We start from the raw sequence: 72,089 nt of genomic DNA on the forward strand, positions 1-72,089 counted from the left end.
ATGGCTCAGTGTAGTGTCTACAGACTATGGCAGTAATGGCTCAGTGTAGTGTATACAGACTATGGCAGTAATGGCTCAGTGTAGTGTCTACAGACTATGGCAGTAATGGCTCAGTGTAGTGTCTACAGACTATGGCAGTAATGGCTCAGTGTAGTGTATACAGACTATGGCAGTAATGGCTCAGTGTAGTGTCTACAGACTATGGCAGTAATGGCTCAGTGTAGCGTCTACAGACTATGGCAGGAATGGCTCAGTGTAGTGTCTACAGACTATGGCAGGAATGGCTCAGTGTAGTCTCTACAGACTATGGCAGGAATGGCTCAGTGTAGCTGTCTACAGACTATGGCAGGAATGGCTCAGTGTAGTGTCTACAGACTATGGCAGTAATGGCTCAGTGTAGTGTCTACAGACTATGGCAGTAATGGCTCAGTGTAGCGTCTACAGACTATGGCAGTAATGGCTCAGTGTAGTGTCTACAGACTATGGCAGTAATGGCTCAGTGTAGCGTCTACAGACTATGGCAGTAATGGCTCAGTGTAGTGTCTACAGACTATGGCAGTAATGGCTCAGTGTAGTGTCTACAGACTATGGCAGTAATGGCTCAGTGTAGTGTCTACACACTATGGCAGGAATGGCTCAGTGTAGTGTCTACAGACTATGGCAGTAATGGCTCAGTGTAGTGTCTACAGACTATGGCAGTAATGGCTCAGTGTAGCGTCTACAGACTATGGCAGGAATGGCTCAGTGTAGCGTCTACAGACTATGGCAGTAATGGCTCAGTGTAGCGTCTACAGACTATGGCAGTAATGGCTCAGTGTAGTGTCTACAGACTATGGCAGTAATGGCTCAGTGTAGTGTCTACAGACTATGGCAGTAATGGCTCAGTGTAGTGTATACAGACTATGGCAGGAATGGCTCAGTGTAGTGTCTACAGACTATGGCAGGAATGGCTCAGTGTAGCGTCTACAGACTATGGCAGTAATGGCTCAGTGTAGTGTCTACAGACTATGGCAGTAATGGCTCAGTGTAGTGTATACAGACTATGGCAGGAATGGCTCAGTGTAGTGTATACAGACTATGGCAGTAATGGCTCAGTGTAGTGTCTACAGACTATGGCAGTAATGGCTCAGTGTAGTGTCTACAGACTATGGCAGTAATGGCTCAGTGTAGTGTCTACAGACTATGGCAGTAATGGCTCAGTGTAGTGTCTACAGACTATGGCAGTAATGGCTCAGTGTAGTGTCTACAGACTATGGCAGTAATGGCTCAGTGTAGCGTCTACAGACTATGGCAGTAATGGCTCAGTGTAGCGTCTACAGACTATGGCAGTAATGGCTCAGTGTAGTGTCTACAGACTATGGCAGTAATGGCTCAGTGTAGCGTCTACAGACTATGGCAGTAATGGCTCAGTGTAGCGTCTACAGACTATGGCAGTAATGGCTCAGTGTAGTGTCTACAGACTATGGCAGTAATGGCTCAGTGTAGTGTCTACAGACTATGGCAGGAATGGCTCAGTGTAGTGTCTACAGACTATGGCAGGAATGGCTCAGTGTAGTGTATACAGACTATGGCAGTAATGGCTCAGTGTAGTGTCTACAGACTATGGCAGTAATGGCTCAGTGTAGTGTCTACAGACTATGGCAGGAATGGCTCAGTGTAGCGTCTACAGACTATGGCAGTAATGGCTCAGTGTAGCGTCTACAGACTATGGCAGTAATGGCTCAGTGTAGTGTATACAGACTATGGCAGGAATGGCTCAGTGTAGCGTCTACAGACTATGGCAGTAATGGCTCAGTGTAGTGTATACAGACTATGGCAGTAATGGCTCAGTGTAGCGTCTACAGACTATGGCAGTAATGGCTCAGTGTAGTGTATACAGACTATGGCAGTAATGGCTCAGTGTAGTGTATACAGACTATGGCAGGAATGGCTCAGTGTAGCGTCTACAGACTATGGCAGGAATGGCTCAGTGTAGTGTCTACAGACTATGGCAGTAATGGCTCAGTGTAGTGTATACAGACTATGGCAGTAATGGCTCAGTGTAGTGTATACAGACTATGGCAGTAATGGCTCAGTGTAGTGTATACAGACTATGGCAGTAATGGCTCAGTGTAGCGTCTACAGACTATGGCAGTAATGGCTCAGTGTAGTGTATACAGACTATGGCAGTAATGGCTCAGTGTAGTGTATACAGACTATGGCAGTAATGGCTCAGTGTAGTGTCTACAGACTATGGCAGTAATGGCTCAGTGTAGTGTCTACAGACTATGGCAGGAATGGCTCAGTGTAGTGTCTACAGACTATGGCAGTAATGGCTCAGTGTAGTGTGTACAGACTATGGCAGTAATGGCTCAGTGTAGTGTCTACAGACTATGGCAGTAATGGCTCAGTGTAGTGTCTACAGACTATGGCAGTAATGGCTCAGTGTAGTGTCTACACACTATGGCAGGAATGGCTCAGTGTAGTGTATACAGACTATGTCAGTAATGGCTCAGTGTAGTGTCTACAGACTATGGCAGTAATGGCTCAGTGTAGTGTCTACAGACTATGGCAGTAATGGCTCAGTGTAGTGTCTACAGACTATGGCAGTAATGGCTCAGTGTAGCGTCTACAGACTATGGCAGTAATGGCTCAGTGTAGTGTATACAGACTATGGCAGTAATGGCTCAGTGTAGCGTCTACAGACGATGGCAGTAATGGCTCAGTGTAGTGTATACAGACTATGGCAGGAATGGCTCAGTGTAGTGTATACAGACTATGGCAGGAATGGCTCAGTGTAGTGTCTACAGACTATGGCAGTAATGGCTCAGTGTAGTGTATACAGACTATGGCAGTAATGGCTCAGTGTAGTGTATACAGACTATGGCAGTAATGGCTCAGTGTAGTGTATACAGACTATGGCAGGAATGGCTCAGTGTAGTGTCTACAGACTATGGCAGTAATGGCTCAGTGTAGTGTCTACAGACTATGGCAGGAATGGCTCAGTGTAGTGTCTACAGACTATGGCAGGAATGGCTCAGTGTAGTGTCTACAGACTATGGCAGGAATGGCTCAGTGTAGTGTATACAGACTATGGCAGGAATGGCTCAGTGTGAGGGACAGCAGTGCATTGTGGCTGCAGACAGCGCACTGCTGATCAATCCCATCAGCATTTCCTCTCAGGATCTCCTCGGAGTCCCCGCCCTTATCAACCTCTGTTCGGCCTGGCTACGTGCATCCTATTGGTCAGTGGCCAGAGTTCTCCCGCCTTTCTGCCACAGTTCCAGTCTGTCATTGGCTAACCTGCCTGTCAATCATAAAGGAATGCGCATCCTCGAAACAAAGAGGCTCGATGTTCCCGCCCTAAAAATACCTGACCCCGAGTTATTATCGCGGTGTGATTGGTTGAAGCTACTGTCGGTTGCCAAAGTGGGCGGTGCCCGTAGAGGGAGGCTGCCGTGGAGGTGGTGGGCGGGGTTTAGGGGAGACTGGTATTGGGGGAGGCGAGCCGGTGAGGACGGTGGGATAGGAGGCTTGTGAGAGCCCGTGTATACCTCTTTGTACGGAATCCGAGGACGGTCCTGTCGTGAAGTCGCGATTTGCGGTCAAGCGAGTCTTCGGACTTGTCGCCTTCCTGATCATGGACGAGACCATTTACAGTGAGTGAATGCGCCTGCAGGTTAGGGGCGTTCATCGGCGCGTGCTCTCTGCTTCACACGGACCCTATTTCGGTTTCTTGGGTTCTTCCTAGTCTATAGGCGTCAACCGGGAGAGGACGGGATGCTCCATTTTATCTCCTGGGATGGGGGGGGGGGGGGCGCTAGAGCAGCAGTATTGTGCATGGCAGAGGCAGCGTGTATGTGAGACCGTTCCATGTTCGGTGTGGGGGGAGCTGGACCCTGCAGAGTGCTGTGTGTCTGGTTCCCGGGGCCTGGGCCGCCGGGCAGGTTATCGGCCTCACCTGACACAGGGAAGTGAAGGCTTTGTTATGCGGGGATAGGGGAAGGTGTATGGTGGCTGCACAGGTGCCCCTGTCATGTGTCCGCTAGAAAGCAGCTTACCGTCCCGTCCCCCCCCCCCCCCTGCGTGACTGGCGCTGGTCCTGCCCCCCCCCCTCCCCTGCGTGACTGGCGCTGGTCCTGCCCCCTCCTCCCCTGCGTGACTGGCGCTGGTCCTGCCCCCTCCTCCCCTGCGTGACTGGCGCTGGTCCTGCCCCCTCCTCCCCTGCGTGACTGGCGCTGGTCCTGCCCCCTCCTCCCCTGCGTGACTGGCGCTGGTCCTGCCCCCTCCTCCCCTGCGTGACTGGCGCTGGTCCTGCCCCCTCCTCCCCTGCGTGACTGGCGCTGGTCCTGCCCCCCCCCCCCCCCCCCTGCGTGACTGGCGCTGGTCCTGCCCCCTCCTCCCCTGCGTGACTGGCGCTGGTCCTGCCCCCTCCTCCCCTGCGTGACTGGCGCTGGTCCTGCCCCCTCCTCCCCCGCGTGACTGGCGCTGGTCCTGCCCCCTCCTCCCCTGCGTGACTGGCGCTGGTCCTGCCCCCTCCTCCCCTGCGTGACTGGCGCTGGTCCTGCCCCCCCCCCCCCCCCCTGCGTGACTGGCGCTGGTCCTGCCCCCTCCCCTGCGTGACTGGCGCTGGTCCTGCCCCCTCCTCCCCTGCGTGACTGGCGCTGGTCCTGCCCCCTCCTCCCCTGCGTGACTGGCGCTGGTCCTGCCCCCTCCTCCCCTGCGTGACTGGCGCTGGTCCTGCCCCCTCCTCCCCTGCGTGACTGGCGCTGGTCCTGCCCCCTCCTCACCTGCGTGACTGGCGCTGGTCCTGCCCCCTCCTCCCCTGCGTGACTGGTGCTGGTCCTGCCCCCTCCTCCCCTGCGTGACTGGTGCTGGTCCTGCCCCCTCCTCCCCTGCGTGACTGGCGCTGGTCCTGCCCCCCCTTCCTCCCCTCCCCTGCGTGACTGGCGCTGGTCCTGCCCCCCCTTCCTCCCCTCCCCTGCGTGACTGGCGCTGGTCCCCCCCCCTCCCCTGCGTGACTGGCGCTGGTCCCCCCCCCTCCCCTGTGTGACTGGCGCTGGTCCCCCCCCCCCCTCCCCTGCGTGACTGGCGCTGGTCCCCCCCCCCCTCCCCTGCGTGACTGGCGCTGGTCCCCCCCCCCCCTCCCCTGCGTGACTGGCGCTGGTCCCCCCCTCCTCCCCTGCGTGACTGGCGCTGGTCCCCCCCCTCCCCTGCGTGACTGGCGCTGGTCCCCCCCCCTCCCCTGCGTGACTGGCGCTGGTCCCCCCCCCCTCCCCTGCGTGACTGGCGCTGGTCCCCCCCCCTCCCCTGCGTGACTGGCGCTGGTCCGTCCCCCCCTCCCCTGCGTGACTGGCGCTGGTCCCCCCCCCCTCCCCTGCGTGACTGGCGCTGGTCGTCTACCCCCCCTCCCCTGCGTGACTGGCGCTGGTCGTCTACCCCCCCTCCCCTGCGTGACTGGCGCTGGTCGTCTACCGCCTCCCCTCCCCTGCGTGACTGGCGCTGGTCGTCTACCGCCTCCCCTCCCCTGCGTGACTGGCGCTGGTCGTCTACCCCCCCCCCCCCTCCCCTGCGTGACTGGCGCTTGTCGTCTACCCCCCCCCCTCCCCTGCGTGACTGGCGCTTGTCGTCTACCCCCCCCCCCCTCCCCTGCGTGACTGGCGCTTGTCGTCTACCCCCCCCCTCCCCTGCGTGACTGGCGCTGGTCGTCTCCCCCCTCCTCCCCCCCTCCCCTGCGTGACTGGCGCTGGTCGCCCCCCCCCCCCCCTGCCCCTCGCGTGACTGGCGCTGGTCCCTACCCCCCCCTGCCCCTCGCGTGACCTGATTGGAGGACACCTTGAGCGTGTATGGCCACATATCGATAATCTGGGTCCTTATGTACTGACACCACCGCTCCAGTGTTCCAAGAGACTTTGGTGGCATGGGATCAATCACAGGGCTCAGTGATTGGTGGAAGCTATCACATGACAGGTGCCTGTGGGGTTGGTGTGTATCACTGACTACACTTATGGGCTGCAGAGTGAGAAGTCTCCAGGGTCTGGCCTTTGGAGCCTCCAGGGTCTGGCCTTTGGAGCCTCCAGGGTCTGGCCTTTGGAGCCTCCAGGGTCTGGCCTTTGGAGCCTCCAGGGTCTGGCCTTTGGAGCCTCCAGGGTCTGGCCTTTGGAGCCTCCAGGGTCTGGCCTCTGGGACTGCTCACCCGAGGCGGAGGTGAAGCCTCATCCGTGTCCCCTTTACCATTATACCCAAACTGTCCCCAAAGTCTGGACTCGTCTTGTGTTGCCCTCTACTTGAGCTGATTGTAATGTTACTTTGTAGCATATCACTAAGAAGCAAGGTACAAACTCATTGTTATAGCGTTTTAGTGCATTTTATCCCCTGGGGCAGCATAAAATAGAGATTACATAATAATCGGTAGTGAATCACAAAATGCTTCTGAATGCCTCATGTTGGGAACATGGGCGTGAGCCACCAGGAATGCGAGTATGGCTGACAACTGGTTATAGGAATCCACTATCCGACAGTCTGGAAGGGTTGTCAGGACTAACTTGGCAGAAAGCGTGCTCTATTCAGAAGTCAGAAAACCGCTGCTGCCTGTGACTATCTGGTCATCGGGGATATGTGGCGCCGTTCCCCTAATCACCACAACGTGGCAGCGGACCTCTGACCACCCAATGGAGCAGGCATCGCCAAGCGGTATTCTCAGGGGAGGGTGACTCCCTCATAGGTTATTATGCTGCCATTTGTGTTTTGTTTGTTTTTTTTTTTATTTTGTTTTCCCATAAATGGCCAAATTCTTCTTTTCCCCATACTGGACAATTCCTTTAAATGTTCTCTTATATGAATACTGGAATTTTAGGCAATTTTCCTATGATGAGGTTTTAGTGCATTTTATTTTCTAAACTAATTAGCTAAATTATATTATTTTTATTTATTTTTTTAATGTTTTGTTACGTTTTGAGTTTTGTTTTTTGACGCAAATATTATTTATTCTTATATAGCGCCATTAATTCCATAGCGCTTTACATGCATCAGCATTTCTCTTCAGCTGCGGTTTTTGTCTCTTCGGTATGTCATGTTGTAAATTACACTTCTTTCCTTTGGAAGCTCCCTGTTATTTATGATTTATGAAGTCGTGCAGATTATTATTTTTTTTTTTTAAATCAGATTTTCCCCCACATCATTCAATTCTGTGGGGAAAATCTGCAAATCAAATGCATATTTACAGAGAAATTATCATTTCGCAGATTGTAAAGTTCAGTCTCAGTAGGCTTGAGATTTATATAAATCCCATCCACTTGCTGGAATTGAAATATATGTTGCATTTAAAAAGGGGGAAAAAAAACACCCCAAAAAATCTTCGTTGAAATATAACAAGTAGGCTATGTGAGCACACAGCGTTTTCTGACGCTGAATTTTTGGGCATTTTTGGACGCAAAAACGCACAGGAAAAAACACATGCGTTTTTACTGTATTTCGATGCGTTTTTGATCACTGCGTTTTTCCAATACATTGGTGAAAAATGCAGGAAAGAATTGACGTCCTTTTTTATTTATTTTTTTTTATTTTGTTTTAGCTCAATAACGCAGCTTAAAAAAAAAAAAAAAAAAAAAGTTGTGCGGACAGCAAAAATGAAAAGTCATCGACTTTGCTGGGGAAGCAAAGTCATGCAGTTTTGAGCCCAAAAACGCCACGAAAAACCTAGTGCGCACATAGTCTAAGTGCTGCTTTATTCTTCTGAAATGTTATAAGAATGGCAGAACCATGAGACCGTATGTTTGCCCCATCCTTTGTTTTTGGGACTCCCGCAGAAAGCGGAGTGTGGCACATGGCTCTTTCCAATAACCCTGATCTCACGGTGATGGGTAATCGGGTCCCAGTGATAAGCAAGTTAATCTCTATCCTTTTTGGATAGGGTATAACTTGCAATTCTGGGAATAACCCTTTCACATTCCTATTACTGACCTCCGCTGCTTTGTTTCCATGCCAGATGGGAAAGGTTTACAGTTGTAGGGCTCACTGATCGCGGTCACACTCTGCTCCCCCAAATGTGACACAATTCCTGATTTGCCCCATTTATGCCACATGATCAATGACTTGTAACCTATGCAGGATGGCCATGCAATTAACGTATACATTGGTCACAAAGTAACATTGGCTATGGGATTGTTACCGGCTGGGACTACCCTAACTCACAAGCCAAATCAGAAATGTGAGCAGACACATTATAGTATAAGGAGAATAGTCCCAGGATCCATTTTTCTGCACCGTTCTACCAGGTCAGGTTTGAGTCGTAAAAATTCTATAAACTACTTTTGTGATGAAAGTCGGTTCAGTGTCCCTGGCTCATTAATGCTCGGCTAAGCTGTTTATGTAATCTGAAGATAGAACATCTTATTTTTCAGATATAAGCCATCAACAGGATGAAACTGGAAAACTAAAGAATTGCAAAATATTTTTATTTTCTTTCGCGCTCCACGTTTGCAGCAGAGCATACACCATAAACTTTCCGGCCTTCGGTGCAGACCGCCAAGCATTGCTCCATCATCTGTAGCCTACAGACCCGCGTGGGGAGTAACGTTGTGTCCAGCAGCTTCGACAAGGACTAGAAATGATGCTAATGTGGCTGAAATAAAACCCATCGTACTGGGGACTGCGTCACAGTGGTTCACAGAGGAAATGCATGTGGTCCACACCTTGTATGATGGCTGCTTAACCAGTCACCCAAAATATGTTTTAGATGTGGGTGTAAACTTAATGTCAAGAAGAAAAGAATAATACAACTGTGACTGGTCTGGGTATGATGCATAAAACCCTCTACCCTCGGAGTACAGTACGATGTCCGCTGGGGCTATGGAGGATGAAGGATCCCAAGCTCAAGAGTCACATAGGCTAATGATGAGCGAGTTTCCAAATACTCAGATTTGCGATACTCGCGTATTTGTTCCGAATAGTGCGATGAAAGTCAATGGGGGATACTCTCTATGTAACGAGTAACCCGAATGTCACACTAGTCGCTACTTGCACGAATAGTGCGGCATTCGGGTTACTCGTTACTTTCCAAGTTTTTCCCCATTGACTTGCATTGCACAGGCTATTCAGAATGCATACGCATTTATTCGACTCATTACGAGTATCGCGAATCCGAGTATTTCGAAACTCACTCATCGTTAACGTAGGCTTCTCCAGAAAACGTACTTATCTGTTGTGATCTCTTCTGGTCACCGGACATTTTTCCATCGGAGCCTTTGGTGGTTGCATTCACTACTTCTATTTATATGTTGCCGGTAGCTTTCCCCTTCAGACTATACAGCTGGTTTTCCTGTCTAAGATTTTCCCACACCACAAACTTCCTTAAAAATAACCAGTCGCTGCTCTCTACCGGATTAATTTTCTAGAACAGGAGAACATAATTCTTTGATGTAAACTCATCACATTGAGCACCGCGTCCTCAGGTTATGGAGCAGGAGGAGCCGTGTGTGTGTGTGTGTGTGTGTGTGTGTGTGTGTCAGTCACTACAGAATGTGTCACCAGTGTGCACACACATAAGAAATCTAATTTGATGTAGCTGGTTTCTGTAAGGTAGATTGTACAGTGATGGTCCATTCTTGTGTGCGCGAGCTGCTGGGGGGGGGGCGTACGGTGCCTTTACCTGCAACACCTGCCATGGGACCAAAGTTTGCTAGGGGGCGCTGCTACATCACAATGCAATAAAAGTGAATGGGGTTGCATTGCACCCTACAACAGTATCTCGACAATCAAGTTGAAAATATTTGGCGCACTTGTACTTCCAATGTCACCCCCGATAACTTGTATTGAACTCAACACCCAGCGCACTTTGGTCACTAGGTCCCAACTCGCCCACGCTCTGTATATTTACATCCTTGTAGATGTATAGATTCAGTTGATACTCTCGGGGATGGAATATCTTTGTGACTGGGGAAATGTCTTAATTTTAAAACATATACCTTTTAAACCACAATAAAAATGGTTGGTCGCCCTAAGGCTGCTTTCACACATCTGGGTTTTGCTGTGCGGCACAATACGGCGCTTTGCTGAAAAAACGCAACTGTGGGGTTTTTTTATTTTTTTGCCACCGGATGCGTTTTTTCCTTATAGACTTGCATTTGCGCCGTATTGTGCCGCATGGCCTTGCATTGCATCCGGTTTTTGTCGGATGCGGCATATTTAGCACATGCGGCTGCCGGATGGAACGTTGCCTGTCATGTTTTTTGTGCGGTGAAAAAACTGCATTGCGCCGGATCCGGTGCGATGCGGTGCGTTTACAATGCAAGCCTATGGACGCCGGATGCGGTTTTTTGAACTGCACATGCTCAGTATCAAAAAACGGACGGGCCGCATGGAAAAACTTATGCAATAGATACGGGGGGTTTTTTCGCCGCATCCATTGCATAGGTTTTTGAGCCGGATTGAGCCGCACTACAAAAACCGGATGTGTGAAAGCAGCCTAAATTTGAGCATTTTGTGCTTTTCCTAAAGAGACAACTATGCGAGACGTCTTCTGTTTAGGAAATTACTATTGCATGTAGCCATTCCCGGTTTTAGGTATTCTTGTCTACATAGGCCCTTATTACAATCAAAACTGTGTGAAAGTAAAGAGAATCTTGTGTCAAAAACGAATGAATCCCGTTCCCTTTTTTTTTTTTTTTCTTTTTTTCGTCCCCCCCCCCCTCTCTCCAAACATCAGATCATAGCTGTCTGCTGTAAAACAAGAAGCTGCAGCAGGAGCCTCCCCCCAATGTTCTGTTAGGCTATGTGCACACGCTGCGTTTTTTTGACGCTGCGTTTTTGTGCGTTTTTGGCCGCTAAAAACGCACAAAAACGCACCTGCGTCGAAAAAACGCGGCAAAAAACGCACGCGTTTTGCCGCGATTTGGTGCGTTTTTTTGCTGCGTTTTGCTGCGTTTTTGCTCACTGCGTCCTTATGCGTTTTTTATCAGTGAACAAAAAAAAAAAAGGTCTGATGTCATTTCCTTCTTCAATGTGTTCTTCATTCTCCACTAGTGTATGCAGAAGAGCAGACAGCTGCAGAACTACAAGGCTCAGCATCCTCGATCCAATAGTGTATGCAGGACAGCAGACAGCAGCTGTCGAACTACAAGGCTCAGCATCCTCCTTCCAGGACTGTATGCAGGATTTCTTTGCCCCCCCAAAAAAAAAAATGACGTGGGCTTCACCATATTTTTGTATGCTAGCCGGGTACAGCAGGCAGGTACGGGCTGCCCCCAACCCCCAGCTGCCTATTTGTACCCGGCTGGGAACCAAAAATATAGGGAAGCCCTTTTTTTTTAAATTATTTCATGAATTTCATGAAATAATTTAAAAAAAAAAATGACGTAGGCTTCGCCCCATTTTTGAGTCCAGCCGGGTACAACTAGGCAGCTGGGGATTGGAATCCACAGTGCAGGTTGCCCATGCTTTCTGGGCACCCCCGCTGTGAATTGCAGTCCCGCAGCCACCCCAGAAAATGGCGCTTTCATAGAAGCGCCATCTTCTGGCGCTGTATCCAACTCTTCCGGCTGCCCTGATGCCGGGTGGCTAGCCAGGTAATAATGGAGTTAGGGCTAGCTGTATATTATCAGCTAGCCCTAAGCCCGAAATTCATGGTGTCACGCCAATATTAGACATGGCCACCATGAATTTCTAGTAAAGATAAAAAAAAAACACAACACAGAAAAATATTTTTATTAGAAAGAAAACACAACACAATTAGTGACTCCATCTTTATTGAAATAAACCCCCCTCCGCAGTAATCCTGGGTTAGGGTCCCGCGCCGTCCAATCAGGATCCAATATCATCTGATCGGTTTGCTGGAAGGCATACCGATCAGATGATGTGTTAGGTTAAAGGATGTGAATCACATGACACAGCAGCTGATTGTATAAAAGCCGGTTATACAATCAGCTGATGCATCAGTAGAAAAAAAAAAAAAAATAATACTCACTTATGTGCTGATTACCGGCAGCTCCCGGAGCGATGGGGCGGGAGTCTGATCCCGTCCGATCGCTGCAGCAGCTGCCGGTAATCAGGGATGAAGTCTCCTGACGCATCCGCTGATACCGGCCGGGCGCCCGCGTCAGCCCGAGACTCGATCAGCTGATGCGTCAGGTGACTGCATCAGGTGATCCATCGCCAGGTCCTGCAAGCAAGGTCCTGCCCCGGGGAGACTGCGCACAGCCGGAGCGGGAGCGGCGATACCGTGACAGGAGCTGGGAGCGGGCATGGCACCGCGAGGCTGCAGACAGGTGAGTATAACTTTTTTTTTTTTTTATTCTACTGTTAACTTTTGTTTTCGCAGCCGCTTCCACCTCCTGCCTGTACATGGCGCCGCACGGCAGCATACATGCACAGGACGGGAGATGGACGCGGCGGTGACGGTACCGGGAGGATTCACGCTTCTGTCTATACTGACAGAAGGAATCCTCTTCCTGTACACGTCACTTTACTACCCACCTCCTGCGCTTATAGCTGCGTTTTTGGTCTTAGAAACGCACCAAAACGCAGCTATTTGCGTTTCTCATTGCGTCTTTCAACATCCCATTGAACTCAATGGATGAAAAGCGCAGTGAAAAACGCGGGAATAATTGACATGCTGCGTTTTTGTGGTCACCACAAAAACGCAGCTGAAAAAAAAACGCTGTGTGGGGACAGCAAAAATGAAAACTCATAGACTTTGCTGGGGAAGCAAAGTCATGCAGTTTTGAGGCCAAAAACGCACCCGAAAAACGCGCAAAAACGCCGCGAAAAACGCACCGTGTGCACATAGCCTTATAATTCCTTCCCCTTACCTGCTGCCTGCCAGCTAAAAATGGAATAGAAAACACTGAGAAAGTAACAAATGCTGCAACTAATGTTTTTGGTGAACAAAACTAACTTTCTTGAACATCTACTGTAGTTAAAGCAAAGGACGCATGTAATCTGCACCCAAAAATGCTGTGAAAACGTCAAAAACTAGGCGTTTTGGGTGTCACACTGCTGCTGAGGCCCCCTTCGCACATATATAAAACACGTACATGGAAAAACCAGCATGGCTAACGAAATAAAAATATTACCAAGCTTCTCCTATTCGTTCAATGTTACACACATACAGCGCACAGATCTCAGCCTTATGTTCTGTGTTTGTCACGGACCCATAGATTTGTACTTGCCCTTGTCATCTGTGCTGCTGGAAAAAGGACATGTGAGCAACACCATAAGTGTTTATAAGGCATATGCTCATTTTTTTTTTTTTTTTCCTTTCGTTTTGCATGTGACTATAGCCAATCCTCTTGATACTTTTTATTGCGCCCTCTGATTTTGATATTTTGTTGCATGCACTTTTTGATACATATACAAAATATTACCATATTCATGTAAAAGATGTGTCCTCCAGCCTTTCTAGCGTCAGATGGGAAAAATATGATGCAGCGATAATCATCCCAGGGATTGCTACTTATTGCTTCATTAGCCTCCGGCTTAACTGTAATACACTAATCTGTATTTAGTCATGGTGTCCTCCATACAGCGCATAAACAGAGGCTTGAGCTAATATAGCAGTATTTATCATGAGCCATCCCCGTGCTGCCTGCCCCATATCCCTCGCTGACCAGCCCCATATCCCTCGCCGACCAGCCCCGTGCTGCCTGCCACATATCCCTCGCTGACCAGCCCCATATCCCTCGCCGACCAGCCCCGTGCTGCCTGCCACATATCCCTCGCTGACCAGCCCCGTGCTGCCTGCCCCATATCCCTCGCTGACCAGCCCCATATCCCTCGCTGGCCAGCCCCGTGCTGCCTGCCCCATATCCCTCGTTGGCCAGCCCCGTGCTGCCTGCCCCATATCCCTCGCTGACCAGCCCCATATCCCTCGTTGGCCAGCCCCGTGCTGCCTGCCCCATATCCCTCGCTGGCCAGCCCCGTGCTGCCTGCCCCATATCCATCGCTGGCCAGCCCCGTGCTGCCTGCCCCATATCCAGCAGTACATGGAGCTTTCCTGCCCAGGGCTCGGGCATGGCACCATTTTTTTGGCAGCCAGGACCCTACATAGGCACCTATGAGAAATCCATACTTGTGGTATCTGTATTCTGACCCTGAGACTCAGGTTAAGGATGGTTGTAGCAGCTGTTAGTACTTTGCGGCCTCTGTGTCTCCCCTATCCAGATGGGAAGTGGTCTGTGACCTCCTCTTCTGGGGCGATAGGTTGGTGGCAGATGCCCCCTTAAGTCGGAAGGGTTTATAGAACCTTATGTGAATGTATTGCGTATAATATTGCTTTGCTGATAATGGACAATATATGAGGGATGTTCTTTCGTTCACTGTGACCTCCATTTCTGATTAACTATAAAGCAAGGTTCCACAAGCTGTAGCCTGGATATAATGTGCATAAAGGCCACTTATTATAGGAGATCCCCCAAATCCTGCAAACTGTAGCCAGCGTGGTGCCAGGGTCTAGGTGCAGACAATCCCATTACTGCCCCAGAAAGATCACTTTGTTGAGGGCCTGCGCCACTTTGGTATCTGAAGTATCCGCTGCCAATTTGCATCTAGACTTGCGGTTACCCATCCAGCAGATCTGTACACAATGGAGCCTCTGATTTAAAGCTGTCGTTTGCCAAATGTCAAAGGGATAATCGTCCTGCAGTTTGGCATCAGTCCTGAAATATTGTAGTTTTTTTTTAATTTTTTTTTTTATTGGGCCGTTAGTGTGAAAATGCCTTGTAGTGTTCTGCAGACAGTTTACAAGTCCATATTATAAAGCCTCTTCCTTATATGAGTAAATAAGGAACTAGAAAGGCTCTCCTGTGATATGGCGGCTGTGTCACAGACAAAGCTTGTAAATATATCACATCCACTCCTGAGGCTCTGGGTGGCTCCAACTGACGGAACTGGAGTCGGTGGGGGAAGAAAGGAACATAATGCCAGGGCTAGGGGTGCTGCATTTTCTTATAATTGGTACATGTGGCATTTTAATATTTTTGCTACGGCAGCGGTGGTGGAGCGGGGTCGCAGGGGCAGTGGGCGATGCTGCGGTGCGTGCTGTGCTGGCTGTGTGGAGCAGTATGGTGCGGCGGGTGTCACAGATGTGGTGGTGGTGCGGGCTTCAAAGAATTGGTCTGTGCGTAGATTGAGCGATCTGCCATTTTCCTTACGTCCGCTGCTGGGAGATCAATGGGCCGGTGGCGGCGCATGCACAGATGAGATCTTGAGCCGAGAGCCCCATCGGCACTATTAATTGAAGCCTGCACTGCCAACAAAGCATCTCCCATGCCGCACCGCCCTGCGTCACATAGCTCCCACCGCTGCCAGCACGGTGCCCATTCTCCACCTTCCCGGTAAGCTACATTCGCATTATAAGACGCACCCCTCATTTTCCTCCCAAATTTTTGGGAGGAAAAGTGTGTTTTATAATCCAAAAAATACAGTATATACTTTTTATGAGTCCACTTCAGCAAAGCCTTCACCCCAGAATTTATTTTATAAAAGCATTTAAAAGTTGCAAACTTTTTAGCACAGCTCGGAGTCGTGCCAAATTTTTGTGACTTTTGGCATTTTCACACTATATTCTCCTAGCTCTGATGAAATGGGTGGGTTGGGTGTGCGGCGGGGGTGCACGGCTCATCTAATTCATGACAAGCTGTGTCATTATGTAAGTCAGAAATCTCACTCCAATCCCTGACTGGAGTACACCACTCTTCAGGTGTTCCGGTTTGATGAAGAGACGTGCACCTCTTCATGTATCAGGAGGGTTTGACTCCACCATGCCCCCTCATCAAGACTGGCGAGAAAATGGCCGGTCTCTATGAATCCATCATATTTAAAATAAATAATGCCAATGATCGGGGGTAATTTATCATTCAGGGAAAGCATGTTCTCAAGTAAACAAAGTGCCGGACTTTGGCATTGTTCTATAGTTTGATGTTGAAGCCCAATGGACTTTTTTAGAACTTTGTTGCATAGACTTGGGATTTGAGGACTTGCACCGTTTTCTCGTTGCAGCCCCACTTAAGCGAATGGATTAATGCGGCACTACAGCTACCATGTTTCCTCGAAAATAAGACCGGATCTTATATGATTTTTGGCACCAAAAGATACGCTAGGGCCTTTTTTTTTTTTTTTTTTCCTTTTTAGCATGTCTTATACGTTTGACTTAGATGATTGGAAAGTTTGTCACTGGTGAATTCACCCTCACCCCTCTGTGCCGGCGTCAGTGATTGTCAGACTGCATGAGGATGGCATCGCACTGTCCGGCGGCTCTCCTCACCGGAGCGGAACAGCTGCTCAGTAATACACGCTCAGCTCAGAAGAGCCGCCCACCAGTCCGAGGATTGCGCTGCGATCCTCTGATACTAATTCCATGAGGCTGATTGAATCACTGACGCCGGCGCAGAGGTGTAGTCGGGGGAAGGAGGTGATTATTCATTTGCCAGTTACACACGTTCCAATCATGGACGCCAGCACATAGGGGCGGGTGAATGGATGAATATTCATTTTCCATTAACTAGCTGGCATGTAACTACAAACTTCCGGGGCTTACAGCAACGCAACGGGGCAATGTACACCAATAGAAGTTACATATCATGAAAGGGATGCTAAAACCCTATTTTAGAATAGTATTATGGTATTATGCACAGCTAGGGCTTATTTTTGGAATAGGACTTACTCGATAAGGACAAACAAAAAATCCTGATGGGACTTATTTTTGGGGTAGGTGTTATTTTCAGGGAAATATTTCTAGGTACCACTATTTGTGTAAATGTGGCTGTAGGTTTCCAGTTAGTGCACAGATCATCCTCAGTATTCACCACCTAGTAGGGAGCAGGAGTCTCCTATAAATCCATCCAATTTGCCGAAACTGAAAGACGTTGTGTCTTTGACACTGCATCAAAAAACTCACCAAAGCTCATCATGTGAACGTAACCACAGAGTTAATTTTTCTTGGGGATGAGAAATCAATTTGCAGTCAGGAGTATCTGTCTGAAGGTGGCTTTAAAGGGAACCTGTCACCACATTTTTGGCCTATAAGCTGAGGCCACCACCACCGGGCTCTTGTATACAGTATTCTAACATGCTCTATATAAGAGCCCAGGCCGCTGTGAGAACATAAAAAACACTTTATAATACTTACCTAACGGTCGCGCAGTTAGCCTTATGGGCGTCTCCATTCTCCGGTGCCGGCGCCTCCTCTTTCGGCCATCATCGTCCTCCTTCTGACTCCTGGGTGCATGATGCATCCTACGTAATACATACTTGCCGGTCCTGCGCAGGCGCACTACAATACTTTGATCTGCCCTGCTCAGGACCTGAATGCCGGCGAGTGTGCATGACGTTGGACGAGTCATGCACCGCGGCTAGAGAAGGAGGACGAAGATGGCCGAAAGAGGCGGCACCGGAGGACGAAGACGCCCATTTGGCCAACCGAGCAACCGTTGGGTAAGTATTATAAAGTGTTTATGTTCTCACAGCGGCCTGGGCTCTCTTATATACAGTAAGTTAGAATGCTGTATATAAGAGCCCGGTGGTGGTGGCCGCAGCTTATACGCCAAGAAAGTGGTGACAGGTTCCCTTTAATACCTTACCCGACAGTGTAATTAGTAAAGCTCCAGACAGGTTCCTTTTTAATTTGAGAGTCTTGTGCTTTTCCTCCGCAGACGTCCTTCCTGTTTTCTGTTTTCTTCCTGTTTTCCTGGATTTAGAGTTGCATGTTTATGGTGTCTCCATGTTAGTTTTTGATAAGACTACCATGGGCATCAGCTATCGGCCGAATGATTGTTTAGTCCACGGCTAAAACCCCTGACTACCCAAAGACGTAATCGGAGGAGAAATAGGCGCTGGGCATTTCCTTCCCCCAATGCAAGGCACTGTGTGCTGGTGGCTATTCATGTTTGTGCTAAGAATTGGCTGAGATAGAAATCTGATATCTGATCGTCTTGTTCTGCTGAACAATGGACCCGAGGACATCTGTCACCAGAGAGCAGCTAGTGACCGAGAATTACACAGAAGCAGGTCTATGAAATATTCAGCATGAAACAATCAGGAGAAATGGACCAGCTCAACACCTTTTTACTATAGACGTAAAGGGATTGTTTAATGAATCATGATTGATTTTCAGCAGCCCTGCCTTTGGGCTCATCGGCGGCACACGCCTGAATTAGGGTTAAGCTGCGGCATCATCACAACTGAACTTGTGCGCTCATGGTGCTGGTAGCATCATGTCAGAAGAGCAGTGGCCACCGCTGATAGATTGCAAAAGGTGGCTGGTAATCTAAACAACGAGCAGTAAACCATGAAATCCCTCCATTTTTGACAAGAGGGGGGAAGTTGAATAAGTAAATTGCAAACTTTGCCGTTTTACCCATTAAAGAGCTTGAAAACAACACTTTTTTTTCTGAAAGTGCACTTCACCTTTGGCCACATCAGATGTTTTGATTGCTGAGGGTGTGAGTGCAGAAACTCCACCAATCCCTAAAATTAAAGTAGTTGTCCCCTTTTTGATTCCATAGGTTTCCCCCAGGTAACATAAAGCCTATGGTCTCCTCCCATACTGGTGCCGTTCCATCAGTGTCCACGATCGCTGCTGTGCTCACGTGGAGTTGTGATGTCATGCAAACTCCTCATCCGATTAGTGCTGCCTCCCCCCCCCTCCTGGCTGCCTTCTCCCCCCCCCTCCTGGCTGCCTTCTCCCCCCCCCCCCCCCCTCCTGGCTGCCTTCTCCCCCCCCCCCCCCTCCTGGCTGCCTTCTCCCCCCCCCCCCTCCTGGCTGCCTTCTCTCCCCCCCCCCCCCTCCTGCCTTCTCTCTCCCCCCCCCCCCCCTCCTGGCTGCCTTCTCTCTCTCCCCCCCCCCCCTCCTGGCTGCCTTCTCTCTCTCCCCCCCCCTCCTGGCTGCCTTCTCTCCCCCCCCCCTCCTGGCTGCCTTCTCTCCCCCCCCCCCCTCCTGGCTGCCTTCTCTCCCCCCCCCCCTCCTGGCTGCCTTCTCTCCCCCCCCCCCCCCTCCTGGCTGCCTTCTCTCCCCCCCCCCCCTCCTGGCTGCCTTCTCTCCCCCCCCCCCCCTCCTGGCTGCCTTCTCTCCCCCCCCCCTCCTGGCTGCCTTCCCTCTCTCCCCCCCCCCCCCCCCTCCTGGCTGCCTTCCCTCTCTCCCCCCCCCCCCCCCCCCCCCTCCTGGCTGCCTTCTCTCCCCCCCCCCCCCTCCTGGCTGCCTTCTCTCCCCCCCCCCCCTCCTGGCTGCCTTCTCTCTCCCCCCCCCCCCCTCCTGACTGCCTTCTCTCTTCCCCCCCCCCCCTCCTGGCTGCCTTCTCTCTTCCCCCCCCCCCTCCTGGCTGCCTTCTCTCTTCCCCCCCCCCCCTCCTGGCTGCCTTCTCTCTCTCCCCCCCCCCCTCCTGGCTGCCTTCTCTCTCCCCCCCTCCTGGCTGCCTTCTCTCTCCCCCCCCCCCTCCTGGCTGCCTTCTCTCTCCCCCCCCTCCTGGCTGCCTTCTCTCTCCCCCCCCCCCCTCCTGGCTGCCTTCTCTCTTCCCCCCCCCCCCCTCCTGGCTGCCTTCTCTCTTCCCCCCCCCCCCTCCTGGCTGCCTTCTCTCTTCCCCCCCCCCCCCCTCCTGGCTGCCTTCTCTCTCTTCCCCCCCCCCCCCCCTTCCTGGCTGCCTTCTCTCTCTTCCCCCCCCCCCCCCTCCTGGCTGCCTTCTCTCTCCCCCCCCCCCCCCTCCTGGCTGCCTTCTCTCTCTTCCCCCCCCCCCCCCTCCTGGCTGCCTTCTCTCTCTTCTCCCCCCCCCCCTCCTGGCTGCCTTCTCTCTCTTCTCCCCCCCCCCCCCTCCTGGCTGCCTTCCCTCTCTTTCCCCCCCCCCCCTCCTGGCTGCCTTCTCTCTCTTCCCCCCCCCCCCCCTCCTGGCTGCCTTCTCTCTCTTCCCCCCCCCCCCCCCCCTCCTGGCTGCCTTCCCTCTCTTCCCCCCCCCCCTCCTGGCTGCCTTCTCTCTCTTCCCCCCCCCCCCCTCCTGGCTGCCTTCCCTCTCTCCCCCCTCCTGGCTGCCTTCTCCCCCCCCCCCCCCCCCCTCCTGGCTGCCTTCTCTCCCCCCCCCCCCCCTCCTGGCTGCCTTCTCCCCCCCCTCTGGCCGCCGGACCAAATAAGTTAATCAACAGGAAGTGTGCGCTGTGGATGTGCTCACTTCCTGTTGATTGTTCGTTTGGTCCAAAGGCGGCGAGAGGGGAAGGCTGGGAGAGAGAAACCGGCACTGATTGGGCGCGTGGCTCGTGTGACATCACAACCTTACATGAGCCCAGGCACTGGCAATACGGGAGGGGATTATAGGCTTCATTTTTTTTCATTACCTGGGGGAAACGTGAAATCTGAAGGGGTTATCCTAGTTGTGGACAACCCCCTTAAGAAAACCAAAGGCTTAGCTGAATCCTTCCGCTAAGATGAACCCTAAAGTCTTTCTAATCATGGACTCTGCTTTAGTCTCGGAGAAGAGCACCACTGATCTCTTCTGCTCCTCCTCTGACCATTCGCCGAGGTCTTCACACCTGCATCCCCAAAATCAAAACTTGCCAGGTCTCAAGTCTTACCATGGTTTGTTTTTTAATGTACTTTGACCCAAGATGTAGGGTCACCATGACAAGTCATCTTCAGCCCCTAGCAAGGTGGCCTGATCGCCGGTGTTTCCAGTCCACCAGTGACTGCGGTGACTTTTACACTTTCCATCAGAGTAGAGTTATTCAGGACTATGTTGTAATTATTGGTATAAATGAGAAAGTGGCTGGATCATCAAATGGGACTTTGTTTTACTGTATGATGAGAATTGTATCTGGTTAAAGATGGGATTTTTTTCATAATAAAAGCCTATTTTTCTCTTTAAACAAAATGCACAATGGCTTCTGTGTTTTCCATAGCAGCTGTGAAATATTTATATCGTCCTACAAAGAGCCACTTCTTGGGTCTCTAATAAATGGTTGGGAATCTATGACCGGAGCTGTTAGAATTGAGTCTTTCGCTTTTTTTCATCAACAATGCAAATTCAGTCTGCAATAATAGTGACAAGCAAAAGTCTGCTGAATATGTCACATTGTCAGTGGTGAGCGGGAAAATGATCAAGCAAGGCCATGGTCACTGAGAACCCCGGGATCAGGCGTCCTGCTTGCTTCCTTTTTGTGTGATGATGGCCACCACTTTATAATGGAAAACTGCGTCCCAGATGGCCTGGAGGAAACTCATCTCAAGGTGTACTGTTGTGAATACGTTTTCCAGTTTGGGGCTCCCTCTTGTGGTCAGTGCTGGCGGTGCAGTTGATTTGTGGAATGAAAGCCATTCACCTGTAGAGGACTGGCAATCGGGGTCAGATTGGGACTATATAACGCTGGTTTCACATCAGCGTTTTCCTGCCGCACTGCCAGATCCGGCATAAGTGTAGTACAGTTCAATACAGTTCACTGTCAAGCTTCGGGCACATGCGGTCATGTGACCGGAGCTTGCTGCACTGCCTGTGGATTGTGTTGAACTGTACTGTACTTGTGCCGGATCTGGCAGTGCGGCAGAAAATTGCTGATGTGAAACAAGCCTGAGTAGTTTTCTCTTGTTACTTGCCGGTGGTCAATGTTTCCTGTGTGTTAAGGACATTCTGTAACCAGCTCTGCTCTCTACCAGAACTCCTCTCCGATAAGTGGTCTTTGTACCTCTGCTGTTTGTTTTCCACTTTCTTGTTGTTTTTTCTGCTTTGATACTAATGCTTGATTCATATTTTCTATGTGTAGAGTTCTTGGTAGAATGGGATCATTCCCTGCTGGGAGTGTCTGTATACTTAGCTCCATGATTCTGCAAGGTATTGTTTGTCATGCTTGGTATTTAATTTAATTTTAGTCCCTCATCTGTATTAGTGTTTTTGGATCCCAGTAATATCAGAGTGCTGATACAGTGGGGGAGAGGTTGTGTGACCTCAGGATTTTTGCATATCAGCAGTGCTGGTATATATTAGGGTTTTTACGGCTGCAGACAGTTGCTCCATCCTGTCCTTTCATATAAAGATAGTTTTGGGCCTCACTTTTGCTGAATGTCTCTTTTCTAGCTTTGTATTGTTCTTTTCTATATCACCGTAACCTTTACATGAGTAGGGCTATCTATTTATCTTTGGGGACTGCTCCGAGGCAGATTAGCTTTCTTATACCTCTATCTGTGAGAATAGTTAGTTCTCCGGCTGTGTCGAGATTACTAGGTCATCGTACGCTCTTCCCACGGCTACTTCTAGTTGTGTGTCAGGATTAGGTCTGCAGTCCGTTAAGGTTCCAGACACTCTGTTACTATTTGGGATTCTGCATTTCTTCGGCGCTCCATTGGGAGACCCAGACGATTGGGGTGTATAGCTACTGCCTCCGGAGGCCACACAAAGTATTACACTAAAAAGTGTAAGGCCCCTCCCCTTCTGTGTATTCACCCCCCGTGGGATCACGGGCTGCTCAGTTTTCAAGCTTTGTGCGAAGGAGGTCAGACATCCACGCATAGCTCCACTGTTTAGTCAGCAGTAGCTGCTGACTATGTCGGATGGAAGAAAAGAGGGCCCATACTAGGGCCCCCAGCATGCTCCCTTCTCACCCCACTTTGTGTCGGCGGTGCTTGTTAAGGTTGAGGTACCCATTGCGGGTACGGAGGCTGAGGCCCACATGCTGCTGTCCTTCCCCATCCCCACGAGGGCTCTGAGGGAAGTGGGATCTTAACGGCCTCCAGGCTCTGAGGCCGGGCTCCATCCACAGACCCGGAGATCCTGTTGGAATGGAGCGGAGTATCGTCAGGGACAAGGCCCTGCAACGTTAAGGTACTCTGTGTCCCCGTATGGATCACACGCACACACACCGCAGCATTGCTGGGTGTGTTAGTGCGCCGGGGACAACAGCGCTGCGCGCTTGGGCTATTACTCACAACAGCTCGGCTGTGTGAGTTTATGTATGGGAAACGGCCGCGCCGGCCGCCGCTGGCTGTTTTACACTGCGGCGCGGTTGGGACTTGTGGTGCGCCGGGGACTTCCGCGCTGACCGTGCTTATATGACGGCAGCGCTTATAATCGAGTCCCCGGCTTTTGCGGCCTAGTTTCGTTTCGTTCCCGCCCCCAGGCCTGACAGTCAGGGTAGGGGCGGGACGCTGTGCAATACATCAGCGCCGGGGTCTGGAGTCTAATTTACATTCTCCAGCCCCCTCACTGGCAACAGTGGGACGCCAGTTTCCCGCTCTTGGCTCGGCACGCCCCTCTTCACAAGACGCCGGCAGCCATTCCTGCAGGCAGTCTGCGCTGAAGAAAGGAGCAAACGCTGGGGGACCCAGACAAGGGATGCGGCGACGCACAACCGCTTTTACAGGGCGGTAAGCGGCACCTAGGTGCCAACCCCACTAGTGCCACAGTGTTTTTTTCTGCACATTATGCTTGTACCTATGTTTGCACTGTACGGTCGCTTATTGGCAATACCCCTAGATTGCTCTGAGGCAACAGCACAGGCCTTCTGTGCTGCTTGTACCTCTTGTGAGGCAGATCTACCGGCAGTCTCCACTGATCTCCATTGTGTGCAATGTTCGGTCACTGCCAGGGACAGCCACCTGTGAACACTGTCCAAGTGATGGGGACAGAGTTTCCAATTTTTGCTGATAAAATGTTTGTGACTATGACCAAACTTCTAGAAACTTTGCAGTCCAGACCGGCGACTCAGACATAGGCACTTCCATGGTGGCCCAGGAGAACCACCTGTGTATACTGTCCAGGTGACGGGGACAGAGTTTGCAAATACTAGAAACTTTGCAGTCCAGGCCGGTGACTCAGACCATGGGCACTGTTGAATCAATGCTACCCGGTCTCCCTCAGTTGGAACTAATCTGTGCTCCAAGGGGGTCCCATACATCCCAAGCTGAAGGCGCTGACACGGACGACAGTCCTAGACAGCCTAAGCGAGCTCGCGGGGAGAGACCCTCGACTTCACACGCTAGTCAGGGTCTCAGCGAGAGGATTCTCTGTATGAGGAGGCAGAAGTAGATCAGGCCTCTAATCCTGAGACCGCTCTCAATCTGGATGCTCCTGATCCTGAGACCGCTCTCAATCTGGATGCTCCTGATGGTGACGCCATAGTGACTGTTCTCATAGCGTCCATCAATAGACTGTTGGTTACTTCTCCCTCAGCCCCTCCAGTGGAGGAGTCAGCTTTACAGGAGAAATTCCTTTTCAGATATCCCAGGCGTAAATTGAGTACGTTGTTGGACCACTCTGACTTCAGAGAAGCAGTCTAGAAACACCATGTTTATCCAGACAAGCGTTTCTCCAAACGTCTTAAGGATACACGTTATCTCTTTCCCCCTAACGTGGTCAAGTGCTGGACCCAGTGTCCAAAGGTGGATCCCCCAATCTCCAGGCTTGCGGCTAGATCCATAGTTGCACTGGAAGATGGGACTTCACGTGAAAGTCCCAGACAGATGGACCTCTGTTGATATCTGTCTAGGAGGCTATCGGCGCGTCGTTTTGCGCCGACATCCGCAGCCGTATGGACACTCCAAGCTATTTCAGCTGGTCGTGCGCAGGTGGACACTGACACACGTACATCTGTGCCGCAAGTGGCGTCCTTAACCTCGCATATGCCTGCATTTGCGACTTGCGCTATAATGCTGTCCTGGACTCTATGAGCCGTACGTCAGTGGCGTCCGCCAGCTCCGGAAGTTTACGCAGAGCCTTGTGGTTAAGCGAATGGAAGGCGGATTCTGCTTCCAAGAAGTGCTTAACCAGTTTGCCATTATCTGGTGACCGACTGTTTGGTGAACGATTGGATGAAATCATTAAACAGTCCAGGGGTTAGGACTCTTCCTTACCCCAGCCCAGATCAAACAAACCCCAACAGAGAAAGGGACAGTCGACGTTTCGGTCCTTTCAAGGCTCGGGCAGGGCCCAATTTTCCTCGTCCAAAAGGACTCAAATGGATCAGGGGGGCTCGGATCCCGGCGGGCTCAATCACGCCCAAAGATGGCAGCCGGAGGAACCGCTACCAAGGCGGTTTCCTCATGACTTTCAGCCTTCTCTCTCCGCATCCTCGGTCGGTGGCAGACTCTCTCCCCCTGGGCGACATTGGACTGCCACAGGTCAAAGACCGGTGGGTGAGAGACATTTTGTCTCACGGGTACGGGATAGAGTTCAGTTCTCGTCCTCCGGCTCGATTCTTCAGACCTTCCCCACCTCCCGACCGTGCCGATGCTCTTCTGCAAGGGTGCTCCCTAAGGGCAGAAAGAGTGGTACTCCCTGTTCCAGGAACATGGTCACGGTTGTTACTCCACTCCGGTTGTGGTGCCAAAAAAGGACGGCTCTTTCCGTTCCGTTCTGGACCTAAAACTGCTCAACAAGCACGTGAAAACCAGGCGGCTCCGGATGGAACCCCTCCGCTCCGTCATTACTTCAATGTCTCAAGGAGATTCCTAGCATCATTAGACATCAGGATGCTTATCTCCACGTGCCGATTGCCCCAGAGCACCAGCGTTTTCTATGATTCGTTATAGAAGACGAGCACTCAGAGTCACTCTGTGATCCCTTACTGGGACGATCTACTTGTCAAGACACCCTCTCAAGGGGCATGCCAACACAGCCTGAACGTTGGCTAGAGACTCTCCAGAGTTTCGGGTGGATCGTCAACTTTTCAAAGTTGAATCTGACACTGACCCAATCATCTGACATATCTTGGCAGGGAGTTCTTGCTCTCTCAGCGGTAGTGAAGCTTCCGCTGGACAAACAGCGTTCACTACAGACAGGGGTGCAGTCTCTCCTTCAAGGCACTCACACCCTTAAGACGCCTCATGCACTTCCTAGGGAAGATGGTAGCAGCAATGGAGGCAGTCCCTTTCGCGCAGTTTCATCTGCGTTCACTTCAATGGGACATTTTCCGCCAATGGGACGGGAAGTCGACGTCCCTAGACAGGAACGTCTCCCTTTCTCAGACGGTCAAGGACTCTCTTCAGTGGTGGCTTCTTCCCACCTCATGTCAAGGAAAGTCCATCCTACCCCCATCCTGGGTGGTGGTCACGACAGACGCGAGTCTGTCAGGGTGGGGAGCAGTTTTTTTTTCTCCACCACAGGGCTCAGGGTTCGTGGACTCAGCAGGAGTCCACCCTTCAGATCAATGTTCTGGAAATCAGGGCAGTGTATCTTGCCCTGCAAGCCTTCCAGCCGTGGCTGGAAGGCATACAGATCCGAATTCAGTCGGACAACTCCACAGCGGTGGCATACATCTACCACCAAGGCGGAACACGCAGTCGGCAAGCCTCCCAGGAAGTCCGGCGGAGTCTGATGTGGGTGGAAGACAGAGCATCCACCATATCCGCAGTTCGCATCCCGGGCGCAGAAAACTGGGAAGCAGACTTCCTCAGTCGCCAGGGTATGGACGCAGGGGAATGGTCTCTTCACCCAGACGGTTTTCAGGAAATCTGTCAACGCTGGGGGAGGCCGGACGTCGACCTAATAGCGTCTCGGCACAACAACAAGGTTCCGATTTTCATGGCACGGTATCACGATCAAAGAGCTCTGGCGGCAGACGCCTTTGTTCAGAATTGGTCGCAGTTCCAGCTACCCTATGTGTTTCCCCCTCTGACACTGCTGCCCAGAGGGCTACGCAACATCAAGTCCGTTTGCCGCCGCGCCATCCTCGTCGCCACAGACTGGCCGAGGAGGTCGTGGTACCCGGATCTGCAGCATCTCATGGTCTGCCAACCGTGGGCACTACCAGACCGGCCAGACTTACTGTCCTAAGGGCCGTTTTTCCTTCTGAATCCTACGGCCCTGAACCTGACTGTATGGCCATTGAGTCCTGGATCCTAGCGTCTTCAGGATTATCTCAAGACGTCATTGCCACCATGAAACAGGCTAGGAAACCGACGCCTGCCAAGATCTACCACAGGATGTGGAGGATATTCTTCTCTTAGGCTCTGCTCAGGGAGTGTCTCCCTGGCCATTTGCATTCCCTACTTTTCCTTCCTTCCTACAATCTGGTTTGGAAAAAGGTTTGTCGCTCGGCTCCCTTAAAGGACAAGTCTCAGCGCTATCTGTATTCTTCAGAAGCGCCTAGCGCGACTTCCTCAGGTACACACGTTCCTGCAGGGGGTTTGTCACATTGTCCCTCTGTACAAACGTTCGTTAGACCCATGGGATCTGAACAGGGTACTAATTGCTCTCCAGAAGCCGCCCTTCGAGCCTCTGAGGGATGTTTCACTTTCTCGACTTTCACAGAAAGTGGCCTTTCTGGTAGCGGTCACGTCTCTTAGGAGAGTGTCCGAACTAGCAGCGCTGTCATGCAAAGCTCCCTTCCTGGTGTTTCACCAGGACAAGGTAGTGCTGCGCCTGATTCCGGAGTTCTCTCTAAGGTGGTATCCCCCTTTCATATCAATCAGGATATCTCCTTACCTTCCTTTAGCCTCACCCAGTTCATCGATATGAAATGGATTCGCATTTGTTGGACCTGGGGAGAGCACTCAGAATCTACATCTCCCGCACGGCGCCCCTGCGCCGCTCGGATGTACTCCTGTGCTTGTCGCTAGTCAGCGTAAAGAGTCGCAGGCTTCCAAATCCACCCTGGCTGATGGATCAAGGAACCAATTCTTGAAGCCTACCGTTCTGCTGGGCTTCCGGTTCCATCAGGGCTGAAGGCCCATTCTACCAAAGCCGTGGGTGCGTCCTGGGCATTACGGCACCAGGCTACGGCTCAGCAGGTGTGCCAGGCAGCTACCTGGTCGAGTCTGCACGCTTTCACCAAGCATTATCAGGTGCATACCTACGCTTAGGCGGATGCCAGCCTAGGTAGAAGAGTCCTGCAGGCGGCGGTTGCCTCCTCGTAGGGAAGGGCTGTTTTGCAGCTCTAACATGAGGTATTAATTTACCCACCCAGGGACTGCTTTTGGACGTCCCAATCGTCTGGGTCTCCCAATGGAGCGCCGAAGAAGAAGGGAATTTTGTTACTTACCGTAAATTCCTTTTCTTCTAGCTCCAATTGGGAGACCCAGCACCCGCCCTGTTTCCTTCGGGATTTTTGGTTTGTTCGGGTACACATGTTGTTCATGTTGAACGGTTTCAGTTCTCCGATGTTACTTCGGATTGAATTTGTTTAAACCAGTTATTGGCTTTCCTCCTTCTTGCTTTAGCACTAAAACTGAGCAGCCCGTGATCCCACGGGGGGTGTATACCCAGAAGGGGAGGGGCCTTACACTTTTTAGTGTAATACTTTGTGTGGCCTCCGGAGGCAGTAGCTATACACCCCAATCGTCTGGGTCTCCCAATTGGAGCTAGAAGAAAAGGAATTTACGGTAAGTAACAAAATTCCCTTCTTTTTGATCCTCCTCGGTCCCTGAATCATAAGTGTCCTGAGCACGGGAGTCCTCTCTGACATCGGCCTGTAGTTGGGCACCCCTGCATTAATGGTCATCTGTGACCCATAAAGGCACCGCCATGGATCATGGAGATCAGGGCTGCCTAGGATGGGTGTCACACCGCAGTGTATGAACTCTGATGCCCTCGACAGACCCCAGGGGGGTTCCTTTACTGTGCACGAGTCCAGCCTGAGGTTGTCGCCGACGTCAGATTCTGCTCCACCGCTGTCATACCTGCACATACTTGTCCCCACACTTCTCAGAGATTGGAAATCATGTTTGAGAACACTAGGCGGGAGGGGGAATTGTCAGAATGAAGCGGAATCCCAACTAAATAACTTTAAATCTTCTTTTTTTTTTTTCTTTCCAGCTACAAATGCACATCAGTTGAGCACAATAGACCCTGAGAATGTTTGTTCTGTTCCTTCCCCTGTAGTCCCCGCTGACCTGACTCCAGAAGAACGTATCGAGCTGGAGAACATCCGCCGCAGGAAGCAGGAGCTGCTGGAAGAGATCCAGAGGCTGCGCGATGAGCTGAGCGAGGCCATGAACGAGGTGGAAGGCCTGGAGGCCAACGAGGGAAGGTATGGCGGCCAAGACGTGGCCTGTGGTGCCTCTTTATTACACGCCACACATCCATGAGTCTAATAGTACTGGCAGAAGAGAAATTAAAAAATTGGCCTCATCCAATGGCAAGTTGGATTCCACATTTGATTAAAATGTCACAATAAATTTGGAAATATGGTATGCCTTATTTGTAGTTTTATAAGACGCACCCCAATTTTAGAGAAGGAAAAATGGTAAAAAAAAGTATTGGTGAAAATGGAGTCCGTCTTATAATCTGGTTGTATCTTACCAGGTGGGACGGCAGCGGTAGTAGAGTGAGGTCACAGGAAGGCAGGGGCGGTGGTGGAGTAGGTATGGCGGGTGTCTCGGCTATACTGCGGGCGCTGTGAGTCAGGACCCATCCTCAGTGATTGCCGGTAACATTGTCAGCACTGCGGGCTTCAAAGAAATGGCGCCCAGAGTTGAAGTGTGCGCAGATTGAGCTTTTGGTTTAATAAAGAGCTGAGATCTCGTCTGCGCACGCAGCGCCTACATGCGCCATTTTCCTTAAGTCCGCTGCTGGACAATTAATGGGCGCAGATGAGCTCTCTGCTTGGAGTCTGCACCGACGACATATTCTTTAATCACTGGCGATGGCTCCTGCATCACCGAGACACCCACAGCATTGCTCTATTCCTGCCACCGCCATCTGACCCTGCTCTACTGAAAAACCAGCCACCCTCCGATAAGCTGCAACTGGATTATAAGATGCACCCCCCCCCATTTTCATTCCAAATGTTTGGGAGGAAAAGAGCGTCTTTTATAATCCGGAAAATACGATATAATTATAGCGTGCGCCACTCGCGCACATTATATGATCCTGTACAGATATTCACTTTTCATGAAATCTTGCTGTATTTCCAGGTCTAAGATTAGTGGTTTATTCGTTGTCATTATATAAGCCTGTGTGTATAGTAGTATGAAATTACTAATGTTTATATATTTTCTTATTTTTTCAGTAAAACTTTGCAAAGAAATCGGAAAATAGGGATGGGCAGAAAGAAGTTCAATATGGATCCGAAAAAGGTAAATGTGTAACTTTTGCCTGATCTCATGCTTTTTGTTTTTTTTTTCATGTAACTTAGCACCTCAATTCTGCAGAACAAGGAGCTGCGTAGTCATCATGGAGCCGAGCCGATGTGGCTGGAAATCTTAACGATGACCCCCTACGTTACACTCATTATCCGCTGATCCTTACTATAGTTGTTTGTGTGCTTGTTTATAGTGACTGCACTGTGACATGTGGCAGAACTGTACATGATGTTGGGGATCAAAGAAGCTGGGTCGTGCTAACCGCTTCCGGCGTGTGTACCCGAGGGCAAAACTTTCTGCTCTTGCCTTAATTTATCACTTTTTGTTTCCATGAACGTCATTTTTACCTGGCAAACGAAGATGTTGGGCCGTGTTCCCTGTAGTGTGAATGCGGAGTTTCTCACCATGACCATAGTGTCTCTGTAACACTGAATGAATCGATGCCTTCAGTGAAGAAATCCGCTTTCTATTTCTTTGTCGCTCTATTGGGAGACCCAGACAATTGGGTGTATAGGCTATGCCTCCGGAGGCTGCACAAAGTATTACACTTAAAAGTGTTAAGCCCCTCCCCTTCTGCCTATACACCCCCCGTGCTCTCACGGGATCCTCAGTTTTTTTGCTTTGTGCGAAGGAGGCAGACCTGCACACATAGCTCCACAGATTAGTCAGCAGCAGCTGCTGACTATTTCGGATGGAAGAAAAGTGGGCCCATATAGGGCCCCCAGCATGCTCCCTTCTCACCCCACTCTTTGTCGGCGGTGTTGTAAGGTTGAGGTACCCATTGCGGGTACGGAGGCTGGAGCCCACATGCTGTTTTCCTTCCCCATCCCCCTTAGGGCTCTGGGTGAAGTGGGATCCAGGATCGGTCTCCAGGCACTGAGGCCGTGCTCCATCCACTACTCCTGAGGAGCCTGATGGATAGGAGCCGGGTATCGATCAGGGACAGGGCCCTGCATCTTTGAGGTACTCTGTGTCCCCGTGGGGACCGCGCACAGCAGCACTCCAGCATTGCTGGGTGTGCTAGTGCACCGGGGACTGCGGCGCTGACCGCCTTTGGTGCCATTATACACTGCAGCGGTGCTGAGTGTATTTGTGTATGGGGACGGCCGCGCTGACCGCCGCCGCCATTGTTTTTACTGAGGCGCGGCTGGGACTTGTAGTGCGCCGGGGACTCTGCGCTGGCCGCGCTTTTACGGCGGCCACGCTTATAACTAGAGTCCCCGGCTTTTTGGGCCTAGTCTCCGTTCTTCCCGCCCTCAGCCCTGCCAGTCAGGGGAAGGGCGGGACGCTGCACAGGACGAGCAGCACTGAGGGCTGGAGCATGCTTAGCATACTCCACCCCCCTCACTGTGCACACTGTGACTCCAACTCCCGCATTTTCTCGGTCACGCCCACGACTCCCTCATCTCCTCAGGACGCCGGCAGCCATTACTGTCAGCTCCTAGGACGCTGCAGAGGGGAGACAAACTCTGGGGGACCCAGGCACGAGTTCAGGGGGCCACACAACCGCTTTCACGGGCGGTAAGCAGCACCTGAGGTGCTGATTTCACTGGTGTAGTAGTGTGTTTAGAGTTTATATCTTTGCTATACTTTACACTGTATGGTGCACAGTCAATTTTCTGGTCATATACCCTGTGGTGTGGCTCAAGGGGCAACAAAACACAGGCTTACTACGCTGCCAGCGCCGCATGTGCAATCCGGCAGGTTCCATTGACCCTCATGGTGGACCCCTGTGGCATTTGTTCTGGCCTCTGCTCAAGGGGTCCCAGGGACAACAACCAAACAGATCCAGGTGACAGGGACGGAGTTTGCAGTTTTTACTGACAGACTTTCTGAGACTATGGCTAAAATACTAGAAGCTGGCAGTCCAGACTGGTATCTCAGACCATGGGCACTGTACAATCACTGCCCTATATTCCCCTCAGTTGGAACAACAATGTTCCCCCGGGGTGTCTCATAGGTCCCAGGGTGAAGTCTCTGACACGGACCGCAGTCCCAGACCGCCTAGGCGAGCTCGCTTAGACACCCCCTCGACCTCATCACATTGTTCAGGGTCTCAGAGAAATGACTCTCTGTATCAGAAGAGGAGGTAGCTGATCAGGACTCTGATCCTGATGCCGCTCTCTACCTGGATATCCCTGAGGCGGACGCCATAGTGAATGCTCTTATTGCGTCCATACAAATGATGCTGGATGTTTCTCTCTCAGGCTCATCCAGCAGAAGGGTCACCTTCTCAAGGTCCCCCAAGAGTACAGCGAGTAGGTTTTCTGGATCACTCTGACGTCTCAGAGGCAGTCCAGACACACCGAGTTTGTCCGGATAAGCGTTTCTTCCAAGCGCTTTAAGGATACACTTTATCCCTTCCCCTCTGACGTGGTCAGGGCTGGACTCAGTGTCCCAAGGTGGATTCTCCAATCTCTAGACTGGCGGCTAGATCCATAGTGGCAGTTGAAGATGGGGATTCGCTCACGGATGCCACTGACAGACAGATGGAGCTCTGGTTGAAATCCATCTATGAAGCCATCGGCGCGCCTTTTGCTCCAGCATTCGCAGCCCTATGGGCGCTCCAAGCTATTGCAGCGGGTCAGGCGCAAATTGACGCACTTACACGTACGTCTGCGCCGCAAGTGGCGTCTGTAACCTCTCAAACTTCGGCATGGCGTCCTACGCTATAAATGCTGTCCTGGACTCTGCGAGCCGTACGGCGGTTGCAGCCGACAATTCGGTGGCAATACGCAGGGCCGTGTGGCTTCGGGAATGGAAGGCAGATTCAGCTTCCAAAAAAGTGCTTAACCGGTTTGCCATTTTCTGGCGACCGTTTGTTTAGTGAGAGGCTGGATGAAATCATCAACCAATCCTGGGAAAGGAAACATCCTTACCCCAGACCAAACCAAGATTACCCCAACAGAGAATGGGACAGTCGAGGTTTCGGTCCTTTCCGGGCACGGGCAGGTCCCAATTCTCCTCTCCCAAACATCATCAGAAGGGTCAGAGGAACTCCGATCCATGGCGGTCTAAGGCACGTCCTTAAAAGACCGCCGGAGGTGCCGCCACCAAGGCGGCTTCCTCATGACCTACGGCCCTCACACCGCATCCTCGGTCGGAGGCAGGCTCTCCCGCCTTTCAGACATTTCGCTGCCACAGGTTAAGGACCGTTGGGTGAGAGACATTCTGTCTCACGGTCACAGGATAGAGTCAACTCTCGTCCTCCGACTTGATTTTTCAGAACGTCCCCGCCTCCCGAGCGAGCCGATGCTCTTCTACAGGCGCTGGGCACTCTGAAGACAGAAGGAGTGGTGATCCCGGTTCCTCTTCAGCAACAGGGTCACGGTTTTTACTCCAACCTGTTTGTGGTCCCAAAGAAGGACGGATCTTTCCGTCCTGTCCTGGACCTAAAACTGCTCCACAAACATGTAAAAGCCAAGCGGTTCAGGATGGAATCCCTCCGCTCCGTCATCGCCTCAATATCCCAAGGAAATTTCCTTGCATCGATCGATATCAAGGAGGCTTATCTCCACGTACTTATTGCTCCAGAGCATCAGCGCTTCCTGCGCTTCGCCATCGGAGATGAACACCTGCAGTACGTGGCACTGCCGTTCGGCCTGGCGACAGCCCCACAGGTTTTCACCAAGGTCATGGCTGCAGTACTTGCGATCCTACACTCTCAGGGTCACTCGGTGATCCCTTACTTAGACGATCTGCTGGTCAAGGCTCCCTCTCAAGAGGCATGCCAGCACAGCCTCACCGCTACTCTGGATACTCTCCAGACTTTCGGGTGGATCATCAATTTTCCAAAGTCAAATCTGACACCGGCCCAATCGCTGACATATCTTGACATGGAGTTGTCATACCCTCTCAGCGATAGTGAAGCTTCCGCTGAACAAACACCGTTCACTACAGACGGGGGTGCAATCTCTAGGTCAGTCACTCCCCTTGAGGCACCCCACGCACTTCCTCGGGAAGATGGTGACAGCAATGGGGGCAGTCCCTTTCACGCAGTGTTCATCAGCGTGCTCTCCAAAGGGACTCCTACGCAAGGAGACAGGAAACCGACATTCCTCAACAGGAACGTCTCCCTCTCTCAGGCATACCACTTCATTGTCGAGGGGAAATTCCTTCCTTCTCCCATCCTGGGCAGTGGTCACGACGGACGTGAGTAGGTTTCAGTGGGGAGCAGTTTTTCTCCACCACAGGGCTCAAGGTACGTGGACTCACCATTGAGTCCTCGCTTCTGATCAATGTTCTGGAGATCAGAGCAGTGTATCTCGTCCTAAAAGCGTTCCAGCAGTGGCTGGAAGGCAAGAAGATCCGAATTCAGTCGGACAACTCCACAGCGGTGGCTTACAGTCCGGCGGCTTTTGCTGTGGATGGAAGCCACAGCCTCCACCATATCCGCAGTTCACATCCCAGGCGTGGAACACTTGGGAGCAGACTTTCTCAGTCGCCAGGACATGGACGCAGAGCAAGGGTCCCTTCACCAGGACGGGTTTCACGAGATATGTTGCCGCTAGGGCATGCCGGACGTCGACCTAATTGCGTTCCGGCACCACAATTAGGACGTTCATGGCACAGTCTCAAGATCCCAGAGCTATGGCGACAGACGCCTTAGTTCAACACTGGTCACAGTTTCAGCTTACTTACGTGCTCCCACCGTTGGCACTGTTGCCCAGAGTGTTACGCAAGATCACGGCAGACTGCCGCGGCTGCCGCCGCGTCATCCCCGTCGCTCCAGACTGGCCGAGGAGGTCGTGGTCCCGGATCTGTGGCATCTCACGGTCGGCCAACCGGGGGCACTGCCAGACCGACCAGAATTGCTGTCTCAAGGGCCGTTTTTTCCATCTGAATTCTGGGGCCCTCAACCTGGCTGTGTGGCCATTGAGTCCTGGATTCTAGCGTCTTCAGGATTATCTCAAGAAGCCATTGCCACTATGAGACAGGCTAGTAAACAAACGTCCGCCAAGGTCTAACCACAGGACGCGGAAAATATTCCTGTCGTGGTGCTCTGCTCAGGGTTTTTTTTTTTTTTTTTTTTCTCCCTGGCCATTTGCCTTGCCCCCCTCACTGTCCTTCCTTCAATTTGGACTGGAAAAGGGTTCGTCGCTCGACTCCCTTAAGGGACAAGTCTCAGCGCTCTCTGTGTTTTTTCCAGAAGCGCCTAGCCAGACTTCCACAGGTGCGCACGTTCCTGCAGGGGGTTTGTCACATCGTTCCTTTTTACAAGCGGCCGTTACAACCTTCGGATCTGAACAGGGTGCTGATGTTCTTCAGAAACCACCATTCGAGCCAATGAGAGATATTTCTCTCTCACGCCTTTCGCAGAAAGTGGTTTTTCTAGTACCAGTCACTTCACTTCGGAGAGTGTCTGAGCTAGCAGCGCTGTCATGCAAGGCCCCTTTCCTGGTTTTCACCAGGACAAGGTGGTTCTGCGTCCGGTTCCGGAATTTCTCCCTAAGGTGGTATCCCCCTTTCATCTCAATCAGGATATCTCCTTACCTTCTTTTTGTCCTCATCCAGTTCACCAATGTGAAAAGGATTTGCACTTGTTAGATCTGGTGAGAGCACTCAGACTCTACATTTCTCGTACGGCGCCCCTGCGCCGCTCGGATGCACTCTTTGTCCTTGTCGCTGGCCAGCGTAAAGGGTCACAGGCTTCCAAATCAACCTTCACTCGGTGGATCAAGGAGCCAATTTTCGAAGCCTACCGTTCGGCTGGGCTTCCGGTTCTCTCAGGGCTGAAGGCCCATTCTACCAGAGCCGTGGACGCGTCCTGGGCTTTGAGGCAGCAGGCTACGGCTCAGCAGGTGTGTCAGGCGGCTACCTGGTCGAGCCTGCACACTTTCACGAAACACTATCAGGTGCATACCTATGCTTCGGCGGATGCCAGCATAGGCAGACGTGTCCTTCAGGCGGCGGTTGCCCACCTGTAGGAAGGGGCCGTTTTTTCGGCTCTATTACGAGGTATTATTTTACCCACCCAGGGATTGCTTTTGGACATCCCAATTGTCTGGGTCTCCCAATAGAGCGACAAAGAAGAAGGGAATTTTGTTTACTTACCGTAAATTCCTTTTCTTCTAGCTCTAATTGGGAGACCCAGCACCCGCCCCTGTTTTTTTGTGTACACATGTTGTTCATGTTGAATGGTTTCAGTTCTCCGATATTCCTTCGGATTGAATCTACTTTAAACCAGTTTATAATTTTTTCCTCCTTCTTGCTTTTGCACCAAAACTGAGGATCCCGTGAGAGCACGGGGGGTGTATAGGCAGAAGGGGAGGGGCTTAACACTTTTAAGTGTAATACTTTGTGCAGCCTCCGGAGGCATAGCCTATACACCCAATTGTCTGGGTCTCCCAATTAGAGCTAGAAGAAAAGGAATTTACGGTAAGTAAACAAAATTCCCTTCTTCTGTGTTTTTTGTTTTTGTTAGTCAGCTTTTGAAGTTTTCCTGTAATAAGATTTAGGTGCACAGGGGCAGGATAGTGCCATAGTTCTTTGGCTTCTTCTCTGATTACTTGTGGTGTCCTTTTGTGAGCGACCTTCCTCCTATTTGTACGGTCCACAATACAGACAGCATTTCTGCAGATCACCCCGTGGTCTTCAATGAGATCTCTGCTCACTTAAATCTTAGAAGGACATCATTGATCAAAGATCTTAATCTGTGTATGTGCCACCATCTGCATATGTACCACCATCGGTGCCGTTTTATTGAAGACCGCCCAGAGATCAGTCTACGCATGGGCCACTCACATCAAGGACAGGGCCATCGTTCAACCAGCAACTTGTCGTAAAGACACCAGAGGCAGGCGGAGGTGCCGGGGCAGGAGCACAACACCCATCGCATGGTCTAGCACTTAAATCTTATTACCCGAAAGCTTCAAAGGCTGATTTACAAACAATCACAAAGCGGATTTCTTCACTAAAGTTATTGATTTATTCAGTATTACAGCCTAGCCGCCATCATGGTTATGGCTTTACTTTAGTATACAAAATCATACTGACAAGTTCTCGTAAAATTTCAGCACTAAGAACGCATAGAAAATGCAATTATCAGAGCAGAGTGCTATTGCATACTTTAGTGCAGACAGCAGGAAAACAAGCCAGGTTTTTGCAGTTGGGAACATGGCCTTAAGATTCTGTAGTTGACAGATTGTTAATCGCCTTCACTTTTCGAAAAGGACGTGGTTGACTTTGTCATGGTTTTAAGACCGTAAATACTTCCTTCTTGTTTTTGATGTAGTGAATATATATTTATTTATTTTTGTTCCTTATTTTTAGGGCATAGTCTTTCTCCAGGAGAATGAGTTATTGAGAAACACTGCAGAAGATATAGCACGCTTCTTGTACAAAGGAGAAGGGCTGAATAAGACCGCTATTGGGGACTACTTGGGAGAGAGGTAATCATTGGCTTTATGAAAACTCCAATATAATATTCTACAGTATAAATATTGGATTTACTCCATGAACCTACTGCTGTTGCCGACAGTTCTCATTTTTTTTTTTTTTCGTACTTTTTGTTTATACTTCCCTTTTTCCAAGCAAGGAAATTTTTTTTTCTATTATTTTTTATTAATAATATAATAATTATTTATTATTTCATTTATTTTCAATTTATTTTTCCATTTATTTTTCATTTTCTATTAATAGAAAATTAAAATAATGAAGTAATATATTTTCATTTAAAATATATATATATATATATATATATATATATATATATATATATATATATATATATATATATATATATATATATATATATATATATATATTTATCTATTACTTATTTTCATTGTTTATGTATTTACGTATTATATATTTTCATTTAGTATTTCATTTTTTTTCTATTTTCATTTTCACTTATTTTCATTGCTACATAATAAAATTATTTTCATGTAGTGTATTTTCATATTTATTAATAATAAACATTTGTACTTATTATTTCTTTGTCGCTCCATTGGGAGACCCAGACAATTGGGTGTATAGCTTCTGCCTCCGGAGGCCACACAAAGTTATTACACTTTAAAAAGTGTAACCCCTCCCCTCTGCTATACACCCTCCCGTGCATCACGGGCCCATCAGTTTTATGCTTTGTGTTGAAGGAGGCACACATTCACGCACGGTCGGCGCGGTAGTCCCGGCGGCCCCAAACACAGCGCAGCTGCTGCAGTGTCCGATCCACAGGCGCTCTATGCGCCGTCCCCAAGGGGACACAGAGTACCTCAGAGAAGCAGGGCCTGTCCCTGATGACATCCAGTCTCCTGTCCGTCAGGTTCCCACAGGGGCTGCGGAGGGAGCCCGGTCCCAGTGCCTGGTGACCGGCTAGGATCCCACTTCTCCCAGAGCCCCTAAGGGATGGGGAAGGAAAACTGCATGTGGCTCCAGCCTTTGTACCCGCAATGGGTACCTCAACCTTAACAGCACCGCCGACCAAAGTGGGGTGAGAAGGGAGCATGCCGGGGGCCCCGTGAGGGGCCCTCTTTTCTTCCATCCGATAAAGTCAGCAGCTGCTGCTGACTAAAATGTGGAGCTTGCGTGAATGTGTGCCTCCTTCAACACAAAGCATAAAACTGATGGGCCCGTGATGCACGGGAGGGTGTATAGGCAGAGGGGAGGGGTTACACTTTTTAAAGTGTAATACTTTGTGTGGCCTCCGGAGGCAGTAGCTATACACCCCAATTGTCTGGGTCTCCCAATAGGAGCTAGAAGAAAAGGAATTTACGGTAAGTAAACAAAATTCCCTTCTTTCATGTAGTATTTTCATTGTTTGTTATGTATTTGCAATAATAATTATTTATTTTTTTCAATCACTTTTTTTTTTTTTTTTTTTTTTGAGGGAGGGAGTGGTTTTTTAAAGAAATCGTTTTTAATTGCACACTTATGTGTATCAACCATATTTCTTTTGCTATATATGTTTTGTGGGGGAAGAGGTGACGTTCCGCTGGGCACGTTCACATGCAGTGATCACATCCCTGACAATGACTATGGTGGTGACGGTTCACTGCCGTCCAGATAATTGGAACCGAGCAACACAAGAATGGTGACATTACATCACATTTTAATTTAACTTCTTGTCATGCGATAGCAACTGCAAATTGGTAAAAAGATGTCACCAGTTTTGCCGCCCTCTGTGTAGCAGACTGGTGACAGGAATCCTGGTTACAACTGGTTTGCATGTAGGAGTTTGTGTAAAATCCCAGTTTTTCCATTGTCCTCCTTGTTCATGAGCTGCAGCTCTACTTGTCCTCTCGTTAGACGGTTTGTTCCCTATGCTATATATACAAAGAAAGATATATCAATCAGCGGCGGGGGAGGCCACCGCTCATGAATTCTGAGGACTCATCAGTGCATGCAGATAATGGTCAATACAGTTTTGCACAGCTAATCTTCATCTGTCACCCCCTTATTATCTTGCTTGACATCTGCTGACAGTGTTTGTTCTGTTTTTAGGGAGGATTTCAATATTTCTGTTCTTCACGCATTCGTGGATCTCCACGAATTTACAGATTTGAACCTTGTCCAAGCTCTCAGGTTGGTAAACTGTTATTAAAGGGGTGTTCCCATCTCCCAGATTCTATCCCAATATGTAGTAAGTGTAATAGCAAATACCTCCAATTAGAAATATAGTATAGCTCTCCTGATATAGCCATGTCTCCAGGGATGTGCATAGAAATCATTGGGCCCCATAGCAGAATTTCTATTTGGGTTCACCCCCCCCCCCTCCCCAAAAAAAAATATATATATATATATATTTGGCTGGGTCACAGAAGAGCATATGTCACAACTTTACAGCCTTACCAAGTAACTCCAAGTAACTTTTCCTCCTATTGAAGCCCCTTGGTTCCCCTTTTATTGCAGCCATAAAGTGTGATGCCAACAAAAGTGCCCCCCAAACACTGTATGATCCGCGACTGTAACCTCCTTCACAGTGCCCTCCTCACACAGAATTATAACCCTACTGTACCCCCCTTCAACTACCCAGCAATGATTGATGACCCCAACACCATAAGATCCCCAACTGCGACCCCCACACAGCCCTCCATGCATTATAATGGGCTACATACAGTATAATGGCCCTTACTATCCTCAGTAGTATAAAGGCACACACAGCCCTCTACACAGTAGGATAGACCGCACAGAAACCATCACGCTATAATTGCTTGCCCACAGTATAATGGCCGTCATATAACTCCAAAGTATAAAGGCTCCCTCATAGCTCTCCAAATATTATAATGGTCCCACAAAGCCTTCCATATGGTAATGGGCTTCACATAGTCCTCTATATAGTAATGGGCCCCACATAGTCCATATAGTATAATGCTTCCCCTTAGTTCTCCATACTGAATGGGCCCCACATAGTCCTCCATATCATCTAATGCACCCCATTATTCCTCTATATAGCATTATGCTGCCCCACATAGCAGCATATATCCCCACATAGTGTTATGCAGCTCCTCATAGTATTATAGACCCCAACATAGCATTATGTGCCCCCACCGTGTACTGAAAAAATACATACCTCTCCATGGTTCCCCGCTGCTACTCTGTTCGCCCGCTCTGTCTGTGCTATGTGCAGCTCAATACAGTGGCGCAGTAGTGACGTCACAGCTGTGCTGAGCTGTTGGAGCACAGACACAGGGGGAAAATGATGCCCTCCCATCTAATCATTGCTTTCAACTGTATCGGCAACGCACTTTTCAAAGTGTGATCCTGAGCGGGGGGGCTCTGTGCTGGCGCTGACACCACAGGCAGCCGCTGCCGGGCCCCATAGCAGTGGCGAGGCATGCCTCTATTGGTGGTATGCTACTGCATGTCTCTTCCCTCCTGTGCAGGGCATTGCATTAGCTTTGGGTATCCATGATTACGACCACAAACAAATAACAAACTGTCATCATATGAGTGGTAGTAACCATGGATACATAAGCTGCAATGCCCTGCACATGAGGTAAGTGACCTAGCTAATCAGGAGAACTATAGTGCATTTATAATTGGAGGTATTTGCTAATATTAATATTATTACACCTACTACATATTGGGATAGGATCTTGAAGATGAGATTACTCTTTTCTAAAGCTTATATACAGGCACTGGTACCGAGCTGCTTCTCTTCTTGTTGGTCGTGTGCAAAGAATCGGGAAGGTTACTGTGAAAGAGGAAGCGGTCATTAGACCACAGCACAAGCAAAAGTCTCATTCAGGAAACTGTAAACCCCGCAGTGGCCTTCTGATCATCCTGACTGCTCTCCCCCTACATGTATAGTATCGAGCTTGCTATAAAACGGACTCTCATATACCGCCTCTACTCTTTCAGCTGTGGCTTTGTGCATCTTCTTTTCAAGTAGGTGCAAGAAGCGGGTGAATCTGTTATGTTCTGATAGGCCTGACAAGTGACTAGTCAGGATAAGCCTACCCAACACCTTTTTGACAAGGTCACCAAGAAAGGAAGGCCGTTTGGGTGACATTGAATTCTCAGATTAAATATCTCACCAGAAATGAGGAAGATCTCAGTATAGTGTGCTCCTTCATATCACGTGTGCTGAAAAAAAAAAAAAACAACACGGTTTAGCCGGAGTATGAATAAAGTTACATGTGAAGCACTCTGATGTATGTATGTATGTATATATATATATATATATATATATATATATATGTATGTATATGTATATATATATATATATATATATATATATATATATATATATATATATATATATGTGTGTATATATATAATATATCTCTCTCTCTCTAATATTTTATATTTCTTTATCGTTCCTATGGGAGACCCAGACCATGGGTGTATAGCTTCTGCCTCCGGAGGACACACAAAGTACTACACTAAAAAGTGTAGCTCCTCCCTCTGAGCATATACACCCCCTGGATAACCAAATATAGCCAGTTCAATGCTTTGTGTTCAGGAGGCACAGATGCATTCTCATCTGATTTTTGGAAAGATTTTGAAGAAAAGCGGGTCCAAGCCTGGACTCCCGGCATGTCCCTTCTCACCCCACTGTGTCGGCGGTGTTGTTAAGGTTGATTTCAGGGCTGGAGCCTTACATGCCGCGCTCCTTCACCATCCCTCGGGCTCTGGCTTGAAGTGGGAGCCAGCACGGTTCTCCCTGCCTTGCAGGAGACCGGTCTCCATCCGCAGCCCTTCAGGATCCTGCCGGACGGAGCACTCATCCCTCAGGGACCTGGCCCTGCGTCTCACAAGCTAAGTATCTGAGACGTTATTGTCGGGGGGTCCCTTGTACTTTATTGTTTGGGAGAGTGTGCTGTGTATCTATTCTGCCATTTCCGGCCGGTTCTCTGGTTTTCACCTGAGAACCGCGCCGATGGTGCCTGCGCGCCGGCCGCATCGTTAAATTTAGGCCCCGGCTTCGCCTGAGGCCTAGTTTCGATTTCACTGCCCCTGCATGTCAATCATGCAGAGGGACAGTGCGGCTCCGCCCAGCGGCCGTTCGGCACAGGGGAGGGACACTCCTCTCTGAGAAAATATTCCCTCCCCTGTATATCTCCTTGGCCCTCCGGATCCCGCTCTTAGAGTAGGCCCCGCCCCCTCTCCTCGCTCTGGCGCCATTTTATCAGCGTTCTCATCGATCGGCGCTGGCTGCAGTATCTCTCTGGGGGTCCGGCTGTGGTATCTGGAGGGCACACAAACTGTCTGGTAAGCCACAACCTCCGGTTGTGGACCTGCTTATATACTCTCTGGGGGTCATTCTGGCTCAGAGCCCACACTTCAGCAGCATGTCTCACACGAGGAGCAAGGCTGCAAGGCTGTACTCAATATGCACTGCATGTAAGCTCGTACTGCCTGAACCGAGCACATATCCACATTGTGATGCCTGCTCTAACATGGTGGTGCCTCAGCCTGGAGTCTCATCCCCAGTGGTCCCTCCAGCTGCTCCGGCTCCGGTGGCTGAACCCCCGGCTTGGGTAGAATCCTTCTCTATCTCCCAGTCTTTTGCCGACTCCATGGGACAGCTGTCCCGGACTCTGCTCAGCAGAGCCCACAGAGGATTCTTCATCTGGTCCCAGACCCCGTCCTCCTAAAAGGAGACGCAGGGTTCCCTCTCCTTCCTCGTCCCGCGGCTCTGATTCACGAGCTGACTCGCAGGACGAGGAGGATGCCTTTACTGGGGGCTCGGACGCTACCTCCATGTGCCCCATTGATCTGTCCGAAGGTGACGCAGATGTTAGGGATTTGATTGCGTCCATTAATTCTGTACTGGACCTCAATCCGCCAGTATTAGAGGAGCAACCCTCTCTGGCAGAAAAGCACCAGTTTACCTTGCCTAAGAGAACGAGGAGTGTGTTCTTTAACCACTCCAGTTTTCAGGCCACTGTGACCAAGCCTAGGGCCTGTCCTGACAAACGCTTCCCAAAGCGTGGTTCTGATGACCGTTTTCCCTTTCCACCAGAGGTGGTCAAGGAGTGGGCTCATTCACCAAAGGTAGACCCTCCGGTGTCTAGACTCTCAAGCCCGGACAGTTGTATCAGTGGCTGATGGCACCTCACTTAAGGATTCCACTGACCGCCAGGTTGACCTTCTGGCCAAATCTGTATGAGGCGGCAGGGGCCTCGTTCTCCCCATCTTTTGCAGCAGTGTGGGCTCTCAAAGCCATCTCTGCTTCTCTAGAGGAGATGCATTCCCTCACCAGGGACTCTATGCCCGAAATGGTTGCCTTAACTTCTCAGGCTTCAGCCTTTTCATCCTATGCCATGTCTGCCATGCTGGAGGCTTCTCACCGCACTGCGGTGGCTTCGGCTAATTCCCTCGCTATCCGCAGGATCTTGTGGCTTCGAGAGTGGAAGGCAGACGCTTCTTCAAAGAAGTACCTTGCTGGGCTCCCATTTGCTGGGTCCAGGCTGTTCGGTGAACAACTGGATGAAATTGTTAAGGAAGCTACTGGCGGGAAGAGTACTTCCTTGCCACAAACTAAAACCAGGAAACCTGTCCAGGGCAGGAACCAGTCGAGGTTTCGTTCCTTTCGTTCCTCCAACTGGTCGTCCTCTAAGCCCTCGGCCTCGTCCACTAACTCAGCCAAGGACCAAAAACCCAACTGGCGCACGAAGCCGCGTCCTCAGAAGACCGCAGGAGCTGCTGCCACTAAGGCAGCCTCCTCTTGACTATCTGGCCGCGCCAGCAACGTCCTTGGTTGGTGGCAGGCTCTCCCACTTTGGCGACGTGTGGTTTCAATACGTCTCCGATCAGTGGGTGCAGGATATAATCTCCCACGGCTACAGGATAGAATTCTCTTCCAGCCCGCCAAACAGATTTTTTCTCTCAACTCCCCCCTGCTCCAAGGCCGCCGCCTTCTCTCAGGCCGTGGCATCCTGGCAGGCCAACGGAGTAATTGTACCGGTTCCCGCCCGGGAACGGTTCAGAGGTTTCTACTCAAATCTCTTCCTAGTCCCCAAAAAGGACGGTTCCTTCCGGCCCATCCTGGATCTCAAGCTTCTCAACAAGCATGTTCAGGTGCGGCATTTTCGCATGGAGTCTCTGCGATCAGTCATTGCCTCAATGACCCAAGGAGATTTCCTAGCATCCATCAACATCAGAGATGCCTATCTGCATGTGCCAATTGCAGTTTTACACCAGCGTTGGCTACGTTTTGCAATCTGAGAGGAACATTTCCAATTCGTGGCTCTCCCCTTCGGGTTAGCCACGGCCCCTCGAGTATTCACCAAGGTCATGGTGGCAGTGGTTGCGGTTCTGCACCTCCAAGGGTTGGCAGTGATTCCTTACCTGGACGACCTTCTAGTCAAGGCTTCATCCAGTGCAGACTGTCAGCGGAGTGTCTCGCTCTCTCTCGCCACTCTAGTCCAATTCGGGTGGCTTGTCAATCTGCCCAAGTCCACTCTGACTCCGACCCAGAAGCTCACGTACCTAGGGATGCAATTCGAGACTCTGCCGGCACTTGTGAAGCTGCCCTTAGTCAAACAGGAGTCCCTCCATCTGGCGGTGCGCTCTTTGCGGAGGCCCCGCCGTCATTCCATCAGGCACCTAATGCAGGTGCTGGGTCAGATGGTGGCGTCAATGGAAGCGGTTCCCTTTGCCCAGTTCCATCTGCGTCCTCTGCAGCTGGACATTCTCCGCTGTTGGGACAAGCGGACTTCCTCCTTGCACAGGTTTGTGGCTCTGTCGCCACAGACCAGGGGCTCCCTTCAGTGGTGGCTTCGGCCCCTCTCTCTGTCTCAGGGACGCTCCTTCCTGGCCCCGTCCTGGGTGATCCTCACCACGGATGCCAGTCTATCCGGCTGGGGAGCAGTATATCTCCACCACAGAGCGCAGGGCACTTGGACTCCGTCCGAATCAGCCCTCTCGATCAATGTGCTGGAAATCAGAGCTGTGCTTCTAGCTCTCTTAGCCTTTCACCACCTGTTGGCGGGCAAGCACAATCGAGTCCAGTCAGACAACGCGACAGCGGTTGCCTACATCAATCACCAGGGCGGGACACGCAGCCGCCTGGCAATGTTGGAGGTTCAACGCATCCTTCAGTGGACGGAGGACTCAAAGTCCACCATATCCGCAGTCCACATCCCAGGCGTGGAAAACTGGGAGGCAGATTATCTCTCTTGCCCAGAGTCCTGCGCAAGATCAGAATGGAGGGCCATCGGGTCATCTTCATTGCTCCAGACTGGCCCAGGCGAGCTTGGTACCCAGACCTGCTCCATCTGTCCGTAGAGGTGCCGTGGCATCTCCCGGACCGTCCAGACCTTCTCTCACAAGGTCCGTTTTTCCGCCAGAATTCTGCGGCTCTCAGATTGACGGCGTGGCTCTTGAGTCCTGGATCTTGACGACTTCTGGTATCCCTCCTGAAGTCATCTCCACTATGACTCGGGCTCGACCAAAATATATCACAGGACCTGGAGAATTTTCCTGTCCTGGTGTCGCTCTTCCGGCCATGCTCCTTGGCCTTTTTCCTTGCCGACCCTCCTGTCCTTTCTACAGTCCGGTCTGCAGCTAGGACTATCCCTCAATTCCCTCAAGGGACAGGTCTCTGCTCTCAGTGTTGTTCCAGCGGCGTATCGCCCGGCTGGCTCAGGTGCGCACCTTCATGCAGGGCGCATCTCACATCAGACAAGGTGGTTCTCCGTCCGACTCCGGACTTTCTCCCTAAGGTGGTTTCTCCTTTCCACCTTAACCGGGACATTTCCCTGCCTTCCTTTTGTCCGGCTCCTGTTCATCGCTTTGAAAAAGCGTTGCATACTCTGGATCTGGTGCGGGCGCTCCGGATCTATGTGTCTCGCACCGCTGTTCTTAGGCGGTGCACCTCTCTTTTTGTGCTGACCACAGGTCGGCGTAAGGGCCTCTCGGCTTCTAAGCCGACCCTAGCTCGTTGGATTAGGTCGGCCATTTCCGATGCCTACCAGTGTACTCAAGTGCCTCCCCCGCCGGGGATCAAGGCACACTCGACCAGAGCTGTCAGTGCCTCTTGGGCTTTCAGGCACCAGACTACGGCTCAGCAGGTCTGTCTGGCTGCCACTTGGACTAGTCTGCATACCTTTTCGAAGCACTACCAAGTGCATGCTCATGCTTCGGCAGATGCGAGCTTGGGCAGACGCATCCTTCAGGCTGCTGTCGCCCATTTGTGAAGTTAGGTTTCGCCTACCTCTCAGTTTTCTGTTTATTCCCACCCATGGACTGCTTTGAGACGTCCCATGGTCTGGGTCTCCCATAGGAACGATAAAGAAAAAGAGAATTTTGTTTACTTACCGTAAATTCTTTTTCTTATAGTTCCGTATTGGGAGACCCAGCACCCTCCCTGTTGCCTGTTGGCAGTTTCTTGTTCCGCGTGTTATCACCGGCTGTTGTTGTAGACAGAGGCTCCGGTTGTTCCGGTTCTTGCTCTATCTCTACTTGTGGGTGGCTATTCTCCTTCAGCTTTTGCACTAAACTGGCTATATTTGGTTATCCAGGGGGTGTATATGCTCAGAGGGAGGAGCTACACTTTTTAGTGTAGTACTTTGTGTGTCCTCCGGAGGCAGAAGCTATACACCCATGGTCTGGGTCTCCCAATACGGAACTATAAGAAAAAGAATTTACGGTAAGTAAACAAAATTCTCTTTATTTTATTTTTCCCCCCTCATACGTTCAGGCAATTTCTGTGGAGTTTCCGTCTGCCAGGAGAAGCTCAGAAGATTGATCGCATGATGGAAGCTTTTGCTCAGAGATATTGTATGTGTAATCCGGGGGTGTTCCAGTCCACAGGTATGGAGATTTTGATTCCATTTCTATATAGAATATGGAAATCTTTAATTGCTGTTCACATAAGATGACTGGCGTCTTGATCTTGTATAGAAAACAGAATAAAGATGTCAGTATCCGTTGTTTTTTCTTTGTCGTGTTTTTTTTTTTTTTTTAACTATTTATCAAAATAAGGTGTAATAGTTCATACTATGTGGGTCTTAATGAATGCTACAGGCACAAATTCCGGCTTAGTTAGTGACTGACAGCAGCATCTAAATTATGTGATCAATGGTGCGCAGAAGCCTGAATGTTTTGGGGGAAAAAACATTTTGGAGACTTTTTTTTTTTTTTTTTTTTTTTTTTTTTATCACTTCAAATATCAAAAATTACACATTTGGCATCACCATAGTCATACTGATTTGAAAAATCATGTTGCCAAATCCTTTTTCCAACACCATGAACGCCGCCGCCAAAAAAAAATATCGTTCTACAAAGTACTAGCTCCATACATCTGTGTTGATTTGAAAACACAAAAAAATGTTATGGTGGAAAAAAATATTGGTAAGATGCTTAATTTTTCCATTTAAACCCTTTCTTGACATATGACAGTTGCACGATATGCAGGGTCCCTGACTTTTATGCGGGCTCACATATTTCCTGGCAGATGATGGCTGAATTAATCAGCCATCATCTGCCTCTTATCAGCCATGGGTGGAGCAGAGATTTGCCCCAGCTGTATAGAAGTACTACCATATCACCTGATATGAACAGGGTTGCAGGGTATATTAGTACCATTCCTTTAGTCTATTGACATTGAGTCATAGTAATTTGTGGTAACCCTGCGCATGATGCCACCTGACCCTGACATGAGACTTGTCCTCTATTTATTTTCCTCTTCTTTCTCCTGCATAGACACTTGCTACGTCTTGTCTTTTGCGGTCATCATGCTGAACACGAGTCTGCATAATCCCAATGTTCGAGACAAGCCCAGCGTTGAAAGATTCATCTCTATGAACAGGGGCATTAATGACGGCGGAGACCTCCCCGAGGAACTGCTCCGGGTAAGACACTCGTTACCTTTCAATATTCACTCTGGTTCTCGTTATAAAGTCTTTAAAGGGAACCTGTCACTAGAGTCATGCTGCTCCAACCCAGGAGGGGCGTAAATCAGTCCAGGCAGCTATGATTTACCCTGAAACGCGCTAGTCAGATAGCCAGTTCACTTTAATTACACTGTCAGCTGATCCGGGTACCACAAGCCTCAGATGCCCAAAAAATATTGCAACTAGTTAGGTCAGAGATGTACAGATGAAATATTCCTGCACATTTCTTATACATTTCAGGGGAGCTGGCGGGTTCTCTACTTCTCATTCTATCTACATTTGTGGAGACTCCATTTTTTTAGAACTTTCCATACTGCTGTTCCTCTGATATTCCTCCTGGAAATGTATAAGTTTTTGGAATGGGTTTAACCCTTATAAAGGGAATCTGTCAGCAAGTTTTTGCTATGTAACCAGTGGACCGCATGCTGTAGGGGGTTAAAAAAAAAAATCCACTATGCCTCTCATCAGGCTGTGTGCTGTTTACTTAAACTAAAGGCTTTATCACTTAGTGATGATCATTGCTAGGACTACAATCTCACACGCAGAGCAGTCTGGCACACCCCCTTTCTGTGATTGACATCTCACTTTCAATGTACAGTCTCTGTACATAGCCTGGTGTGGGCAGGGGCAGCTCTCGGCTCTGCTAAATCTAAAACGTCTGACTATATCAGAACAGCTGCAGCCAGTAATCTTAAGTGATACATCGTTTGATTCAGGGTCTCTTTCAAGAGAATCTGTCAACAGGTTTTTGCCCCCTAATTTAAGAGCTGCATAAAGTAGGGGCAGAGATCCTGATTCCAGCGATGTGTCACTTACTGAGCTGCTTAGTGTAGCTTTTTATAAAATCACTGTTCAAGCAGCAGTAGATAATCATTAGAGGACTACTTGGCGTGCTGCAGGTAGTCCAGCACATTCATTAGCTCTGTATAACTGCTAGATCTGCTGCAGAGAAACATTGATTTTATCAAAATGATAGCAAACAGCTTAGTAAGTGATACATCGCTGGAATCAGGGTCTCTGCCTCTGCATTATGCTGCTCTCATATGGGGGAGCAAAAACCTGGTGACAGATTCTCTTTAAATGGGAGGATTGCCTTCCAGTTACTTCATGTGTTCAATACTTTTTCCCTGTGTCATTTCTCATTATTACAACTAACTAAATGTATGGACATCTATGGTTGGATTTGTTTGCCTGTGTGGATTGGATGGGTTGTTACTGACTTGGGTATTGGACACTTCACCAATTTTCTATTTCACCCTTCGGTTTATAATACGCACCCCAAATTCAGAGCAAAAAAAGTGAAAGAAAATAAAATGGGCTTTGTCTTATAATCTGGTGGTGGCTTAGGCCGCTTTCACACTACTTTTTTTTTAACGCAAAAGCGGATCCAGTGCCAATGCGTTTTCATTTCAATGCATTTGCAATGGACTCGCGTCAACATGCGTTCACCTGCGTTTGCGTGCGTTATAGTGAGGATCCAGCGACTTGCAGTTTTTTAACATTTTTCAAAAATGCTACTTGTAGCGTTTTTGAGCTGCGGCCAAATACTGCAAATTGCTGGATCCTGACTATAATGCACACAAACGCATGTGAACGCTGCATGCTGATAGACAGGATCCTGCTTGCTCTACTGAGCATGCCCAGAACCCAGCCTCGCGTGATCAGTCTCTCTCTCCCCCTCCCTCTCTGTCTCTCCCCACCTCCCTCTCTCCCCTCCCTCTCCTCTCTCTCCCGCCTGAGAGCTGCAGACACTCGTAACCAAGATAAATATCGGGTAACCAAGTAAAGCGCTTCTCTTAGTTACCCGATGTTTACGTTTGTTACGTGTGCAGGGAGACCGGCTCCTAGCATCTGCAGACGCTCGTAACAAAGATAAATATCGGGTTTCCAAGCAAGTTACCCGATGTTTAGCTTGCTTACGAGCCGGCTCCCAGTCTATCACGTTCAGTTCCACTGACTCCCGATCACTTGACTCCAATGCCCGCCCATAAACTTAAAGTGACAGGATCCTGCAAAATATGCAGGATGCGTTTGCATGCGTTTCTTTGCTGTAAAAGCAGGAGCCGCTTTTGCAGCAAAAAAACGTTCATGGCGCATGTTAAAAAAACGTAGTGTGAAAGCAGCCTTACCGGAGTGGTCAGCTGCAGTGGTGGAGTGGAGTCACAGGAAGCAGAGGCGATGGGTGTCCCAGAAACTGTAGGCTGTGCTGGGGCTCGGGCTGCAGCGGGCAGTGAAGGCTTCAAAGAAATGGCGCCATCTCCTTTGTGCAAGCGCCACTTCTGGGTGCAGTTTTCATGGAGACCAATGGATCGGAGGCGGCGATGTGCAGATAAAAGCTTGAGCTGAGGGCTCAATCTGCGCACGCCCCTACTCCGGGCTGCATTATTTGAAGTCGCCCGCCGCCCCAGCACTGGCCGCCGCAGGCCCCGCACAGCCGCCGCCCCAGCACTGGCCGCCGCAGGCCCCGCACAGCCGCCGCCCCAGCACTGGCCGCGCCCCAGCATTCCTCCAGCTTCTTGCGACCCCTCTCCACCACCCCGGTAAGCTACATTCAGATTGTCAGACACATCTCACTTTCCTCCCACATTTTTGGGAGGAAAAGTGCATCTTATAATCCGAAATATACGGTGTATAATGTATGTATATGTGTGTATGTATGTATGTATGTATGTGTATATATATGTATATATATATATATATATATATATATATATATATATATATATATATATATATATATATATATATATATATATATATATATATATATATATATATATATATATATATATATATATTTATATTTATATTTATATTTATATCATATGTGATGTAGTCTGTGGCCATAAGAGAGATGCCCCTTTATAAGACAAACAGAATGAGCTCGCTGGTGAATTCACGGTTGACCTATTCTGCAGCCAGCAATAGACAGTGCAACAGAGACTACAAAAGGAGAAATGGTACATAATTTTTAATGAAACACAGTTGCAAAAAGTGATTTTTGGCAATAATACGTGAATTAAAGTTTAAAAAAAATCAATTAAAATATGACCTTAAAGTCAGACCAACCCCCTTTCCGTTGACTTCTGAGGCCTCCATTGCGCTGTATTCACACATCGGTTCTCCATAGGTGAGGTAAGGCAGCTTCTCTATATAGTATTTGTCCAGCAATAAATATGTAGAAAAGACGCAGCACTTCTGGGGCTATGGGCGCTCTGGTAGGATCAGTTAGCAAGACATAGAGAAACCCTCCAATGGCGCCATGTATCACTGCTCCTGCGCCAGTGGCCACGTAGTCTTTTCCCAGCAATACATGAGCTGATGAAGGTCTGAATGAGAGTGAAACGTTTGCAGTCTGTACTTGGATTGCTAATATACCATCAAGTACATCACTTATTGTCACCTCATTGTGGCGGTGTCTATATCTTTCTTATTATAGCAATAAACATGGATGGCGCAGTCCTGCACCGGTGTTAGATCTGTAGTAATCTGCAGAGTGCGCTCTTCTTCCATTGTTTCACCTGGTTGAGCCTCACCGTTATGACCTGCACTCTGGGATGAGGGGTGCAGTAATCACTGGTTTAACACTTTAATGCCCATCAAGTTCATGGTTTCAATCATTTTATTTTTTTTTTTATTCTAGAACTTGTATGATAGCATCAGAAATGAGCCATTTAAGATCCCAGAGGACGATGGGAACGACCTGACACACACCTTCTTCAATCCCGACCGAGAAGGCTGGCTTCTTAAATTGGGTAAGACCTTTTCCAGTGTCCGGTGCATTGACAGCCTCATCTGAATTGGTTCTGTATTCTCCGGCATCTTCTATTGCTATCCTACCCTATCCCACTGGAGCCCGGTAATCTGCTCTGCTCTCCAAATCTGAAGGCCGTGCACTGCAGCGCTCTGCTTATACGGTGCTGGGGAATAATAGCTGCACGGGGGGGGGGTACTGCATCCTCGGGGTGGGGGGTGAATGACTTTGGGAACACAACATTAAAATTTCCCCAAATTTTTACATTTGAGCTGTTGCATTTTAAGTTGCTGGACGCCCAGGCACAGCCGCTCTCTTTGCATGGCTCCTGACAGTCGAGGTTTCGCCAGGTTTCCTCACTTTATCACTGGCCTCCAGGATGTGTTTGTGCCTCGATTTCCACCTTTTCGTTTATGTAACTTATTTTTCCTTTTCTCTTTCTCCTGACTCGCCCGCCTGCCTGACCTCTCCTCTTCTCCTCATGTATCCCTCTCTGTCTTTGTCCCCCACTTTTTTCTTTCTTTTTTTTGTTTTTTCTCCTCTATACCTTGTGTGCTCGGCCGCTGATGACACTTGCTCTCCGTCTTCTCACAATAACTCCCCAGGAGGTAGGTAGAGCTCAGCGTTTCTTCTTCCGTCATCATAGTTGTGTGTTTAGAAGAACTGTGCGTACAGCAATCATCCGATGATCACATGTTTTATTTTATATACCTGACAGGGGGTCCATCGTTTTAACTAAGCCTGTAGTATCATTATAGTCAAGAACTTACGGCATTGTTCACATGGACAGTCAGCCCTCTCGTCACTGAGAGTGTCCTACTTAGATTAAAAGTGAGCGCTCTAGAGCTTCTTGTTTGGAAGTAATGGGGGTCTCGTAGGAGACAAATACTTGGGGTCCTTTTTTAGGAATTATACATAGGTAATCCAATTAGTCTATATCTATAAATCACTTCTGTGCCATGTCCGTGCCCTATTAGAGCACATGGACCTCATCAATTAGGGTCCCCCAGTCACCTCTACGAGCCCAAATGGCTATTATTGGCAGCACATCTACTCATGTAAACCTGGGATGTGCTGCAGAGATGATGCATGCTTTATGGAAATGGAGAGTTCGTATTCCCGATCCTTCTGTCCTACTCGACTAGCATCAAATTAAAGGCAAGTTTACAATGTAAGGCCTCTTTAAAATTAGAAACCTTGCAATTTTCGCACTGGAAACTGAAGCTAACCCCCCCCCCCCCCCTCCCTTCGACAGACTCTTATTTTGGTGTTTTCAGCAGTCTCACTGTGAGAGGCAGGATTAAAATGACATGTAACGCACTCCAATCACAATAGGTGAAGTCACAGCTGACCCCGCCCCCCACAGTGTTTTTTGCACACGCACATTAGATGCTTCAATACAAAAGTTGGGAACTGTTCATTGCGGCTAATGTACATGTGCGATTTCCTGGTGTCTTTAAAAAAAAAAAAAAAAAAAAAAGCCCCGGTGGCCAGTGTGAAAATTGCAAGATTTCCTTTTTATGTTTAAGATTTTTTTAATAAAGGTTTTGATATGGGAATTAGTAATGGTACATTAAAAAAATAATTTATCGCAAAAATCTGACTTTTTACAATAGGTAATTCTCTGACACATTCTCTTTAAATGACCCACTGTTAACCTGTCTGCAAAATGCCGTCTCCATACTAATTATGCAGTGGTGCAATAAAGCAGGGCACCTGCCAGACCCACACTTCTTCACAACCAAGCCTGTAGCTTTATGGTTCCAATTCCAGTCTACCCATCCCCATATAAGCTGGAAGAATAGCCGCTTAGTTTTGGTGATGACTCCTTTTTAGTTTTTGCACTTTTTTTGTTTTTATTTGCTTCCATGTGGACTAATTTACACTCAGTATAACAACCAATGACTAAAGTAGTTGTTCACATCTCATTCCATTAATGTGTTAATTTTCTCCTAGGATTACCAATCAAATTTTATTTATTTATTTATTTTTTTTTTAAGCCTCATTCAGACGTCTGTTGGGTTTTTGGGGTTTTTTTTGCGACTTTTTTGCTTCTTGTGTCTAAAATTACTCCGAGGACTGGGACGTAGTTGTGCCACATTAGGCAATTTTTTAAAAAGTCGCGAAAAAAAATCTAGAAAATGCTTCACTCTACCCGAAAAAACGGGAAAAACAAAACAAGCGAGCGCGTATAAAAAAAACCCTTAAGAACCAAGGCGTACAGGCAATGCTGATTTACGACCTATATGTATAATATAATCCTTAGATTCTAGAAATGCAACTTTTGTGAAATGTCAATTTTTTTTTTTTTTTCACTTTAGTCCTTCACTGGAGAAAGATTTCAGCCGATCTTTTAAATTTGGCCCAAAAAACAAACAAACCATGGCCTATATCCATGAAAATGGGACGTCTGAATGAGGCCTTGCTTGTTCCTCCATCAGTTCATTGACTGTAGACGTTCCGATTATTCTAGGTGTTTTCTGTGGTTTTCTTTGGACGCCTGTGTGATGTCGGCTTGGTGAATAATTGCTTAGTTTAAGGATCTACACAGTCCTCCCCAATAATTCCCACTCCCCCCTTTACAGGTGGCCGGGTAAAAACATGGAAAAGGCGCTGGTTCATCCTCACTGACAACTGTCTGTATTATTTTGAGTACACCACGGTAAGATCATGTCCTGTTTTTGCAATATTCATTTTTTAACTTCAGACATGTGGGGGGATAAAAACAATATAAATATAATTTTTGACCCATTATTCTTACTTAGGATAAAGAGCCAAGAGGTATTATCCCTCTGGAGAACCTCAGCATCCGTGAAGTTGAAGATCCCAGGAAACCGGTATGTCGTGGCTCCACTTGCGCGCATCACTCACTTTCTTTTCTCAGTTTGCTGTTCATGTCATTTAGAATCCTAAGGCTATGTGCCCACAGTGCATTTTTGCGCGTTTTTGGGTGTGTTTTTTGGGCTCAAAACGGCATGACTTTGCTTCCCCAGCAAAGTCTGAGTTTTCACCTTTTGCTGGCCTCCGCACACAACTTTTTTTTTTTTTTTTTTTTTTTTGCTGCCTTTTTGAGCTGAAAAAACACAACGGTTACTTACCGGTAGCCGGTTTTTCCCCTCACCCATGACAGCACCACGTGAGAGAGGGATCCGCCCAGCAAGGACAGGAAACCATTCTGAATAAAAGGACGGTACTTCTCCCTTTCGTCAGTTGATTACCGAGAATGAGAGGACCTCCAACAATCGTTAGAACTTACTCCACCACCACTAAACACCCACAAGCACACCGAAAAAGTGCACACCAAGGATGAGAAAGGGAGGGAATATAAGGGTGCTGTCATGGATTCTGGAAAAAACGGCTACCGGTAAGTAACCGTTGTGTTTTCCCCTCACCCATGACAGCACCACGTGAGAGATTTCCAGAGAAACCCATTTAGGGAGGGACCACCGCCTCAAGCACCCGTCAACCAAACGAAAGAGCAGCCGAGGAGGATAGGTCCAACCGATAGTGCCGGAAAAAAGTAGATTGTGAGGACCAGGTAGCGGCCCTACAAATTTGTTCAATAGATACCTGTGCACGTTCAGCCCAGGAGGTAGACACCGCTCTGGTGGAATGGGCCCGGATGTTCTCCGGCTCTCAGAACAGGGGTCTCCCATCAAGGACAGGAAACCAACTGACGAAGGGGAGAAGTACCGCCCTTTTATTCAGAATGGTTTCCTGTCCTTGCTGGGCGGATCCCTCTCTCACGTGGTGCTGTCATGGGTGAGGGGAAAAATGGTAATTTCAATTCTTTTCTGCATTTTCCACCCATGCAACGTATTGAAATACGTTTTTTCCGCAGGTGCGCTTTTAGCGACCAAAAACGCTGCATCTTTGTGGTCACAAAAAAGGCAACGTGCAGAAATAGCCTTATTGCATCCATTGTAAATCTGTACTGATTTGCAGCTATCACCAATCTTATTCCCTCACCAAGGGCTCGCTTTAGGATGTTTCAACTATGAGTATTTTGTGTGTTTTTGAAGTGCATCATTATGAGCCACTTGACTAAATTAGGTTTTCAATTGCAGTTTTTGCTGGAATTGTAATATGCAGCTGTAAATGGTGTACCAATTAATCATCTTGCAAACTAGATCTGTTCTCCAGTAGGTCTAATGCTTTTGGTTGATCATGCGTGGTGGCATCTAACAACCCTTTGTACCACGTTTCCCTGAAAATAAGCCCTAGCAGGAATTTTCAGACGTTGTCTTCGGCGTAAGGCTTAAAAATAAGCCCTTCCCCAAAAATAAGCCCTAGTATCGCTTCAATAATGAAGTGTCCATGCAGCTAAAAAAGTAAAAGAATACTGCAGGACACTTCATTAAACAAAGAAGACAGCCCCAAAAGAGAGAAGACCCCGCAATCGTTCTCACCATGCAGACGTCCGGACGTCTGTGAAGTATGACTCTCCTGGGAAGTGAGGGTGTGCCCAATGTAATTCTTTGCTTCTCCGTTTCAGAACTGCTTTGAGCTTTATATACCAAACAACAAGGGCCAACTAATCAAAGCGTGCAAAACGGAGGCGGACGGGAGAGTGGTGGAAGGCAACCATAATGTCTACAGAATCTCTGCCCCAACTCCAGAGGAGAAAGAAGAATGGATCAAATCTATAAAGTAAGGACTCCTCGTATATGTATAGTATTGTACAAGCTTCTAATAAATAATAATTTTATTCATTTATATAGCGCCATTAATTCCACAGCGCTTTACATACATTGGCCACACTATCCCCATTGGGGCTCACAATCTAGAGTCCCTATCTGTATGTGTTTGGAGTGTGGGAGGAAACCGGAGAACCCGGAGGAAACCCACACAAACACGGGGAGAACATACAAACTCCTTGCAGATGGTGTCCTTGGTGGGATTTGAACCCAGGACCCCAACGCATGAAGCAGAGAACATGTGGCTCCACCACATACTTTACTTCTACATCATGGCTTACTGGAGTTCTTTTGCCCCTGGTGAAACGGCCTATACGAAAAATGAACAGAAGGTTCATGTGGTTAAGATTAGTTACCTCATTAGTAAATGTGGAGAGCTGCCAGGGACTGTCATCGGAACTTCAATTATTCTTTAGTTTTAATTATTTGTTCTTCTGTTTACAATCAGTGTATTACCAACAGGAGTTCATCACTAAAGGACTAGCTGTCTTGTGCCTCCTGGTCCAACCATGCAACCATCACTGATTAGCATCTCCCTGTCACTAGACCATGGGCACAGAAAGCTGTGCTGTGGGCATGTGATACCTCAATAATTGAGCTCTGCTTGATCTGCAGCAGAGAAAATTGTGACTTTCATTAGTTCTGCGCCCTGTATACGAAGCTGGAATCGGGGTCTTTGTATCCATTCTATAGTCCTGTCAATTTGCATAACAAAAACCTGTTGACCGATTCCCTTTAAGGCCTAGTTCACAGAGGTGTCTTTTTTTTTGTTTTGTTTTTTTTTTTCTTTGGTTCATGTGTGCACAGACTAGTGTACAACTATAGCGGGCAACTCCTGCATCTGTACGCAGAGCCTCACGCGGGTCCACACACAGTCACTCCTTCAATTTGTGGATTTGACTAGTCTGACAAATCCAACACCCATGTGAACTTGTCCTTAGGATAATCTAAAACAGGTATTGGTGAGATTGGTAACTACCTCAGGTCCCTTCTTCATGTTGCTGAAGTGATCAGCTGATCTTGCACAAGTGATGTTGTGGTCAGGACGATATTTTCCAAAAAAATTGGTCTCCTCTATAGGAAAACTGTGTAGGGGCGAAGTTGGGGAGGCAAGGAAGCCTTGGTGAGGGAGGAGTTGGGGAGGTGAGGACACCTTGGTAAGGGAGGGAGGCGAGGACACCTTGGTGAGGGAGGGATGGGAGTAGTTGGGGAGGCGAGGACGCCTTGGTGAGAGAGGGAGGGGAGGAGTTGGGGAGGCGAGGACGCCTTGGTGAGGGAGGGAAGGACTTGGGGAGGCGGGGACGCCTTGGTGAGGGAGGGAGGGGAGGAGATGGGGAGGTGAGGGAGGGAGGTGAGGGAGTTGTTGGGGAGGCGGGGACGCCTCGGTGAGGGAGTTGTTGGGGAGGCGGGGACGCCTCGGTGAGGGAGTTGTTGGGGAGGCGGGGACGCCTCGGTGAGGGAGTTGTTGGGGAGGCGGGGACGCCTCGGTGAGGGAGTTGTTGGGGAGGCGGGGACGCCCCGGTGAGGGAGTTGTTGGGGAGGCGGGGACGCCTCGGTGAGGGAGTTGTTGGGGAGGCGGGGACGCCTCGGTGAGGGAGTTGTTGGGGAGGCGGGGACGCCTCGGTGAGGGAGTTGTTGGGGAGGCGGGGACGCCTCGGTGAGGGAGTTGTTGGGGAGGCGGGGACGCCTCGGTGAGGGAGTTGTTGGGGAGGCGGGGACGCCTCGGTGAGGGAGTTGTTGGGGAGGCGGGGACGCCTCGGTGAGGGAGTTGTTGGGGAGGCGGGGACGCCTCGGTGAGGGAGTTGTTGGGGAGGCGGGGACGCCTCGGTGAGGGAGTTGTTGGGGAGGCGGGGACGCCTCGGTGAGGGAGTTGTTGGGGAGGCGGGGACGCCTCGGTGAGGGAGTTGTTGGGGAGGCGGGGACCATAGCAGCTTACAAGGACATTCTGCCATTTACAGTAGCTACATTTCACCTGATTTTTCATTTTTGGGGTGCAGTTGTGTATTGCTTGTTTCGCACATGGTAAACTGAGTGAAATCCTCTAACCTGCCTTGTCCCTCTCCTCCGTAGGGCTGCGGTGAGTGTGGACCCCTTCTATGAGATGTTAGCTGCCAGGAAGAAAAGGATTTCAGTCAAGAAAAAACAGATGCAACAGCAGGAAGAAGAGCAGTCTTAGAGGACTTGTCGTTCTGGAACCGAGCCTCTCCTGGCTGGCGATCACTTCTGAGCACTCCATTGCCAAATGAGGATGGTGACGATTGCCGCTGCTCATGGGTAGCATACGATGGAAACACAGAACTGGTTTGCCCTGGGTGCCTAGTATACTAGAGCATAGCCGGACTTATAGCCGCCGACATTTCAAGCCTGCCCTTAGTGGCGCCTCTAGGGGTTGGTTCACTGAGTATGGCTGCATCGAGGACTCTGGTCGTTTTGGATTTTTTTTTTTTTTTAATAATTTAACTCTAAACCTATTAGACAGACATGTGGTGTGAAAAAGCAATACGACCCAAATCCGTTCCATTGCACAAAGTCAGACTCACTTTTTTTTGTTTTGTTTCTTGATAACCAGCTCTTAACAGAAACCTTTCATTTTTTTCAATTTTTTTTTTTTTTTTTTTTTTATTTACCAAAGGGGACTATAACCTGTTCCTATTGATGGGAATGCTCCACAAGGCTCCTCGATAGCTCTGCTTGCTCCTTGACTTGGCGGTGTATCGTCCATGAGCAAAAACTGACCCTGAAAAAGAATCTTGGTTTCTTCTTGTACTTTTAGTACCTAAACTTTTTAACATTTAATTTCATAGATCAATAGTTCATAAGCAACTTTGTAATATGTGTGATCAGAGAAATCTGCTTCTTTCACTCTAAGTTCATGGGGAAAATCTGTGTTCGGTGAAGACAAATTTTCCCATTGCTGAGATGATTGTTGGTGCTTATATAACTCTATAGGGGGAAACTGACATACTACTGAAAGGACCGTTACAATTCTCCATAGAAACTTATGGGCACCAACTGTCATCTACTTCAGTATTGTAATAACTTGTAATCACTGATGACAGATTTTACTTGTGAACAGAGATGTAATAAGAAGACACTCAGTTTTGGCTGTAGACAATGATGGCACGTTGTCCCCTAGATTCTGGTATAATGCACACTGTGCTAGTGTTGAAATTGCCGTTCCCATATATATATAGGTTACCAAATCTACCATCCAATCTGTGGCGGGCAGAAGGCTCCTCACTGCTCTATAGTGGCAGAGAGAGGGGACACTATTTCTGAATGAATTGACCTATTCCCCCATGCAGGTCCCTTACTAATACTTGGTTCCCCGCTGGTCTCTGCTTCTTATTGTCTAAACAGATATGTAATTCAGCCAATCATTGGCTGCAGATGTGACACTCCTCCAACAGTGATTGGCTGATCAAGAAGTAGAGACCATCAAGGGCACAGGTAAGAATCGGAACCGGAGCTCTGGGTGAGGACAAAAAGAAGTCTGAGCCCTTGTAGCAATCCTTATCATACTGTACAACTCCTATATCTGGCTCCCAACACAACCCACAATATTAATTACAGCACTGATATACTAGATTATTCCTAATTACACAAATACGGCCCGCTGTTTGTTATGGGAAATCATGTGAAATAATGATACAAGCACAGCATGGCTCCCTGCTAGGACAGGGTAGAAGCGGGATAATCAGATGGATGACGACCTCCATATTCACGCTGTGTTGTGTGAATCTCTATTTCTCATCTACAGTTATCGTTTTTGGAGCCATGTTACATGACATGAGCCCAATCATCTTTATTTATGTGAAATTTTAGAGAATACCATTATGTGGACCGGTCTCGTCCAATAGGGCAGTGGTCGGCATTTGTGTGATCTTTCATCGGGGGCGTTGTAGGATATCTTTGTACTTATTTTGTGCGGTGCCCGGAGAGCCCACGGCCTGTCAGGGTATTCATCCATCTAACCTGGGCACTCGACCACCCCGATGATCATACATCTAAGCTTAAACTCAACCGACTGATCTGAACCAACATGCTATTACTTTTGTATGGGCCGTAGTCATCTGAGTGCTACTGATAAACCAGTTTTTTTCTCTTCATTATCACTTATGGCATTGACCTCTTTACTATTGATATTCACATATTCTCTTTAGAAACTGGGTGCAGCTGCTTTTTTATTTTTCCTATCACGGTATGAGACATCGGTGCTTCGCTTTTGCGAATCCATAACCATGAATATAATACTATATTCTTGATGTCTGTGGGATGATCGATCGTTCGGACGTCGACTATTTCTATGTACACAACAAATCTCGGAGAACTGCTACCAGATTCGTCTGACAGATTCCCAATAAAAGAATCGGCCGCTAAAATGCGACAAGTCGACTACTTCTCTTCCCCCGACCTTATGTGTTTGAGTTTCTTGGGGGGCATACACATTAGATTGTCGGCCGATTTATCAATGGCGTTGGCGGCAAATGTTAGTCTAATGTGGTTGTCCGGTGAAAACGTGTTATCGTCTGTCCACGGGAAAAGTGGTGACGTTTTGATCTATTGAGATCCGCACCGATCAGTAGAAAGGGGGGAGTTTTTATCCCCATTAGATTGGCCCGGCGGTGCACCTGCTCGACTGCCGCTCTCCATTCATTACCTATGGGGCTGCCAAACGCTGCGCCCTTTTTCCCCAGTGCCCTGTAGGGAATGAATGTAGCTGCAGTTGAGCAGATACACCACCGGTAGATATACAGTTGTAGACACAGAACACTTGAACTGCTCACTACAGTGGAAGTCAGCTTGATTAGTTCCTCCAGATAAGTATCCTCAGTCCCAGCAAGGTTCACGGCAGCCAGCCGTATATAGACCAGAAGCAAGCAGGGGAAGGATCCAGCTCCGACTCAAAGGATTTGAATAAAAGGCATTTTGTTATTTCAACTTTGTTAAAAAGAATATATCCAAAAAGGTATGATAACACTGACAGATGGTAGATGATGGAAAAACTACGTGTTTCGGCGATACGCCTTCATCAGGTCATCTTGACCTGATGAAGGCGTACCGCCGAAACGCGGTTTGTTTTTTTTTTTTTTTTTCCTTCATAATCTACTATTCTCCATTAATTCTTCATTCATTCATTCTTCATTCTCCATTCTTCATTCTCCATTCTTCATTCTCCGGCATTGTGAAAACGCATGGAGGGTCGTCTGAAATTTCAGCCGGTGTCATTATACCTTTTTGGATATATTCTTTTTTTAACAAAGTTGAAATAACGAAATGCCTTTTATTCAAATCCTTGGAGTCTGAGCTGGATCCTTCCCCTGCTTGCTACCGGTAGATAAAAGTTGCCCTTTCCGTAAATCAAGTGGGACCCCCCCCCACCAATCAATAAGTTCTGACCTATTCTTTGGAACGGCGATATTGTTTTCACCAGACAATGTGATTACGGATTAAGCAGCATTAAAGCTGAAGTCTATTTTTGCTGTGCAGCGGATGAATCTATTGTCTCCAGAAAGATGCTGGTTTTTAGTATTTGCTGGGCTAAATGGCCGGAAGCCTCCATGTTTCTACAGTTGAGACTGTCTAGAAATCTTTACTTTCCTGTGTGATTGATAGCAGCTTTTTTTGATTTAGGTTTAGTAACCCTTTAAGAGAAAAGTACTGACCTGCAATATTCAGGTTACTTTATTTATGGAATGTGTCGGATCCACTTTTGGGTAAGAAAACACTACAATGGGATGCAGGTGGCCATGCCTCGATGCCTCGTGATCACACTGACCGTGCATGCATTTCTCCTCATCGTGCGACAATCCAGAGGAACGGAAAGCACATTTTTTTTTTATTTATTTATTTTTTTTCTGTTTCAGGGGCATTAACCATGATTCAGTTTTGTAATGTGACATATTGGGCAGGTTGTATAATTGTTGTGCCAAAGCGGGGTACCGCCTCCTGTGCCCCCGCTGCACCGTGCCTGTCCGTTACATGCGCTCAAATGCTGTGAAAAATGATTCAGGAGTGAATACCTCATCTTTCGAGGGGTGAGACTTGGGATTATTGGGTTGGAATTTTGTTGAATTTTTTTTTTCTTTTCTATTTAATATATTGTACACATGTTAATAAAAAACAAACCAATACAAGATGGATAATATGATTGATTTTTCTTTTATGTCTTTCTCATTGTTTCGAATGTGTAAACTAATAAGTTTTTGGTGCAAAACTTTGAAGTAACTGCACCATGTGAGTAATGCCCAACGACGTTTGTGCAAAACTTTCTTCATTCTATAACTGTGGTTTCTCCCACAATACAGTGGATCAACCCGTGCCGATATGTCATCATGGCCAGAACAGGCCTACAAGGACTCTAGATGCACTCTGCCAATGTGTAGAGCTCTTTAGCTTATGTTCCCACATGGAATAGTTCCCACATGTTACAATTGCATGAGATCTTAAGAAATTTGATGCACATGCTGCAAAAAAATATCTGCAGCATGTAAATTTAATGCATGTGGATAGCGGTGCGAATTTAAAGGGAACCTGTCACCAGATTTGGGGCCTATAAACTGCGTCCACCACCAGTGGGCTCTTCTATACAGCATTCTAACATGCTTTATATAAGGGCGCTTTCACACTTGAATTCAGCGCAATCTGCCGCTATGGAGAATAGCACAGTCCGTTAACGCACTGCGCTATTCTCCGTAGACTTGTATTGACGACGCACTGTACCGCAAGTGTCTGCGGTGCATCTGCTGGACGATGCTGAGTCGTTATTTTGACGCAGCGTCGGGTGGAGGGAACGCTGCATGTAGCGGTTTTTTTGGGTCGTTAACATAGCGCATTTGACGGATTCCGTTAGAATCCGCCAAGGTGTCTAATGATAGTGCATTGCGGCGGAATCCGCCCCTATAGACAAAGCGGTGGAATCCACAGACTGATTCAATCACGTTCTACTGCGCATGCTCAGCATGTCCAGCAGAACGATCTAAATCAGTTTAAATTCACTCCTGGTCTCTTCCGCCAACCCCACCCCACCCTCTCACCCCCTCTCTCATACTCACCGATCACCGGCGCGGCGCTGCACGGTTATCACACTTCTCTGACAGCTTCTCCTACTTTTGAAAATGCCGGCCGCTTATTATTCAATCTGTTATTTCCTGCTTCCCCCCCACCCACCGGCGCCTATGATTGGTTGCAGTCAGACACGCCCCTACGCTGAGTGACAGCTGTCTCACTGCAACCAATCACAGCCACCAGTGGGCGGGTCTATATCGTGCAGTACAATAAATAAAAAATTGAAAAAAAAACGGCGTGCGGTCCCCCCCAATTTTGATACCAGCCAGGATAAAGCCTGTAATGTACTCACCGTTCGGATTGCGCTCGACTTGCTAGTTTCAGTCATTGTTATGCAGTCTATACAGTGTGTCCACCCATATCCTGTCCACCGCCATTAACTTGTGAACGGCAGCAGCTATAGGCATAGAAGTGGTGTCTAGGTATAGTAAAGTAGCCATGCGCTACACAATGAAACCACCTATAGCGCCACCTGGTGGAAAACAACGGAGTTAGCATTTTTATCTCAAACGGATCGAGATAGAGAAAAAAAGTGAATTACAAAGTTGTAGGGAATCATCAATTCAATACAAATCGACACCTTGCATACAGAAATGCTATCATATGAAACCTATGACCCCCCCCCCCCCCAAAAACATTGAATGCTGGTCACGCATATGGTGCTCATTTAACTTTTAATGCTCAAAGTGGCCCCCGTCAGCTGCAATGCACATCTGGCCTCTGCACAGCATACTGTATCTTGCTGCACGTTGTGCAATATGGTAGGTGACACGTTTGCACAAGCATCTGTGATACGTTGTCGTAGCTCCTGCAATGTTGGTGGAGGGGTCGCATACACCTGCTGTTTGATGTGACCTCACAGAAATGGGGGTACAATGGGGTCTGGTCAGGTGAACGTGGAGGCCACTCCACACAGCCACCATACCCAATGACTTGTAGGAAGGTCTCCATGAGGTATCTCTTCACGTCCACAGCCTTGTGCGTTTTACATGTTCTAATCATAGCATTTCTGTATGCAAGATGTCGATTCGTATTGAATTGATGATGCCCTATAACTTTGTAATTCACTTTTTTTTTCTCTATCTTGTTCCGTTTTCAAAATAAAAATGCTAACTCCGTTGTTTTCCGCCAGGTGGCGCTATAGGTGGTTTCATTGCGTAGCACATGGCTACTTTACTATACCTAGACACCACTTCTATGCCTATAGCTGCCGTCGTTCTCAAGTTAATGGCAGTGGACACACTATATACATCACTTTCCAAATTATTATGCAAATGCTATTTTTCTCTGGTTTTCCTAAACCGTCCATGGAAATGTCAGTATAATGTTCAAATCATCAGCTGTTAGAGTATAAATCACATTGTGTTAGACAAACCACTTAATGTTGAAAAATAATAGACTGGATAAAAAGGTCCAGAGAAGCCGGTGGCCACACCATGCAGATTTGGTGCAGAAATAAACCTGCAGCATGTTTAAATCTTTGTGTTTGTGCAGCGTTTTGAGATTGATTTCAGTGATCCAAGGAGCCCCGAGACTTTACACCATCCATGAGTTTAGTTGGAAAAACAAAAAATTAAATCTTTCTGAAACGTAAATCGAAGTTGCATAATTTGGAACGTGGTGAAGTGGATAAGCAGTTTAGATTTTCTATATCTAATGTTTGCACATCTCGGTCCTTAAGGCCCCGTCACACTAAGCAACATCGCTAGCAACATCGCTGCTAACTAACAACTTTTGTGACGTTGCTAGCGATGTCGCTGTGTGTGACATCCAGCAACAACCTGGCCCCTGCTGTGAGGTCGTTGGTTGTTGCTGAATGTCCTGGGCCATTTTTTAGTTGTTGCTGTCCTGCTGTGAAGCACAGATCGCTGTGTGTGACAGCGAGACAGCAACAACTAAATGTGCAGGCAGCAGGAGCCGGCTTCTGCGGAGGCTGGTAACCACAGTAAACCTCGGGTAACCAAGAAGCCCTGTCCTTGGTTACCCGATATTTACCTTTGATACCAGCCTCCGCTGCTCTCACTCTCAGTGCCTGCTCCTGCTCTGTGCACATGTACCTGCAGGACACATCGGGTTAATTAACCCGATGTGTGCTATAGCTAGGAGAGCAGGGAGCCAGCGCTCAGTGTGCGCTGCTCCCTGCTCTCTGCACGTGTAGCTGCAGCACACATCGGGTAATTAACCCGATGTGTGCTGTAACTAGGAGAGCAGGGAGCCAGCGCTAAGAATTGTGCGCTGCTCCCTGCTCTCTGCACATTTAGCTGCAGTACACACCGGGTAATTAACCCAATGTGTGCTGTAACTAGGAGAGCAGGGACCCAGCGCTCAGTGTGCGCTGCTCCCTGCTCTCTGCACGTGTAGCTCCGTGCGCTGGTAACCAAGGTAAATATCGGGTTGGTTACCTGATATTTACCTTAGTTACCAAGCGCAGCATCTTCCACGTGGCGCTGGGGGCTTGTCACTGGTTGCTGGTGAGCTCACCAGCAACTCGTGTAGCGACGCTCCAGCGATTCCTGCCAGGTCAGGTTGCTTGTGGGATCGCTGGAGCGTCGCAGTGTGACATCTCACCAGCAACCTCCTAGCAACTTACCAGCGATCCCTATCGTTGTTGGGATCGCTGGTAAGTTGCTTAGTGTGACTGGACCTTAAGTCTGCAATATCCTTTGGTTTGTACTTTACATTGTGTCCATTCTAGAAGGATTATTTTGCTGTACTTGGTTTAGTAGATACAGAGGGCTTACCTACATTCATTGTCTTGACCTTGTCTTTGTTAGCAGATGACATCAGTACTGATCCTCTTGCTAATGAGATGATGATCAGCAGATAAAACTAGCTTATTAAGCAGCCACTGAGCCTACAGCTAAACTTCTCTGCACTTTCTCAGTACTTTATGGATGAGTGCTGAATATTTAGTCCCAATTTATGGTAGTTTTAGCTACATAAAAGCCGTGAAATACACACTAAAGTCATCTGAACCCATCGATTCAAGTTGACTAATGGGTCTGGTGGCCTTTTGTTGGCGGAGAGAAGTATTGGGCATTTTTTAGTTCAAGCAACCAATCGTTTTGTTTTCCTGGGAGATGAGCAGCTTCCTATTCTCTTCCCATAGAGAACACAAACTCGTGGCCGAGCATGCCAATGTGTATTCGTGTAAGGAGAGGTAGCGTTATTGACCAACAGCGCTAAGGTATCTGGGTAACATTACCCTTCCAACAATGGACGTCACACATCATGTGTGCGTGTTAAGAGCAGCCTCAGGCCCTTCTATATACAATGCATGCTCCGGGTGTGTTATACAGTTGATACCTGCCTTTTGTAGCAGTGATTGGTGTTAGACCCGATTACTGATGTTTAACCACTTCAATACTGCAAGCAATCTCCTGTAACCAGTGTAGGAGGGGGGGTCTATTCAGTTACTCCTGTAATGCAATTGCAGTGTACAGAAGGGTTGCCATGAGCAGCCTGGGACCTATTGATGGCTCATTTTACCATTATCCAGTTGCCCTAATGAAACTATTGCAACATGTAGTTAAAGTCCCCTTGGAAGACAAATAAATGTCAGAAGTTGGAAAATATAAGAATTTAAAAAAAACACTTTTTTTCCACTCCAAAAATTAAAAAAAAAATTGATATGTCCATAATAGTCTAATTGATCAAGATATAAAATTATTTATCTGATCATTACCATAAAAAAATTGCCAGAATTTTTTATTATTCTTTCACACCTTCCTAAAAAAAAGCCATAAAAAAATCATATGTACCCTGAAATAGTACCAGTTGCTATGCAAAAAAAAAAAAGTGTCCTGATATAACTCCTATCAGGAGTCTGCATCAAATGAGAAAAAAAAAAAAGCTGGCGTCTTTTGTTAGCGGAAAACTATTCTTATTTATGTCAGACATACTATTCCTTTCTTCAGTAAAGTGGGCTTTACATGCTACGATTTACAGTCATATGAAAGTTTGGGCACCCCTATTAATGTTAACCTTTTTTTCTTTATAACAATTTGGGTTTTTGCAACAGCTATTTCAGTTTCATATATCTAATAACTGATGGACTGAGTAATATTTCTGGATTGAAATGAGGTTAATTGTACTAACAGAAAATGTGCAGTCCGCATTTAAACAAAATTTGACCGATGCAAAAAGTATGGGCACCTCAACATAAGTGACATTAATATATTGTAGATCCTCCTTTTGCAAAAATCACAGCCTCTAGTCACTTCCTGTAGCTTTAAATGAGTTCCTGGATCCTGGATAAAGGTATATTTCACCATTCCTGTTTACAAAACAATTCCAGTTCAGTTAAGTTTGATGGTCGCCAAGCATGGACAGCACGCTTCAAATCATCCCACAGATTTTCAATGATATTCAGGTCTGGGGACTGGGATGGCCATTCCAGAACATTGTAATTGTTCCTCTGCATGAATGCCTGAGTAGATTTGGAGCGGTGTTTTGGATCATTGTCTTGCTGAAATATCCATCCCCTGCGTAACTTCAACTTCGTCACTGATTCTTGCACATTATTGTCAAGAATCTGCTGATACTGAGTTGAATCCATGCGACCCTCAACTTTAACAAGATTCCCGGTGCCGACATTGGCCACACAGCCCCAAAGCATGATGGAACCTCCACCAAATTTTACTGTGGGTAGCAAGTGCTTTTCTTGGAATGCTGTGGTTTTTTTTGCCTCCATGCATTACGCCTTTTTGTATGACCAAACAACCCAATCTTTGTTTCATCAGTCCACAGGACCTTCTTCTAAAATGTAACTGGCTTGTCCAAATGTGCTTTGCATACCTCAGGCGACTCTGTTTGTGACGTGTTTGCAGAAACGGCTTCTTTCACATCACTCTCCCATACAGCTTCTCCTTGTGCAACGTGCGCTGTATTGTTGACCGATGCACATTGACATTATCTGCAGCAAGATGATGCTGCAGGTCTTTGGAGGTGGTCTGTGGATTGTCCTTGACTGTTCTCACCATTCTTCTTCTCTGCCTTTCTGATATTTTTCTTGGCCTGCCACTTCTGGGCTTAACAAGAACTGTACCTGTGTTCTTCCATTCCTTACTATGTTCCTCATAGTGGAAACTGACAGTTTAAATCTCTGAGACAACTTTTTGTATCCTTCCCCTGAACAACTATGTTGAATAATCTTCGTTTTCAGATCATTTAAGAGTTGTTTTGAGGAGCCCATGATCCTACTCTTCATTGGAGACTCAAATAGGAGAACAACTTGCAAGTGGCCACCTTAAATACCTTTTCTCATGATTGGATATACCTGCCTATGAAGTTCAAAGCTCAATGAGGTTACAAAACCAATTTAGTGCTTTAGTAAGTCAGTAAAAAGTAGTTAGGAGGGTTCAAATCAAGAAATTGATAAGGGTGTCCATACTTTTGCACCGGTCAAATTTTGTTTAAATGCGGATTGCACATTTTCTGTTAGTACAATTAACCTCATTTCAATCCAGAAATATTACTCAGTCCATCAGTTATTAGATATATGAAACTGAAATAGCTGCTGCAAAAACCCAAATTGTTATAAAGAAAAAAGGTTAACATTAATAGGGGTGCCCAAACTTTTTCATAAGACTGTATCTAACAAGATGTCGGCGGGGTCACGTTAGTGACGCACATCCGGCATTGTTAGTGTTATCGTAGCGTGCGACAGTGAACGAGCAGAAATACCTTCTCGTTCATCGTTGACACGTCGCTCATTTTCTAAAAATCGAATGCCCGGTTGTTCATTCTTCCCGAGGCAGCACACATCGCACCGTGTGACACCCCGGGAACAATGAACTTCAGCTTACCTGCGTCCCGCCGGCAATGCTGAAGGAAGGAGGTGGACGGGATGTTTACGTCCCACTCATCTCCACCCCTCCACTTCTATTGGCTGGTCGCTGTGACTCTGAACGTCCCTCCCCCTTCAGTAAGTGGATGTTCGCCGCCCACAGCAAGGTCGTTTCACGAGAAATCGACACGTGTAAAGCAGCCTTAAGTCTAGGAATATGAGCCACTGTTTCATGTGAGATTGTCCGGTGCTCATCTTTATATGGTAATTTGTGGAATGTTTGCTGATTATGGATTGCATCAGCCCTTTGCAGTGTACAAGTTTGCATCATTTGGAGGACAATTATGCAGTCTAATTGAACTAGTGAACCCTGAGGGATCAGCCATGTTTATATCCCTCCCCCATCCTGTGGGAACAATGCCCTGAAGTGGGCTTTGAGTGATATAAAAAGGGGCCTGCTCCTGTCAGCCTAGGGACTATGGTTCCAGCTGGTTTATTACAGAATTGCTCCACTACCCAATACTGAGCCCACAGGTTCGTTTGGAGAAACCAGGATTGGGCAATCCGGTCACCTGGCCACATATCTTGCAGTGCTTGGTCATCTTCCTAAGCTTGCCACTATCTTCTCTTAGAGGGTGCCTGCAAAAATTGGGGTGCTGCTAGCTTGGGTAGTGGTCCTAGATGCCCCAAAGTCGCAAAAGTTCTAATCTCCGGTGAGTCAGCGGAAGGGTGAGACTCGGTCACTTGCAGCATCTCGTTTCCTTGCTAGGAAAGTACTATATGCTGTTGTCTGTTGGTAACCCAATAAAGTATTACCGTAGTGTGGTACCCTCGCCCTGTGCTGTCTGAGTAGTGTTATGCTCACTGGGAAGGAGTATTGGTGTTCATTGGGGTGAGCCCCTGCCCATGCAGTTTTCTAAAGGCTGCCAGGCCAGCGAATGAGAGGACCCCTGACCCTCATGTACCCACAACTGTTGGCAGCAGTGGGATTCTATTCAGCCTGGCCAATCTGGGGGAGCTACAGTGGACTGGTCATAGATACCGTCCAAGAGCTCCACAACCAGGGAGGCAGATAGGCATATCCTTTAGGCCTAAGGTGAGGCATACATAGCAGGTTTTGCATACTACCATGTCCAACCTAGCTTTGGGAACAGGATCGGAGTGGATATTCAGCTGCAACAAGAAACAGCAACTACAGGAACTGTGCCAGCTTAAACAGATTGACTACCGGACCACTGACACATGATTGGATTTGATCCAGGAATTGGTCCATTGTGATGCCCAGAATGTTGTGGAGGGCAATGAAAACCCTGCTGAGGTTGACCCTGAGGAATTAAACTGCCAGACCAAGGATCTAGTGTGGCAGACTGGAGTAAAAAACCAAGTCCCCAAGTAGCACAAATCTAGTAGCTGTTTGTCACATTGGGACCTGGGGCCTCAAGCAGGGAGAGGGCTTGTGTTATGGAATCAGTTCTGGGAGTTCCAGTTCCACTACTGCCAGAACTGGCCTCTACCTTCATGGTGGTCCACCACTAAGGAAATCCTCTCCGCTAGAGGAATGTGATAGTATTTAATGAGTCCAGCACCGAGGTTGATGAACTTACAAAGTTTTGAGACCCTGATGCTGATGAATCAGGTGCCCACAGCTGAGTGGCCTAATACTTGTGGACTAGTTTGACTGGCTGGTTCCAGGATGCTGGCTTGTCACTTGGACCTTGGAACTCCCTGAAATATGGGCCTATTAAAGACACCCTGTTGGCTCTTTTTACCATCACTCCAGAGATACAGTATATTGCACCAAGTTCTGGACTTTGTCATCCCATAGAGACTACGATGTAGAATTTAGCAGTCAACTCCAAAGGCACTGCAACTGCTATCTCAAAGGTTTTGCTGCCTACTCCACTGCCCTCGTAGACTTGATCGTGCACCAGCAACGTATGGAGAAGCACCATTTATCAAGCCACCAAGTGACCATCTCCCTGGTAGGGGGGTCAGCGTTCGCACATATCTCTGCCATATGTGCAGTTGTAGTGGGGGACTGACCAGGAAGAGGTCGAAGTGGGGCTCCTGGACGGCCTCCCCACATCTATTACAGTCATATGGAAAAGTTTGGGCACCCCTATTAATGTTAAGCTTTTTTCTTTATAACAATTTGGGTTTTTGCAACAGCTATTTCAGTTTTATATATCTAATAACTGATGGACTGAGTAATATTTCTGAATTGAAATGAGGTTTTTTGTACTAACCGAAAATGTGCAATCTGCATTTAAACTAAAGTTGACAGGTGGATAAGTATGGGCACCCTTATCAATTTCTTCTTTTGAACACTCCTAACTACTTTTTACTGACTTAATGAAGCACTAAATTGGTTTTGTAACCTCATTGAGCTTTGAACTTCATAAGCAGGTGTATCCAATCATGAGAAAAGGTATTTAAGGTGGCCACTTGCAAGTTGTTCTCCTAATTGAATCTCCTATGAAGAGTGGCATCATAGGCTCCTCAAAATAACTCTTATGATCTGAAAACAAAGATCAAC

At 48.4% G+C, this 72,089-nt stretch overlaps 1 protein-coding gene across 1 annotated transcript; it reads left to right on the top strand.

Annotated features, from left to right (window-relative positions):
• The first annotated feature begins 3,478 nt into the window (after positions 1-3,478).
• Positions 3,479-59,164, top strand: CYTH2 (cytohesin 2). The gene is made up of 12 exons (XM_075328731.1): positions 3,479-3,638; positions 28,758-28,905; positions 29,887-29,953; positions 37,232-37,350; positions 39,404-39,484; positions 47,052-47,164; positions 48,056-48,204; positions 51,890-52,001; positions 54,586-54,662; positions 54,766-54,837; positions 56,496-56,650; positions 58,768-59,164. Exons 1-12 carry the CDS (start codon positions 3,620-3,622, stop codon positions 58,871-58,873), a joined length of 1,218 nt encoding a protein of 405 aa, XP_075184846.1. The 5' UTR covers positions 3,479-3,619; the 3' UTR covers positions 58,874-59,164.
• The last annotated feature ends 12,925 nt before the right edge of the window (positions 59,165-72,089 follow it).

Source organism: Anomaloglossus baeobatrachus, chromosome 11, assembly GCF_048569485.1.
Source record: "Anomaloglossus baeobatrachus isolate aAnoBae1 chromosome 11, aAnoBae1.hap1, whole genome shotgun sequence".
NCBI lineage: Eukaryota > Metazoa > Chordata > Amphibia > Anura > Aromobatidae > Anomaloglossus > Anomaloglossus baeobatrachus.

What these genes read in the sequence shown, in the direction of transcription:
- CYTH2 (XM_075328731.1), top strand. An exon ending in CTGGAGGCCAACGAGGGAAG is followed by an intron (nt 28,906 to 29,886) that starts GTATGGCGGCCA and finishes TTATTTTTTCAG; the next exon opens with TAAAACTTTGCAAAGAAATC. An exon ending in GAATGGATCAAATCTATAAA is followed by an intron (nt 56,651 to 58,767) that starts GTAAGGACTCCT and finishes TCTCCTCCGTAG; the next exon opens with GGCTGCGGTGAGTGTGGACC.